The 58,040-nt window shown below is 47.1% G+C and overlaps 1 protein-coding gene across 5 annotated transcripts; it reads left to right on the plus strand.

Annotated features, from left to right (window-relative positions):
• Positions 1 to 30,390: 30,390 nt before the first annotated feature.
• On the plus strand, positions 30,391 to 57,799 carry cdk9 (cyclin-dependent kinase 9 (CDC2-related kinase)). Of its 5 annotated transcripts, none has more exons than XM_041193705.1 (8): positions 30,397 to 30,541; positions 34,740 to 34,854; positions 43,128 to 43,209; positions 47,642 to 47,732; positions 48,510 to 48,676; positions 51,503 to 51,674; positions 53,381 to 53,529; positions 55,678 to 57,799. In XM_041193705.1, exons 1-8 carry the CDS (start codon positions 30,463 to 30,465, stop codon positions 56,041 to 56,043), a joined length of 1,221 nt encoding a protein of 406 aa, XP_041049639.1. In that variant the 5' UTR covers positions 30,397 to 30,462; the 3' UTR covers positions 56,044 to 57,799. The 5 variants fall into 5 exon arrangements, with proteins under 5 accessions (XP_041049641.1, XP_041049639.1, XP_041049643.1 ...); XM_041193708.1 differs by having other exon boundaries at positions 30,417 to 30,541; positions 34,763 to 34,854; XM_041193706.1 differs by having other exon boundaries at positions 30,424 to 30,494; positions 34,760 to 34,854.
• The last annotated feature ends 241 nt before the right edge of the window (positions 57,800 to 58,040 follow it).

Raw genomic sequence — 58,040 nt, forward strand, 5'->3', positions numbered from 1 at the left:
AACCCTCTGGCTCGCTCAGCCTGGCTGGCCTCGTCCATTCGGAAATGAATAAAGGTCATTACCCGCCTGAACAGAGCTTCCGTCACCAGCTTGACACAACTGTGGACAGCTGATTGGGAGACTCCACAAAGATCCCCCACTGACCTCTGCAAAGAGCCGGAGGCATAGAAATTGGGGGCCACTGTGGCCTTCTGAGCCACTGACATGGGGTGTCCACCCACACAGTTGGAGGTGACCTCAGGCCCAATCATCTGCTAAATGGAGGTCAGAGTCTCCCTAGAGAAGCGTAGCCTCCTTAGGCATTGTACCTCAGACATGCTGAGGTAGCTGCATCGCTGCCTGTAAATCCTGGCAGCAGGATAGTGGCGTCTCCTGCAGCCCCTTCCGCCTTGGACTACCTGCTGGTCCTGCACCCCTTGTGTTTGCGCCTCTCCTCCCACAGGTTGCTCCCCGGGAAGCTGCATAGGGACACCCGGCCTCCTCTCCCTTCTGCCCCTCTCTTGCTCCTCAGAGGATATGCCACCAGCGAAGACCACAATCCCCATTACCAGGGTTACAGAGGGCTGGCTTATGCCTGGAAGGGTTCACACGGTCAAAATCCTCCAGGGGCCTTAGAGACACCATTGAGTCCTGAAATGAAGCCTGGAAATGCTGAAGCTCAGAACAGAGATGAACCTGTCAAGTTCAAATAAGCCACCAGCAGCAAACTATCTCCCAAACTCCTCACTACTCACAATGGCAATGCTGCTGACCCATTTTATCCCACCCTTAGATGAGGTTTTGCAAAATGTGGGTTGCCTGCCTGCCAGTTTTGCCTGTGCGACGAGTGCAAAATTGCATGGGCAACGTAAAACACACGTACACACACAATTGGGTTGTAAGAAGCCTTTTAATTGATGCTGGGCACGGCTCTGACACTTGCACGCGCCCGCTGACATGAAGATTGCACGTGTCATCGATGTCATCTCGTGCAATTTTACACTCAATCGGTGCGTCCACTCGCAAGGTGTAGAATTCTGCCTTTTGTGTGTCTGCGTGTGTGTGTGTGTGTGTGTGTGTAGACGTGTGTGTGCGTGTACATGTGTGTGTACGTGTGTGTGTACATGTGTGTGTGTACGTGTGTGTGTGTGTGTACATGTGTGTGTGTATGTGTGTGTGTGTGTGTGTACGTGTGTGTGTGTATGTGTACATGTGTGTGTGTGTACGTGTGTTTGTGTACATGTGTGTGTAAGTGTGTGTGTGTACATTTGTGTGTGTACGTGTGTGTGTGTGTGTACATGTGTGTATGTACGTGTGTGTGTGTGTACATGTGTGTGTGCACGTGCATTTTTGTGTGTGTATATGTGTGTATGTGTATGTGTGTGTGTACTTGTGTGTGTGTGTGTGTACATGTGTGTGTGTACGTGTTTGTGTGTGTGTGTGTATGTGTGTGTGTATATGTTTGTGTGTGTGTGTATATGTTTGTGTGTACGTGTTTGTGTGTGTGTGTACGTGTGTGTGTGTACGTGTTAGTGTGTGTATATGTTTGTGTGTACGTGTTTGTGTGTGTGTGTGTATATGTTTGTGTGTACGTGTTTGTGTGTGTGTGTGTACGTGTTTGTGTGTGTGTGTGTGTGTGTGTGTGTGTGTGTGTGTGTGTGTGTACGTGTTTGTGTCTGTGTGTGTGTGTGTGTGTGTGTCTGTCCTGCATTGTGTAGAATGCTATATCTTTTGCATTCTAAGCCTCTGGGCACCTTCTATCTCAGACCACTATCCTGCATTGTGTTATCCACTGGCAGCCTCCATGAGTGGCCATTCTCTTATGTGAACCTGAACGGTGGGCTGTCTGACTATGGAGGAATCACCAAAGCCTGAGCCTCACCCAGTGTCTCTACGAGAGCCAGCAGGTCCTGATCAGGTCAGTTAACTCAGCACAGATCAGAAATTGGACCTGCCTAACTACTTGGTGCTGCAGCAAATATTCACCAAGCCGTACGACAGATTCTTCAAATGTGATTTTGCCTTCTCCAGTCCTGAAAGGGACGATATTTATTTCTTTCCCCTACAGATTCCAGTCTTTTCAAACGCTTCTTATCGCTTGACCTGTTTTAGCCGGTGTTACCTGATAAACAGACATGTGTCCCGTGTATGGTTGACATCCCAATTAGAGAATTAGAGGCTATTGAAACCACTCGAACAGCACAAATTAGACAACCTGTCAATGTGATCTTAAAAAAAGCTTTTTCTGTAGCCAGGATCAGGAAGCGAATGAGCAGCAAGAGTTGCCACTTGTTGTCTCCATCCAGCAAGCTCTCCCAGGTGCCAGCTGAGCACAGGACAGGATTCAGCTAAATGTGGCTCCCACATGGTTTTCCAATAGTCATTTCCTAGGGCTAAGTTTACACTGGTAGAGCGGACACTGAGGCGAGGTTTTACTGGCTGCTCACTGACTCACTCAAAGCCGCCAGAATTAACCTGGAGGCTGGTGTCCAGGAATGGAAATCACTGTTCACTGTTTGGGACCCAGGGACATGGACTCTGGCAAGGTCAATGAGGAAGATCGGGCAGAGGGAGAGAATCCAGGACAATTGCAGCCAGGGGTGCCCGGTGCAGAGGAGTTGGGAACCAGACTCAAGGTTTGGGAGATGGAGTGTAACTTAGAACCATTAGAACCATAGAACACCACAGCACAGAAAACAGGCCATTCGGCCCTTCTAGTCTGTGCCAAAATATTATTCCGCTAGTCCCATTGACCTGCACCTAGTCCATAACCCTCCAGACCTCTCCCATCCATGTATCTATGCAATTTATTCTTAAAAATTGTTGGGGAGGGGGCTCTTTAACAGATCAGCTTTGTCAGAAATTGGGGTTGTGTGGGCCTGGATAGAGGAGAAGGAGTTGGAAGTTGGAGAGCAAACTAGTGAAGGAATTGGGGCTGTTTTCCCCGAGGCAGGGAGTATGGACAGCAGGACAATGATTATCTGGTACACATCTGTAACTGTCAGGTGCAGATCACCAACAAAACAATTCAGACTTATTCTGTTTAATTTAATCCTGGTAGGTTCTGCTGGGTTTGTAGTTTGTTACCAGGGAATCTTTGGGAGATAGCAGCGCTTAAGACTGGCTGAATCCTATTCCTGATCCTATACCTGATTCCATACCTGAGCCACTGTGCTGCTTCTGTGGGTTCTGCTGGCTATTGATTCTCACATTAGCAAAGATATAAATCTCACTTTCAAAATTGGTATGGCTACCTGCATGACCACATGCCTACACATGTACACACACCTACACATGTACACACACCTACACATGTACACACACCTACACATGACCAGATGCCTACACATGTACACACACCTACACATGACCACATGCCTACACATGTACACACACCTACACATGTACACACACCTACACATGTACACACACCTACACATGACCAGATGCCTACACATGTACACACACCTACACATGTACACACACCTACACATGTACACACACCTACACATGACCACATGCCTACACATGTACACACACCTACACATGTACACACACCTACACATGACCAGATGCCTACACATGTACACACACCTACACATGTACACACACCTACACATGACCACATGCCTACACATGTACACACATCTACACATGTACACACACCTACACATGTACACACACCTACACATGACCACATGCCTACACATGTACACACACCTACACATGTACACACAACTACACATGTACACACACCTACACATGACCAGATGCCTACACATGTACACACACCTACACATGTACACACACCTACACATGACCACATGCCTACACATGTACACACATCTACACATGTACACACACCTACACATGTACACACACCTACACATGACCACATGCCTACACATGTACACACACCTACACATGTACACACACCAACACATGTACACACACCTACACATGACCACATGCCTACACATGTACACACATCTACACATGTACACACACCTACACATGTACACACACCTACATATGTACACACACCTACACATGTACACACATCTACACATGTACACACACCTACACATGTACACACACCTACACATGACCACATGCCTACACATGTACACACACCTACACATGTACACACACCTACAAATGACCACATGCCTACACATGTACACACACCTACACATGTACACACACCTACACATGTACACACACCTACACATGACCACATGCCTACACATGTACACACACCTACACATGTACACACACCTACACATGACCACATGCCTACACATGTACACACATCTACACATGTACACACACCTACACATGTACACACACCTACATATGTACACACACCTACACATGTACACACATCTACACATGTACACACACCTACACATGTACACACACCTACACATGTACACACATCTACACATGTACACACACCTACACATGTACACACACCTACACATGACCACATGCCTACACATGTACACACACCTACACATGACCACATGCCTACACATGTACACACATCTACACATGTACACACACCTACACATGTACACACACCTACACATGTACACACATCTACACATGTACACACACCTACACATGTACACACACCTACATATGTACACACACCTACACATGTACACACACCTACACATGACCACACGCCTACACATGTATACACACCTACACATGACCACATGCCTACACATGTACACACACCTACACATGTACACACACCTACACATGACCACACACCTACACATGACCACACACCTACACATGTACACACACCTACACATGACCACATGCCTACACATGTACACACATCTACACATGTACACACACCTACACATGACCACATGCCTACACATGTACACACACCTACACATGTACACACACCTACACATGTACACACACCTACACATGTACACACATCTACACATGACCACATATGTAATCACACCTACACATGTACACACACCTACACATGACCACATGCCTACACATGTACACACACCTACACATTTACACACATCTACACATGTACACACACCTACACATGTAATCACACCTACACATATAATCACACCTACACATGTACATACACCTACATATGACCACACACCTACACATTTACACACACCTACATATGTACACACACCTACATATGTACACACACATACACATGACCACATACCTACACATGTACACACACCTACACATGTACACAGACCTACATATGACCACACACCTACACATGTACACACACCTACACACGCCCACACACCTACGCATGCCCTCACACAAACACAAAAATGCACAGTCATCGAGATGCGCATATACACATGTGCACATGAATGCATGCACACATGTACGTTTACATTTACACATGTTTGTGTGTGTGTGTCTGTCCTGCATTGCATAGAATGCTGCATTCTATCCCTCTGGGCTCCTTCCATCTCGGATCACTATCTTGTGTTATCCTCTGGCAGCTTCCATGTGTCAACCAGAACAGTGGGTGTTGAGTGGCCTGCCTGACAATGGAAGAAATGTCAAAAGCCTCAACCTCATCCAGTGTCCCTACGGGAGCCACATCCAGGCATGTGTACACACAGATGCACACGCTCAAGCGCACAAATACAATCTTCTGGAATTAGTGTGGAAGCTCCTGTGAGAGGTTGACAGAATATCTGGGGAAACAACATAAATAGCTCAGGATTCCTGGCAACCTCCCACCAAAGTTACAGTGGAAAATCAGGAGAAGCTGTTGGGAGTTCTCCCTCTGTGTCCTGTTAATTTGTGACATTATGTGAGAAGAGAGTATTCAGTATTCTTGAACATTAATGGGAGAAGGTTGTGAACACAATTCTGCCTACCACAGAATAGCAGCTGGTGAAATATGCCTGGGTCTCATCTGCAAGTTCAGATGATGCCTCTACGGGACTGGAACCTGGACAAGTCCAGTGATAACAGGTCTTGTTAAGACTAACCTTTCACCCGAAACCTTTGGCTGCAAATCTTAGGCCTTCTCACTACGCAGCTTCAATCTGTTATCAGCTCCTTCTGTCTGTGTGTGTGTGTGTTTTAAGAAACTATTTGTTTCTCTCCTCTCTGTGATGTTGACCACACATTGCCTGCAACCTCTAGGGTAGGGAACCTGTTCCTGTCCAAAGACGGGAAGACTGGATTAGAGCAGATATACCTTTTCTTCAGTTCTTCCTTCCCCCCTCTCATGAATATATATTCTCCAACAGGTAAGAGTGGAGGAGGGCAATAAAATACATTACTGGATGAGGGATTTGTAGCACAGTGGTATGGTCCTAGTCACATAACACAGAGGCCATGGGTTCAAATCCCACATGGGAAGTTGAGAGATTCACTTGGATGAATCTGTTCAGCTGGCATCACAAAGATGATGGATTGTCACAAGAACAAAATTAGATCATAACTGTCCCTCATTAAAGGGAGCCTGCAACCCCTACCCACTCTGGCCTGCATGTGACTTCAGTGCCATGCTGCATAGTTGATTCTTAATGCCAGCTGTAACCACCTGACTGGCCACTCAATATTAAATACAAATCACTACTACAGGAAGGCCCTTGACAGCTATGGATGGACAATAAAGGTGACCTTCTCAATATTGCAATTTGTCGTAAAGGTGTTTGGAATTGTTTTCACCCTCCGTACAATCGTGGAGCGTTAGGAGGATTTACCTGAGGAAAGCGAGACATGGTGTCACTAAAGATAATTAAGCAACAGCTGGCGGTGAACTTCATGAGTTCACCTTGGACTCGATGGGCCAAATAGCCTCCTTCTGTGCCCTTATGAGTCTATGACTCAAGCCGTGGTCTGCTCAAATCTGCGGCACACAGAGTACAAGGGAGGGGAGTGGTGTGGTGGGAGAGACAGGGAATGAGGGGCAGAGCAAAGAAGCGATTGGGCAGATCAGAAGCAGCCGTACAGACGTGCTGGGTGGAGGGGGGAAGGACAGGAGTTTGGGAGAGTTTCGGAGAGCGGGATGGGGGGATCGGTTACCTCGAAGCGCTGGAGGTAGGGATGGGACAGGGGCTCAACGTGGGAGTTGAGAGAGCTGAGGAAATGATCAGAGATGGACTTATCAAACATAGGCACCTTGGAGGTGGCAAGGTCACCTGGTAGGACGAGGGTGAAGGGGGAGGCTCCGGGTGGGGAAGGTGATGTTGTGACTGACATTGAGCAAAGAGTGAGAGGCGAAGAAAAAGTTGGTGGAGGTTGAACCCACCAAGGACATTGGAAGGGTGAGAACAAATAGGCCAGAATCAATCAAAATAACTTCTTGGGTTTTTTAAAACTTTGCATGTTAATAATTATTACAATTTTTTTTTGTTTGGTCTCAGGGTGTGGGTGAAACAGGCAAGGCTGCATTCATTATCCATCCCTGGTTGACCTGAGGAAGAGAGGGTTGGCCATTTCCCTGATCCACTGCGTACTGATGATACTCTCACTGGGATAGTGGATGGGAGAATCCCAAGGTTTTCACCTGACGATGATGAAGGAACAGCAATACCGGACCAAGTCAGGGTGGCAAGTGTCTTTGGAGATGATGTCGTTCCCATGACGTTACTGCTCTTGCTGACCCACCCGGGAGTTGCTGTCAAATTCAGCTTGGTGAGTTGCTGCAGTGCATCCTGTAGATAGCACGTACAGTGCGGTCACCACCGTACGCTGTTGGTGAAGGGGGTGGGTTGTCACAGGAATGATAAAAACAAAGGGGATAATTTGTAACCTAAGCAGTCAGGCTGGAAACTGACAGGATTGAGTCAGTCACAAGTTTTATAACTGACGCTCGTGGAGAATCAAAGTGAGCAGATTAAAACAGCCAGTTTCCTATCAGTTTCCTATCAGGCTGGTTACGTTAATATTACACCCCAAGTGTGTCAGCAATAGAATGACTGTACACTATTACAGTATATTTCCATAACATTTATAATATGATGAATGTTGCAGTACTTCCATAATGGTGTTGTAGAAATTTTGTAGTACATATATAAGTGCAGCACAATATGTTACAGTGGTAGATATACTTTGTAGAACAGTTAACAGTACTACTGGCTTCTTAACACACAGTGAGTGCCAATCCCCTATCACCCCTGTGATCACTGACCTACATATGCTCACAGTCAAGCAACGTCTTGATTTAAAAATTCTCTAATTTGTTTTCAAATCCTTCCATGGCCTCGCCCCTCCCTATCTCTGTAATCTCCAGCAGCCCCACAACCCTCCGAGATACTGGCACTCCTCTAATTCTGGCCTCTTGTGTAATCCCAACCTTTAGGCCCAAGCTCTAGATTTGCTCTCTGCCTTGCTATCTCGCTTTCCTCCTTGAAGTCACGTCTTAAAACTCACTGCTAACTCTTTATGCGACTCGTTGTCCTGCTTTGAAATGCTCTTGGGAAGCACCTTGGGGCATTTCAATACCTTAAAGGTGATATATAAATGTAAGTTGTTGTCGTTGTTGTTTCGTGTGATGGGAAAGCTTATAACAGGATATCTAGTTTGTCTATCCAGTCAGTGTCGTCCTGAGAGGCCAAGTGGAGAATTGTGTTGCCTCTGCAGCAGATCTTAGTGGGCAGGTCAATGTGATGTGTTCTCCACGGCTGGACCACGATCGCAGCCTCCTCGTCTTCCACACGTGAAGCGGGTGAAGCATCGTTCATGCCCTCCGTGGACTCAGTTATGCCGCTTTCCCCCTGTCTTTGAGGGAGCTCAAAGTCTCAGCTGTCGGGGTCAGTGATGAGGTGTTGACCCTTTCTGCTGCACCCATCCCATGATTCCATCCTGGTGGGGCTGGATTTTATGGCACCCCCACCAGGTGTGTTGTTGGTGGAGGGGTTGGTCGGTGGGGGGGGGGGTGGGGGGGCTGTAAAATATTGGGGAGACAGTGGCAAAGTGGTAGTGCTGCTGGACTAGTGATCCAGGGGCCCAGGCTTCTACTCTGGGGACATGGGGGTTGAATCCCACCCCGGCAGCTGGTAGAATTTGAATTCAGTTAATAAACAGGGAATATAAAGCTAGCCCCAGCGACGGTGACCATGAAACTATCATCGATTGTCGCAAAAACTCATCTAGTTCACTAATGTCCTTTTGGGGAGGAAACTGGCCATCCTCTGTGTGACTCTAGGCCCATAGCAATGTGGCTGGCTCATAGCTGCCCTCTGAAACGACCTAGCAAGGCCAGTTCAAGGGCAATTAGGGATGGGCAACAAAATGCCGGCCTCGCCAGCGATGCCCACATGAAAGAATGAAAAAGAATGTTGAGCGGCTAGTCCTGCCCACCCCCAACCCGGTCCCTACAATATGGGGGATGGGGTAAAGCACCCACTTAGACCTATTGAGGCAGGCCCTGAGTGGCCAACTATTGGGTGAGAGTGGGAAGGGCGTTTTTCAGACAACCTTGTTGAAAAGGCAGGAAGGAAAGTGGCAAACGTCACTGGGGTGGGGTGACCCCTGTGTGTGTGTGTGTGTGTGTGTGTGTGTGTGTGTGTGTCTGTGTGTGTGTGTGTGTGTGCGTGTGTGTGTGTGCGTGTGTGTGTGTCTGTGTGTGTCTGTGTGTGTGTGTGTGTCTCTGTGTGTGCGTGTGTGTGTGTGTGTCTGTGTGTCTGTGTGTGTGTGTGTGTCTCTGTGTGTGCGTGTGTGTGTGTGTGTCTGTGTGTCTGTGTGTGTGTGTGTGCGTGTGTGTGTGTGCGTGTGTGTGTGTCTGTGTGTGTCTGTGTGCGTGTGTGTGTCTCTGTGTGCGTGTGTGCGTGTGTGTGTGTGTGTGTGTCTGTGTGTGTGTGTGTGTGTGTGTGTCTGTGTGTGTGTCTCTGTGTGCGTGTGTGCGTGTGTGTGTGTGTGTGTGTCTGTGTGTGTGTGTGTGTGTGTCTGTGTGTGTGTCTCTGTGTGCGTGTGTGTCTGTGTGTGTGTGTGTGTCTCTGTGTGTGTGTGTGCGTGTGTGTGTGTGTGTGCGTGTGAGTGTGCGTGTGAGTGTGTGTGTGTGCGTGTGAGTGTGTGTGTGTGTGCGTGTGAGTGTGTGTGAGTGTGTGTGTGTGTGCGTGTGAGTGTGTGTGAGTGTGTGTGTGTGTGTGCGTGTGTGTGTGTGTGTGTGTCAGGAGCGCCATCTCTTTGTACCTCCCAGCCCGGCATCCAAAACCTGCTCCCACCGTCCCCCTCGTCCCCTCCCGAGAGTGCCCACTCCCTCTCCCACCGTCCCCCTCGTCCCCTCCCGAGAGTGCCCACTCCCTCTCCCACCGTCCCCCTCGTCCCCTCCCGAGAGTGCCCACTCCCTCTCCCACCGTCCCCCTCGTCCCCTCCCGAGAGTGCCCACTCCCTCTCCCACCGTCCCCCTCGTCCCCTCCCGAGAGTGCCCACTCCCTCTCCCACCGTCCCCCTCGTCCCCTCCCGAGAGTGCCCACTCCCTCTCCCACCGTCCCCCTCGTCCCCTCCCGAGAGTGCCCACTCCCTCTCCCCACCGTCCCCCTCGTCCCCTCCCGAGAGTGCCCACTCCCTCTCCCACCGTCCCCCTCGTCCCCTCCCGAGAGTGCCCACTCCCTCTCCCCACCGTCCCCCTCGTCCCCTCCCGAGAGTGCCCACTCCCTCTCCCACCGTCCCCCTCGTCCCCTCCCGAGAGTGCCCACTCCCTCTCCCACCGTCCCCCTCGTCCCCTCCCGAGAGTGCCCACTCCCTCTCCCACCGTCCCCCTCGTCCCCTCCACCTCACCAGCCCCTCACACCCACCACGCTCCCACCCACTCCCTCCTCCCCACCACCCCATACACCCCACACCCTCCACACCCTCCCTCCCCCCCACAACCCCCCACCCCGCCACACCCTCCCCCCCAAACCCCCCCCACCCTCCCCCAACCCCCACACCCCACCCCCCACACCCCCCCACACCCGCCAACCCCCACACCCTCCCTCCCACCCACAACCCCCCCACCCCCCCACACCCTCCCCCCCACATCCCCCCACACCCTCCCTCCCCCCCAAACCCCCCCCACCCTCCCCCAACCCCCACACCCCACCCCCCACACCCCCCCCCACACCCGCCAACCCCCACACCCTCCCTCCCACCCACAACCCCCCCACCCCCCCACACCCTCCCCCCCACATCCCCCCACACCCTCCCTCCCCCCCCAAACCCCCCCCACCCTCCCCCAACCCCCACACCCCACCCCCCCCACCCCCCCACACCCGCCAACCCCCACACCCTCCCTCCCCCCCACACCCGCCAACCCCCACACCCTCCCTCCCCCCCACACCCGCCAACCCCCACACCCTCCCCCCCACCCACAACCCCTCCTCCCCCACACCCTCCACAACCCCCACATCCCCCCACCACCCCACACACCCCCACCCCCCACACCCCACACCCCCCCGCCCCTCACCGCCCTCCCTCCCCCCACACCCCCACACCCCCCCACACCTCCCCCCACACCCCCCATGCCCCTCACCCCCACAACACCCCCAGGCCCTCCAGCGCCCCAGCACCTCCAGCCCACCCCCCTACACACCTACACCGCCCACACCCCCCACCCCCTCCCTCCCCCCCACACACCCCCACACCCCCCACACCACACACTCCCACACCCCCCCACCACACCCCCCAGCACCCCCCCCACCACCCCCCTCACACCCCTCACTACAACTGGGAGAAGAGGCCTTTATCCCGCCCCCCCTCGCCATTGCAAGGTGTTGTCATTGCAGGAAGGTGATGGATATGGTACCTGCCGCCTTCCCTAGCCAAATTGCCAGCATTCCCACCTCCAAGCCCTTCCCCAAAGGCTGGTAACCTCCAGTTCGAGGTTAACGTTGCCCCTCCCATCAGGACTCAATTTTGTGTCTAGAATGAAAAACCTGAGACCCTGTCCTACCTGAATAAACTACCAAGCCAATAAATCGGGGTACAGAGCAGCATAGATACTTTATAATCACAGCAGTTTCTGCAGATTGGTTAGAAAACTCTTGCCCTTTGATTTTAATGTTTACACTGGTTTCCAGGGTGTACGTTTTACATTTACACCATTTGCAGAGGATGCAGCGAACCACTGGGACTTATAGCTCAATGATGACTTGTGTGCTGCACATCCCTCAACGTGAACCCAAAATGTTGCTTCATTTTAAAATGAGGCGGGCAACCCGCTTCTGTTTACAGTCATAGGCCACCGCCTTGTGGTCATTCTGAAGTACTGCAGAGATTACAAGGTGGGCATTATTCTGTACTGGGTTGTGACTATGGAGGGTGATGGGGTGGGGTACAGCCTTCTTCCCCTGTCCTGTGTGGGAATGTGGTGGGGGTGGGGCTGCAGTTGGGGTGGAACTACTTCCCACTATTTGTGCGGCCACGTATTGCCAGTCTGCAGCTCTGCTCCGGTGAGGTATGCGTTGTCCAATCTCTAGATCAAAGATTTTGGGCGATTTTTTTTGAATTTGCCAGGATGAGGGGTGCCCTGATGTCTTTCCCTCGAAGGAGTTCAATGAAGGCTCATTAGACTGGTTCCTGGGATGAGGGGATTGTCCCGTGAGGAGAGACGGAGTTGACTAAGCCTGTATCCCCTGGACTTTAGAACGGGAGATGATCCAATTGAAACATGTAGGGCAGATATTTAACCTCCTGCCGGCGGGTGTGTGCCCAGTCTGGCCGGCCTTAAAATCGTGCAAGATGATATCGGGTGAGAATCCCGACGTCGCCACGCGCTCGAGCGATATTTCGGTCGGTGGGCATGTGCAGCTGTCAGAGTCACGCCCGCCATTAATTAAGGCCTTTACAAAGCCAAGTGACAGCGATTTTTCGTTGCCCGTGTGATTTTGCGCTTGTCACACAGGCAAAACGGGCAGGCGGCCAGCCCACCATTTCAAAACCCTCGCCCGCGGGCGAGATAAAAAGGGTCAGCAGCATTGCCAGTGTGAGTCGTGAGGAGTTTGGTACACAGTTTGCTGCTGGTGGTTTATTGGTACTTGGCAGCTTCATCTCTGTTCGGGGCTTCCTTGTTAGCATTTCCAAGCTTCATTTCAGGGCTCCTTGGTGTCTCCAGGGACCCGGAGAGTTCAGACCATGTGGATCCTTCCAGGCATCAGACAGCCTTCTGCTTCCTCTGGTAATGGGGATTGTGGTCTCCGCTGGAGGCACATCCTCCTCTGAGGAAGGAGAGAGGGGCAGAAGGGAGAAGAGGCCAGGCGTCCCTATGCTGCTTCCAGGGAATGACCTTTGGGAGGAGAGGCGCAGGCACAAGGGGCGCAGGGCCAGCAAGAAGTCCAAGGTGTTAGGGGCCGCAGAAGACGCCACTGTCCTGCTGCCAGGGTTTACAGACGTCGATGCAGCTACCTCAATATGTCTGAGGTGCAATGCCAAAGGAGGCTCCATCTCTCAAGGGAGATCATGACCTCCATTTGTCAGCTCTGACTGTTTGGGTGGACACCCCATGCCAGTGGCTCTGAAAGTCACAGCAGCCCTCAACTTCTGTGCCTCCGGCTCTTTCTCGTGGTCAGTGGGGGATCTTTGTGGAGTCTCCCAATCAGCTGTCCACAGTTGTGTCAAACTGGTGATAGAAGCTCTGTTCAGGCGGGTATTGACTTTCATTCATTTCAGTGTGGATGAGGCCAGCCAGGCTGAACAAGCCAGAGGCCTTGCAGCGATTGCTGGGTTCCCTGGCATCCAGGGTGCCATCGACTGCACACATGTGGCCAGTAAAGCGCCAGTGGGTCAGGCGGGTGCCTTCATCAACAGGAAGGGATTCTACTCCATGAAGGTCCAGATAGTTTGTGATCACAGGATGCTGATTCTGCAAGTCTGTGCAAGTTTCCCTGACAGTTCCCATGTAGTTTATATCATTAGACACTCCCAGGTGCCGAGGCTCTTCAGTGCTCCAGATGGGTGGCTGCTGGGTGACAAGGGCTATCCATTGAAAAGTTGGCTTTTAACACCTCTCTGCCACCCAAGAACAGAGGCAGAGCAGCGTTATAATAGGAGTCATGCCTCCACAAGGTCTTCTGAAGATGCGCTTCCGATGCCTGGACGGTTCAGGGGGTGCACTACAACACCCCTCAGAGTGGGTGTCACTGATTGTGGTTACATGCTGCGCTCTCCACAATCTGACACTGGCAAGGGGGGACCCACTGGAGGAAGAGGATTGTGACACAGCTGCACAGGCCAAAGAGGATGAATCCAGTAGTGAGTCAGAAGAGGAGCACAGTGAGGAAAACCCTGAGGGCATGGAGGCAGACCCTCTGTAACCTCCAGGGAGGCAGGGACACCAGGGACGTCTTGATCCAACGCTCCTTCAGCTGGGCTACCAAAGATCAGCTTCCACCACATGCCAGGGCTGCTGCCTCCATCCTGAATGTCTGAAGTGACCCTTTCATTTGAACCTAAAGTCCACCCAGTGCCTGTGCAGTAAAGTTTAGAGCCACTCAGGCCCATTATTAGATCCTGGTGTACCCAGCACCAAAAGAAAAGGGTGAAGCTTACTCAGGCGATTATGGCAGAGGACAATTTATCTCATGTTGACAGTCAAAACAAATTAACAGAACCTTCTCTGGTCTTCAAGCCCAGACCAGTTAAAATAAAGAAAACATAGCACAACAGAAGATCACCTGTGACCAGTCCCTCTTGTGCTCATGGTTCCTCAAACTTACATTTGCGGATGCTACGTCTAGGTGCTCCCCCCTCGCTGTTACCACCATTGGAGACAGGCTGCTGACTCCGCTGTCCTGTTGGCCTTAATGACCTTGGTGGGCGTTCTCTGGCCAGTGGATCCTGTTCTGGCTTCGCCTGGGAGGCTGGGAGGGAGAGGCCAGTGGCATGGCTGGCATCTCCTCAGTCGCTGAAGCCTCATCAGATGCCATGATCACTGGCAGAGGGGCAAAGGAGCTACTGCCATCATCCAGAGTGCCCTGAGAGGAGCCCACAGAGACAACAAGCAGCTCGTGCACCAACGTGAGGTCACTCTGGACCTCCCTGCTCGCCATTGATGGGCAGGCATCTAGCTGGGGTACTAGGCTCATCCATCTCCCGCACTGGCACGGACCTCAGGTACTCAGTGCCTGGGTGAAGGCTTGCTGGTCCAAGCACAACCCCAGGAACCCCTGATTCTGTCCCTGGAGCTGCCTCTCCATGAGAATCACCTCTCTCTCAATGGAGGAGGCAATGCGCTTGGCTATGAGGGTCATGGACTCTTCCATGACAGAGACCCTGGCACACATACCCTCATGGGTCTCCGCCAGATCCTCCTGCACATCTCGCTGGACCCTAATGGACGACTCCAGAAGCTCATCATCTGCCTTCGACTCAGCATCGTCCTGGTCTCCAGCAGCCCTCTGACTGCCGGTGCCCTGGGCACTCTCTGCCTCAGCCTGCACCTTGAGTAAGTGTAAAGTTCACTCACCACTGTGCACCAACATTCAAGTCAAAGATCTAAAGCCCATCAAGGTGCTGGTATCTGTGCTGGTGCCTGGTGCAGAGAGCGGGTGTGATGCAGGTGCAAGTGGAGCCTGGTGGTCCTCTGGCATCAAGGGTGAGTTTTTGGGGTCCTGTGATTAAGTGCATGGTGGCAAACCTAAGGAGAGAACAAGGGCATGTCATCAGTTTAAGTCATCACACTGTCACTGTGCATGCCAGGCACCCTGGTGAGACCACGGAGAACTGCATCATAGTGCCATCGTCTTTCAATGATCCATGGGAAATCCAGTTTTAAGGCTCCTGTCAATGATGAGACTACACAAGAATGTTTGCACCATCTGAAACTCTCACCTCTGTGCACTGCATTCTTACCTTCATCTGACACCCCAGCCTCTCAGTGACTGGTTGACCGAGGTGTGCGGCATCTCTCCAGCTCCAAGGCCTCCTGCTCGTATCTGGTTAGGATTAGGAGGTTGGCGAGGCCTCTGCCGGTCGGCGACCTTTCACTATTGTTATGAAGCATCTTCTCCTGAAAGGATAGAGGAGAATTGATGAGTCCATTCACTACCTGCAGCACCATTGCAAGGGCACTCAGTCCAAGCAGCCAGGGCTCAACCCCCTTGGCCAGCTCCGGTGTCATTGACAATTGGCACTCAGACTCTAACACCCCTGAGCTCCACATGGTGAGGTGGGGTGTGGGGTGTGGGGGGGGGGTGTGGTGGGGGCGACCTCATCATTTCAACACACTGATCCATGCCAACATGGTACTCACCCTTCCTGAGCGCAGCAGCACTGGACCCATGTACAGGGATGCCAACCAGCGCTGCCACCTCCACCCAAGCTCTTTTCGTTACGTGCGGTGGACCTCTCCCTCCATCCCAGGGGACAAGGCTGGCCCTCCTGGCAGCCACCTCCTCCAGGGGGGCCGCGAGGCACTCATCAGAAAACCAGGGGGCCGAGTGCCCACCTGACCTGCCTCCCCGCCCCCCCCGCCTGGCATCTGCAGCCGCACTGGAAGCCGTAATTTTTACTCGCCTGCTGACGACACCAAAGATGTCCCCCTCGCCATCCACCTTCCAGGGCCTGAGTGGGTCAGTTTTAAACTGGCCTCCGGGTCGCCATTGGACCCTGGCAGCTGACAGGCCCCCAACAGCCCCTTCCCGACCATTGGGGAATGGCCTTTCACGCTCAGGGTGGGTCTTAATTGGCCCCCGGTGGAGGCGGGGGGGGAGTGGATCGCGGGCAGTGGGCTGTTTCCTGCCCATCAAACTCAAACCCCATCAACCGCGCCCGCCATCAAACTCAAAGTCCTGGTCATAAAATATTGAAGGGGCTGAACCTGGGTAGATGCTGAGAAAATGTTTCTATTGGCTGGAGAATCTCGAACGTGGAATCACAGCCTCAGGCTAATGATTGGCCATTTAGGACTGAGATGAGCAGAAATTTCTTCATTGAAAGGGCTGAGAATCTTTGGAATTCTCTACCCCATGAAATGCTTAGTCATCAAGTACATTCAAGACAAAGGTCGATAGATTTTTGGATACGGAGGGAATTAAGGGTTGGGGGATAGTGCAGGAAGGTGAAGTTGAGGTAGAAGATTAACCATGTTCTTGTTGAATGACAGAGTAGGCTCAAAGGGCCAGATAACTCCTGTTCCTTTTACTTACATTCTTGTTCTTGGAAGAGGATCCTCATGTACGTAGGATTGAAGATCATGGAACTCCTGTATTAATAGAAATCATCGAAAATTTACTACACTGAGGGAGGCCATTTGGTCCATTGTGCCTGTGTTGGTTAGTCAAAGACTAACTGTAAAAGCTGACACCCTTTCTGCTCACGATTCCTCCGCCTCATTTAAAATCTAATGACGTGCAGACATTTTTTCTTTTCAAATCGCTCTTAGCTTAGTCTTCTGACCTATAAGATCAGCCTCGCTGCACATCTCTGCACTGCCTCTCAAGCCCAAATGCCTCCCTCAGTCACCAGAACTAGTGGGGATACTCAAGATGCTTTTCCATTCGGCGTGCGGGGGTTGGGCCCGACACTCCGACAGGTAAAGTGACGCGCGATGATGTCAGGCGTGTGTCCCGACAGCATCGCGCTGCCTCACGATGTTTCATACAGCGGGTCTGCGCCGGCGTCGGCTGGGTGCCTGCCGATAACTGATAGGCCTATTAAGGCCATTAACGAATTAATTAACGTCATTGTTAACTCTACCTGTCCAACCTAACGGTCGGCGGGCATGCAAAAAGGCCAAGCGGCATTTACGGTTTTAGGAAACCTCATCCACGAGCAGGTTGGGGTTTCCTAAAGCTTTTATTAATTAAATTTTTTAAATTTTCCAAAATACAAAAACATGTCCCATCTCATGTGACTGTGTCACATGACGGGACATGTTTACTTAAACGTTTAATCCATTTATTTAATCATTTCAACAGCGCTTCAATCTCCCTGAGGCAGCTCCGTGCAATATAAAATGAATTTACATTTATATAGTGCCTTTCACATCCTCAGCATGTCCCAAAGCACTTTGCAGCCCATTATTAGCACTACTGAAGTGTAGTCACCGCTCTGTTCCTCAGGGAGATTAAAGCGCTCTCTTGCGCGCGTACACAGGTAGCGCTACCACTCGCGTCTTACACTGGGTGGGCCTTAATTGGCCCATGTAAAATGGCGGTGCGGAGCCGATCGCGGGTGGTGGTCTGCACCATGACCGCTCCCGCAGAGCCCGCCCGCCGACTGAAAAATTCAGGCCTATCCGTGTATCGCACCGTATAGCTCCAGCTATATATATATATACAATACTATCTATATTTATATATATATATATATACAAGTCATACTTGTAAAGAAGCGACTACACTTCAATAGTGCCAATAATGGGCTGCAAAATGCTTTGGGACATGTTGAGGATGTGAAAGGCACTATATAAATGTAAATTCACTTTATATTGTACTCCCCAGATCGTGCTATGTAAATATAGATGGTTTTGGTTTTGTTGTTAGCTGCTCCTTAATGACTGGGACCTTTTAAGAGCCAAATCTAATAAATGCCACTGGATATGTTTCAATTCAACTCTTATCTCAGGACCTGCCCTCATACTTGCAATTCCTGACACAAGTGGTTCCTGGTTTTAGTTCATTCCATTACTGGTGTCTTCCGGAAAGCATGTGTGGGAGTGTGGGATACGAGCAGAACTGAGTCAACTGTGATGCCCAGTTGAATAATGGTTGAGTTTTGACACTCAAACATTAAGAGCGGCCACTTGGGTGAGGTACCAGTAGACATGGCGGCTCCCTGCTTTATAAACTGACAAGCAGGAGTTGACAGCGCACACCGCCGCCAATTAAAGGGACTTTACTAAGGCCATTAAAGTTTCAATGAGTGGTGATTTTTCGCTGCCCGTTCAATGTTATCGGCCAGGCTGCCTTCAGTTTTTTTGAGGAAACCTCATCCAAGGGGCGGGGTGAGGTTTCTGATATCAATTTTTTTTTAAATTAAAATGTTGGGACAGAATTTTTATTATCTCTATGTTCAGGCGAGTGAGTCCGGTCTGTGGGGCATTTTTGTTCTGCGTTTTTACATCCTTGTTTCTTGGTTTTAGATTCTTCAGCTCCCTGAGCAGCTCTCAGCTTCCATTTCACGCTCCGGCCCGAGCCCTGGGCTGATGTCAGCGCCGGCCCTCCTCCTGCCCCCCTCCCACCCCTGCACCCTGGCACCGCTGGGCCTTTAACCGCAGCTTTCGCGCAGGTTGGCTGGGGGCCATTTCCCAGCTGCTCCCTGACCTGCCCACTGCCCCCAACCAACTACCCAAAAAATCCTGCCTTTGGTCTCCAATGAGTTGCGGGACTCTTTCAAATTTACCACTTGACCTTAAAGCATTTAAAACCGCTAAATGCCAGCATTTACCAGGGCAGCACTCTTGCCTCTGAATCACTCGTTTCTGGTTCAAGTCCCAACTCAAGGGCTTGGGTGCAAAAATCAAAGCCAACACTCCAGTGCGGTACTGAGAGGGTGCTGCGCTGTCAGATGTGCTCCCTCTGGGGTAACAAAACACAGGAATTAGGAGCAGGAGTAGGCCATTCAGCCCCGCAAATGACAGTCAGCCAAGAGGGCTCCGAAACGCTTCGTTTAAGGGAGGATCTTCAGAATGATCTACTGAATACGCCCCCACATTCTGGACCAGCATCATTTTGCTATGGACACCTGTGATATGCATTTCGCTGCAGAAAGTTCTTGCCTGAACTTGGACCTCCCAGACACCAATTTGGACAATATGGATTGGCTGAATCTGACGATGCCGGTTTCAAATACGTGACTCACTCCCATTAAAAGCGCTGCTCCTAGTGTGTTTTCCACTGATTCCTGGATGGTCATGATCTTCAGCTACATTGGGAATAATGCAACCAGGCTTTTACTGGCACCCGAATAAAATCAATATGCTTTCTTGGTGTTGTGTGTTAAGCCCCTCGAGCCTGCTCTGCCATTCATTAAGACTAAGGCTGATCTGATTGTGGCCTCAATTTCACTTTCCTGTCCATGCCCCATAACCCTTGACTCCCCTGCCAATCAAAAATCTATCTCAACTTCGAATGTATTCAATAATCCGGCCTCCACTGCTCTCTGGGGAACAGAATTCCACAGACTAACAACCTTCTGAGAGAAAAAAATCTTCTCATCTCAGTCTTAAATGGGTGACCCCTAATTTTTAAACTGTGTCCCCTATTTCTAGACTCCCCCATAAGAGGAAACATCCCCTCATGATCCACCCTATCAAGTTCCCTCAAGATCTTACACCTTTCAATAAGATCACCTCTCATTCTTCTAAACTCCAATGGATATCAGTTCACCTGCTCTATTTTTCCTCATAAAATAGCTCCAGAAATCAATCTAGTGAACCTTCTCTGAACCGCTTCTAATGCAATTATATACTTTCTTATGTAAGGAGACCAAAACTGTACACAGTACTCCAGATGTGGTCTCACCAAGGCCCTATACAGCTGCAGCAGCACTTCCCTACTTTTATACTCAACTTCCCTTTAATATAGCGCCAACATTCCATTTGCCTTCCTAATCCCTTGCTGTACCCGCACACCAACTTTTTGTGATTCATGGACCAGGACAACCATATCCCTCTGTACTGTAGAGTTCCACAGTCTCTCTCCATTTAGACAATGTGCTGCTTTTCTATTCTTCCTGCCAAAGTTCACATTTTCCCACATTATACTCTATCAGCCAAATTTTTGCCCACTCACGTAACCTATCGATATCCTTTTGTAGGCACTTTATGTCCTCTTGACAACTTACTTTCCTGCCTATCTTTGCATCATCAGAAAATTTAGCTACTGTACATTCAGTCCCTTCATCCAGCTCATTGTTATAAATGATAAATGGACTGGATGAAATGTTAAACTGAGGCCCCAAGCGCCTGCTCTGGTGGATGTAAAAGGTCCCCGTGGCATTATCTCAAAAAAGAGCAGTGGATTTATCCCCATTATCCTGGCCAATATTTATCCTTGAATTAACATTGCAAAAAACAGATTATCCGGTCATTAGCGCATTGTTGTGTGTGGGATCTTGCTGTGCGCAAATTAGCTGTGGTGTTTCCTACATTACAACAGTGACTACACATCAAAAGTGTTTCATTGGATGTAAAGCACCTTGAGATGCTCGGTGGTTGTGAAAAGCACTCTACAAGTGCAAGTCTTTCTTTCTTTCTGTTCCTCTAAGGAATTTTCTGAGGTGTGGTTGGCTGTTGCCTGATGCCAGGAGACTTAGGGCAGGATTTTTCACCTGGTGGGTGGGCTTGCTGGGAGTGGGCGGGGCGGGCGCGGAGCCGATCGCCTCCTGTGATTGGCTCCGCGCTGCCATTTTACACAGGTGGGCCAATTAAGGCCCTCCGAACGTAATACGCAGCCGGTAGTGCTCAGCGCTACCTGTGCAGGTTGGGGGGGGAGGAGGGAGAGTCAGGGCCTGCGCTCTTTCGCGCGCACGCTTCAATCTCCCTGAGGCACGGAGAGAGATTGAATTAATGTTCAAAAAAATTAAATAAAAGGTTTATAAATTGATGTAAACATGTCCCCTCATGCGACTGTGTCACATGAGTTGGAACACGTCTTTGTATTAATGGAAATTTTCAAATTTATCTAATAAAAGCTTTAGGAAACCTCATCCCGCTCGTGGATGAGGTTTCCTAAAAAAACTCAAAGGCCGCTTGGCCTTTTCGCCTGCCCGGCCACCGTTAGGCTGGACGGGCAGAGTTTATAATGACTTTAATTAAACCCTTAATGGCCGTGAGAGGTCATTTACATACCGGCCACCGACTGAAATGTCCGGACGCACGCCCGACATCATCGTGCGTCGTTGTACACTTCGGTGTGTCAGACCCTCCCTCGATGGAAAAATCTTGTCCTTAGTCACAGCCACTTTTATTGAGCTGGAGTGAAAGTTCCCCGGCATGGACTTTGTTTAACTTGAGCGTTCCCCCCACGGCATTCGCAGAATTGCCACCGTTTAGAAACAAGATAGAAAAGTATGGTTTGGAGGCCGCGGAGAACAAGTAGAGAGAAACTGTTCTTCTGGGAAGTGGGTCAGTGCCACAGGTCATGGGTTATAAATGGTTGGCGAAAGAGCTAGGGAGGAATTGTGGAAAACAGGAACTTTGAAAAGGCAATTGGATGTGCATTTGAAGAGAACTAAATTTGCGGTCGTGGGGAGAAAGCCGGGGTGCGGGACCACACTGGAGAGCTCCTTCAAAGAGATACCACAGGGCCGGTGGGCTGATCTGTGCTGAAAGAGTTGAGGGCCAGACTGATGATGAGTTGTGGTCAGACTAAGGGGTCGGTGGCGTAGTAGTGATGGTGTTGCTGGACACATGTGGAATTCGGTTAGCTCAGTTGGCTGGATGGCTAATATGTGGTGTGGAATGATGCCAACGGTTGGGTTCGGTCCCCTTACCGGCTTGTGGTGCAGTCCTCATGGAGGGCTGCCTCCTCACCTGCCCCTGTGCCTGGTGCAGAGCGGCGATGCCTTAGTTTATATCACGGGTGGAATTTTCCGGCCCTGTCGTGGCGGGGGAGGGGCTGGAAAGTGCGGCGAAGAAACTCAAAAGTTTGGCGGGGGGGGTGGAAAATCCTGTCGGTGGGAGGGGCTGTAAAATTCCACCTAACCTCTTGTCTCTCTCTCTCTCTCTTTCTAACAAAGAGATATGCCTAGTGGACTATGGCTAATTACCTTAATGGACTAATGTTCCTGAGACAGGAGTTCGAACCCCACCACAGCAGCTGGGGGAACTTAAATTCAATTAATACATCTGGAATAAAATGCTAACCTCATTAATAACGATCATGAAACTACTGGATCGTTCTAAAAACCCACCTGGTTCACTCATGTCCTCCAGGGGAGGAAATCTGCTGTCCTTACCTGGTCTGGCCCGCACTCCAGACCCACAGTAATGTGGTAACTACCCTCTGAAATGGCATCTCAAGCCACTCAGTTGCTTCAAACTGCGCCTGAAGAAAGCACTGTGGGTGTACCTACGCCACGCGGACTGCCGTGGTTCAAGAACGTGTCTCACCAACAACTTCTCAAGGGTAAATAAGGATGGGCAATAAATGCTGGCCTTAAACTGACCCAAGAATTAATCCAAAAAAAAAACTTGGCCAGTTTTAGTGTGTGGCGCAGAGCCTGATTGTGGTCAGTAACTTTTAAATGTTGTTTTCAATTTGTTTGACACGCATTGTAGGGTCCTTTTGTTATTCTGCAGAAGCTGGGAAAGAGTCTTCCCCCATCTGTGTGGGAGCATGGGAAAATGTGAAAGATCACCATCAATGGAGTTCAAACTCTGCACGGGAGCCCCACAGTCAGGCTAACCCGATAGTACAAAATGTAACTCGTCGTGTCTGCTTCCCGCTTCTTGTGCATATCCGTCTTTTGTCAATGATTGTAGCATGCGATGCTTTTTTACTTCCAGTGCATGAAAATAAACCCTGAGAAGTTGCAAAGAATGTCAGAGAGATTACTGTTGGTGGCAAAAGTGCACGTTCGGTATATTTCCTCAATATCTCCCTGATCTTAACAGCAGGACTTAACCCACTTATTTTAACTTTGCTCTGTAGAGCTGTATTGGAGGCTGTGAAACGATCTTTACTTTCAGATGTAAAAATATCTGTGTTCTTCTGGGGGAATCTTATTTTTGGCTTGAAGGAGAGAATTACAGTAGGGGGCAGCATTTTCCTGCTGTCAGTGGGTGGTGGGGGGGTGGTGGGTTGGTGGAGGGGGTGGGTGCGGCGGGGTTTATGCGGCAGTAGATTCCCGATCGGCGCCCCCAGTTGGGGGGGGGGCACACTGCCATTTTACGCTGTCCGCTCCCTGTGCAGGCGGAAGGGGTATTCCCTGGGCAGAGAGTGACTCCCTGAGCCAGGAATGATTCCCTGAGCTGGGAGTGACTCCCTGAGCCGGGAGTGATTCCCTGAGCCGGGAATGATTCCCTGAGCCGGGAGTGACTCCCTGAGCCGGGAGTGATTCCCTGAGCCGGGAGTGATTCCCTGGGCAGAGAGTGATTCCCTGAGCCGGGAGTGATTCCCTGAGCCGGGAGTGATTCCCTGAATCAGGAGTGACTCCCTGAGCCGGGAGTGATTCCCTGAGCCGGGAATGATTCCCTGAGCCGGGAGTGACTCACTGAGCCGGGAGTGACTCACTGAGCCGGGAATGATTCTCTGAGCCGGGAATGATTCCCTGAGTCGGGAGTGACTCCCTGAGCCGGGAATGACTCACTGAGCCGGGAGTGACTCACTGAGCCGGGAGTGATTCCCTGAGCCGGGAGTGACTCACTGAGCCGGGAGTGATTCCCTGAGCCGGGAATGACTCCCTGAGCCGGGAGTGATTCCTTGAGGGGAGTGATTCCCTGAGCCGGGAGTGACTCACTGAGCCGGGAATGATTCCCTGAGCCGGGAATGACTCACTGAGCCGGGAGTGATTCCCTGAGCCGGGAATGATTCCCTGAGTCGGGAGTGACTCCCTGAGCCGGGAATGATTCCCTGAGCCGGGAGTGACTCACTGAGCCGGGAGTGATTCCCTGAGCCGGGAGTGACTCCCTGAGCCGGGAGTGATTCCCTGAGCTGGGAATGACTCACTGAGCCGGGAGTGATTCCCTGAGCCGGGAGTGATTCCCTGAGCCGGGAGTGACTCCCTGAGCCGGGAGTGATTCCCTGAGCCGGGAATGACTCCCTGAGCCGGGAGTGATTCCCTGAGCCGGGAGCGATTCCCTGAGCCGGGAGTGATTCCCTGAGCCGGGAGTGACTCACTGAGCCGGGAGTGATTCCCTGAGCTGGGAGTGATTCCCTGAGCCGGGAGTGCCCTCTTTCGTGCGCACTCGGCTCAAGCTGAAAACTTTATTAAAGGGAGAAAAAAATATTCCTGACGTGTCCCCTCGTTGACACTGTCACATGAGCAGGGACACGTCAATTACTCCTATTTAAAAATTTTATACACATTTTAAATCCCTCAAGAATCCTCATCCCGCCCATGGATGAGGTGTCATGTTTTTTCTGAAGGCTGCCTAGGCTCTTTGCCTGCCCGGCCAACCTGGTCCATTAATTGGGTTAATTACCTATTTAAAGGCCTTAAGCGGCTGTTGACAGATCGGCAGGCGCACAGCCGACTCCCGCCGAACTAGAGGTCGGAATGACACGCGGTGATGACAGGACACACGCCCGACGTCACCCCGCATCATTTTACACCCCCACTCGCCAACCGGAAAATGCAGCCCTAGGTCCCAAAAAACCGTCAAGTTTACCTAATAAAGGGATAGAGGTTTCTTTGAGGCATTAGTGCACAGCAGACCTTACAGTAATGTCCGCCTGGTATAGCCAACGGAACCGAATACCGGGCTGGTTTATAAAGAGCGGCCCATACGATTCCGCCCATTTTGCTCTACCAGCCAGGAGGAAATTCAACCCTTAGGTGTCCAAAAATCAGAACTTTCATCAGGAGGCGTGAGCCTGGACGTTGACGTTCTTTCTTCAGCGCTTACATTCCCCATCAATAGTTTCTAAACTCACCACTTCTCCTCGTGCAGCTTTATGAGCTCCATGTTCTTGGCATTTCTGCCCTTTCTGCCAATCTTCTACTGAGGTTACGGTGGAAGATGAGAAGAAACCTCTGCGCAAATTATCTGTCTTCCTATTTGGCAGAACGTTTGTGGGATAAGGTGCGTACCAAATAAAAATCATCTCATTGTACAGCGCTAACCTCAATATCCTCCTGTTTGATATAAATCAACTTTGATGCTCAAGATGGATCAAATTCAATTTGAATTGCGTTGGTTTTCATTGTTATGCCTGGATTATTGCTGTGCGCACATTCAAGATCAAAATTTGGGCATTTTGGATTATTTGCTACTCTTCAGTTGCCCAACAGAGAAAGGAATGAATTCCTCCCATTCTGACAGATAATAAAGTTTGCACTGTGCAATTGTTTAAATTGCCTTGAACAGACAGTGATCATAACTCGTTACACTGAGAGTGAATATATAGACTGATTTAATTAAATAACAAATGGGATTGATTTTAAACCAGCAATTTATTTGCAGGATCAATATGAGTTATGTGTGGAATGACAATTAATGACAATAATCTAATCAAGGGGCTCAAAGAGCATTACAAACCAAAGAGACTGAAACTTGAGTGGTTTAAGTTTGCTAACATACCATTCAGAAGATCTCATTTCTTAATATAAATATCTAAAGCTTGAAAATGCAATACTTGATCCATGCTTGAGGAAGGCAAGAGAAAAGAAAACTTAAAATTGTTTGATAAGTAAAAAGACTATTTGTAAAATAAGTGCAAGTTTCGCTTATTCAAAAATTCATTTCCCAATAATTGATTTCACAGCTTGTAGCTGATGATAACTGGAACAGTGATATTCTTTACAGAGGAGACGGGCATAAGGGGTAAGAAGATAGGCAGATTTACATTCAGTGCATGAGTTTTGTCTATTGAACAACTCAGGCTGCTCCCAATGTTTTCTGTCTATTGGTTTACTTTCAATACCAGAATTCTCTTCTTGAGACACCATTTTATGATACTTTATTCATATGATCCTTAAGGCATATATCAACACCATATCACCTTAGCTGCTTCCATTCAGACACTTCATATATAATCTGACAGCAAAGCAATATTCTCTTCACAAAGCTGTCTGAAGGTTTCCTTATCATTTTAAGTTTGAAGAAAATTGCAGTGCCAGTCACTGGAGCTCTGCTGAAGCAAACGGCTGTTGAATTATTGAGGGTATAGAATGTTTATCACTGCTTCTGAGTTAGAGCCATAGATAAAAGCTAAAGGCTGCTGAGCTGTTGAATTTGCTGCGTCTTTGATAAGGGATTATTTGCTGTCAACATACAGTAACTTTAAATTATCCAGTAAGTATTTAATTGAGATTGTGGACAGTGTCTTAACTCTCAGTAATAATTTTCATGTCACTAATTTACCAGTCAAGTAGAATAAGGTACATCAAAGGGCAGGGCAAAACCATTGGCATATCTTTTGAAGCCAGAATGCTATTAGAATGAGTCACCATTTGGTTGAATAATTGACTGCAATTGATTGTACAATACTTTGCTTATTCTGGGAGTGTCCTCAAAGCTAGATCCACACTTTCTAATGAGGATATTCATGGAAATAAAAGCCACACACACTGTTACATTGCTTATCAGCAAGCCCTTTACAAATCATGATGGACAGGAATATGGAATAGAGTCTTGCATCTTAACAAAACTTTGCCAACATTAATGATGCTTGAAAGAGGGGTTGCCTGTTAAATATCAACCTTGTTTCCAATTATATTTCATGTCGGTATCACTGGAAAGGCCATCATTTATGGCCTATCTGAGTTGCCCTGAGTCTGGTGCAGCTGAATGGCTTGCAAGGCTGTTTCAGAGGGCTGGTTGAGTTTAAGCCATTTGGTGGGCGACTGGAGTCACATATGGGCTATGCTGGATAAGGATGGCATGTTTCCTTCCTTAAAGTGACCTGGTGACCAGGCCTCTGGATCGTGTTCCCAGTGCTACTGTGTCCATCTGAAGGTGGCGGGATAAAGCCCCACTCTGGAATTTGAGCGCATAATCTAAGATGACACGTCTTTGTTTTTCTTTTCATAATGCACGGCGAAATGTGCCTGGATAGAAAGTGGTACATACAATGTTTCAGTATCTGTCTCCCTCATAAGTGATTGACCTGCACGAGCAACAATGACCATCAAGTTATGGATGGAACCTTAGTGTTAATGTAACTTTATCTTGGTAAAATATCAGCAGCAGCAGTAGGTCTTGGTCTCCATTGCTTTTAGTCCTTGATTTGTGGATTGTATCCAAATCTATATGCCTGTAGGTGACAGCTCCAAAGTAAGAAATGCTCCTTCTGCTCCGTGGAATTCCCTGTATGCTGTCCTTTTGCACTCTGCCCACTTTCTTGCTCACATCTTCTATGGTGACTGAACATCTTGCCAACCAACAGAGGCATGTGGAGCTAGTGGAAAGCCTGATGACCCTCCCTAGCACCTAGACCCTGGGGTAGGTTGTGCTGCCTGGCACAATGGCCTCAAGTATTTTCTTTAGCCCCGTCACCGACACCCAAGGCCACGTGGCACATTTCAGGGTCTGGACTGGTTTTCAAATCTGCATACAGTGCCAGAGCTTGGTCAGCTCCTCAATTTCTGGTTGCACTTCACAGCCACACTCCTTTTGTGGGCTGTTGGAAAAGCAGATCGGAGGGCCTACTGATGGATCTGTTGCTGGGTTGGTGATCTACAGGTCCAGGACGCATTGAATTGATGGGGGGGTTGCTCCGACTGCTTGCTGCTGTTCTTAGACCCAATACATACTCAGGTGAGCATGGAGTTAGATCATGTATATGTCCATTAATTTGCCTGATGCCTTCTGTGACCAATGGGCACTGAATGACATTATTGACCTCATTGGTAACAGAGTATGTATCATTAACAAATACACATTGCAGCTTGTTTACTTGATTGGGCCACTTGTTAAGCATTAGTGGAGCCCTTCTCTTGAGGGGCACTTAGGGCTTGGCCTGAATAGCCAAGTGGTTATGGTACCCAGTTTGTAACCCCAAGATCAAGAGTTCAAATCTCACAATGGCAAACTATGAAACAATGTAACTTCATCTGAAACAGATGGAAACAGGTTTGTACTCAAAAGAGTTTGAGGGGCACTTAGAAATCATAGCAATTACACATATTTCTATCATAGCAATCATAGAATAGTTACAATACAGAAGGAGGACACTCAGCCCTTCATGCTTGTGCCAGCTTTCTGCCTGAGAAGCTCAACTAGTCCCACTCACCCACCCTTCCCTATGGCCCTGCATTTTTTTTTCCTTTTCAGATGCTTATTCAATTTTCTTTTGAAAGCCTCAGTTGAATCTGCCTCCCCACATTCTCAAACAGCGTTCCAGATCCTAACCACTCATTACATAAGAAAATTTTTCCTTACATCACCAATGCTTATTTTGTCAATTGCCTTAAATCAGTGTCTTCTGGTTCTGGATCCTTCTGCCATTGGGAACAGTTTTGCACTATCTACTCTGTCCAGACCCCTCATGATTTTGAACACTTCCATCAAATCTCCTCTCAACATTCTCTTCTCTAAGGAGAACAACTCCAGCTTCTCCAATCTATCCACATCTCTGAATTCCCTCTTCCTTGGAACTATTCTCGTAAATCTTTTCTGTATTCTCTCCCTCACATCCTTTTTAAAGTGTTGGGCCTAGAGCTGGACACAATACATCAATTGAGGCCAAACCAGTGTTTTATAAGGGTCCATCATATCTTCCTTGCTTTTTTGCTCTATGCTTCTATCCATTTATTCAAGGTCCTCTATTTCTTTTTAACCACTTTCTCAACCTGCCTTAACACTTCAACTAGTGCACATGTACCCGCAGGTCCTATGCCCAGTCCAGAATAGTATTCCTTATTTTGTAATGCCTTTCTTCATTCTTCCTACCAAAAGTATCACTTCACACTTCTCTGCATCAAGGTTAACCTACAATATGTCCGCCCGTCCCGCCAACCTGTCTACATCCTCTAGAAGTTGAACACTATCCCCCTCAGAGTTCACAATATTTCCAAGTTTTGGGTCATCCTCAAATTTTGAAATTGTGCCCTATACATCAAAGTCTAGGTCTTAAATGTATATCAGGAAGAGCAGTGGTGTCTGATCACTAAATGGGAATTTCAAAATTGAGGTTTTGAAGATATTTCCTTATCATAAAGTTACTGTATAAATACAAACTGCTGTTGGTGTTGGTGTATGTCAGTGTCACACTGTTGGTTCAGATCCAAAATAATCCAAAGTAGGAATCCCATAGGGAAATCTCATAGATCCCATAGAGATCCATTATTTAACTGTAAAGCATTTATCTCTGTCCCATGTCCATCTTTGTGCTTTCATTAGCTCCGTTGCCTGTCCAATATGACAAACTGTAAGCTTATTATCATAGAATGATACAGCACAGAAGGAGGCCATTAGTTGCAGCCAGCAGCCCCCCCCCCCCCCTTTCTCCTTCCCCTGTAAATTTTTGCCCTTCAAAGGCTTAAGGCATATTGTATTCAATTCAAGATTAACACGATGAATTTGTTTTCTTCTTGCTATAATAAATAATATGAAGCTTTAAAAATATGAAGAAAAGTAAGTGTGAAAAATGACAAATAGTGGTATTTGTGGATTTCAAAATAGTGGAGAAGACACAAAAAGCACAAGTGGAAAATCTGAGTTTTGCAGGAGTTTGGGATGAATCCCTCTCCCCATTGTATCCCAGTGTGTCCATCAGCTGTTCATGGGAGTGCTGACGCTGCAGTACCGCTCCTAGCCACCAGGGGCCGCGATCGGCAGCGGATGTGTGGCCACTTCCCGGCATGCAGCAGCCGGCCTCCCTCCCCCCCCCCCCCCCCCCCCCCGGAAGTAGATGATGGCGAGGTGCCCGGATGGCGGAATGAGTGTCAGGCTCAGCGCCGACATGATCAAACATTATGAAGCGCTGGATTTCCAGTTCTGCGACGAGGTTGGGAAGTACGAGAAGCTGGCGAAGATCGGGCAGGGCACCTTCGGGTGAGGCCGGTTTGGGGCCTGGTGGGTGGAGAGGGGGGAGACTGGAGACCCGGGGGTTCGGGGAGGGCGGATTGGGGACAGGAGGCAATTAGGGACTGGGGTGGTGGATTGGGGACAGGGGGTAATTAGGGACTGGGGTGGTGGATTGGGGACAGGGGGGTAATTAGGGACTGGGGTGGTGGATTGGGGACAGGGGGTAATTAGGGACTGGGGTGGTGGATTGGGGACAGGAGGCAATTAGGGACTGGGGTGGTGGATTGGGGACAGGGGGGTAATTAGGGACTGGGGTGGTGGATTGGGGACAGGGGGTAATTAGGGACTGGGGTGGTGGATTGGGGACAGGGGGTAATTAGGGACTGGGGTGGTGGATTGGGGACAGGGGGTAATTAGGGACTGGGGTGGTGGATTGGGGACAGGGGGTAATTAGGGACTGGGGTGGTGGATTGGGGACAGGGGGCAATTAGGGACTGGGGTGGTGGATTGGGGACAGGGGGTAATTAGGGACTGGGGTGGTGGATTGGGGACAGGGGGTAATTAGGGACTGGGGTGGTGGATTGGGGACAGGGGGGTAATTAGGGACTGGGGTGGTGGATTGGGGACAGGGGGTAATTAGGGACTGGGGTGGTGGATTGGGGACAGGGGGCAATTAGGGACTGGGGTGGTGGATTGGGGACAGGGGGTAATTAGGGACTGGGGTGGTGGATTGGGGACAGGGGGTAATTAGGGACTGGGGTGGTGGATTGGGGACAGGGGGGTAATTAGGGACTGGGGTGGTGGATTGGGGACAGGGGGTAATTAGGGACTGGGGTGGTGGATTGGGGACAGGGGGCAATTAGGGACTGGGGTGGTGGATTGGGGACAGGGGGCAATTAGGGACTAGGGATGGTGGATTGGGGATAGGGGTAATTAAGGACTGAGGGTGGTGGATTCGGAATGGGGGTAATTAGGGACTGGGGTGGTGGATTGGGGACAGGGGGTAATTAGGGACTGGGGTGGTGGATTGGGGACGGGGGGTAATTAGGGACTGGGGTGGTGGATTGGGGATGGGGCAATTAGGGACTGGGGTGGTGGATTGGGGACAGGGGGCAATTAGGGACTGGGGTGGTGGATTGGGGACAGGGGGTAATTAGGGACTAGGGATGGTGGATTGGGGATAGGGGTAATTAAGGACTGAGGGTGGTGGATTCGGAATGGGGGTAATTAGGGACTGGGGTGGTGGATTGGGGACAGGGGGTAATTAGGGACTGGGGTGGTGGATTGGGGACGGGGGGGTAATTAGGGACTGGGGTGGTGGATTGGGGATGGGGCAATTAGGGACTGGGGTGGTGGATTGGGGACAGGGGGCAATTAGGGACTGGGGTGGTGGATTGGGGACAGGGGGTAATTAGGGACTGGGGTGGTGAATTGGGGACAGAGGGGTAATTAGGGACTGGGGTGGTGAATTGAGGACAGAGGGGTAATTAGGGACTGGGGTGGTGGATTGGGGTTGGGGCAATTAGGGACTGGGAGGCGGTGGATTGAGGACAGAGGGGCAATTAGGGACTGAGGTAGTGGATTGGGGGCGGTGCAATTAGGGACTGGGGTGGTGGATTGGGGATGGGGTAATTAGGGACTGGGGCGGTGCAATTAGGGATTGAGGCAGTAGATTGGGGACAGGGGGCGATTGGGGGCAGGGGCAATTAGGGACTGGGTCAGTGGATTGGGGACAGGGGGCAATTGGGGATGGGGGGCAATTAGGGACTGGAGCGGTGGATTGGGGACTGGGTCAGTGGATTGGGGACAGGGGGCAATTAGGGATTGAGGCAGTGGATTAGGGACAGGGGGCGATTGGGGGCGGGGGCAATTAGGGACTGGGTCAGTGGATTGGGGCGGGGTTATTAGGGACTGGGGCAGTGGATTGGGGGCAGGGTAATTAGGGACTGGGGCAGTGGATTGGGGGCAGGGTAATTAGGGACTGGGGCGGTGGATTGGGGACAGGGGGCAATTGGGGATGGGGGGCAATTAGGGACTGGAGCGGTGGATTGGGGACTGGGTCAGTGGATTGGGGACAGGGGGCAATTAGGGATTGAGGCAGTGGATTAGGGACAGGGGGCGATTGGGGGCGGGGGCAATTAGGGACTGGGTCAGTGGATTGGGGCGGGGTTATTAGGGACTGGGGCAGTGGATTGGGGGCAGGGTAATTAGGGACTGGGGCGGTGGATTGGGGACAGGGGGCAATTGGGGACGGGGGGCAATTAGGGACTGGAGCGGTGGATTGGGGACTGGGTCAGTGGATTGGGGACAGGGGGCAATTAGGGACTGGGGCAGTGGATTGGGGACAGGGGGCAATTGGGGACGGGGCAATTAGGGACTGGAGCGGTGGATTGGGGACTGGGTCAGTGGATTGGGAACAGGGGGCAATTAGGGACTGGGGGCGGTGGATTGGGGATGGGATAATTAGGGACTGGGGTGGTGGATTGGGGACAGGGGGTAATTAGGGACTGGGGGTGGTGGATTGGGGACAGGGGATAATTAGGGACTGGGGTGGTGGATTGGGGACAGAGGGTAGTTAGGGACTGGGGTGGTGAATTGGGGACAGGGGCAATTAGGGACTGGGGTGGTGGATTGGGGATGGGGCAATTAGGGACTGGGAAGCGGTGGATTGGGGACAGAGGGGCAATTAGGGACTGGGGTGGTGGATTGGGGGTGGTGCAATTAGGGACTGGGGTGGTGGATTGGGGACGGGGTAATTAGGGACTGGGGCGGTGCAATTAGGGATTGAGGCAGTGGATTGGGGACAGGGGGCGATTGGGGGCGGGGGCAATTACTGGGTCAGTGGATTGGGGGCGGGGCTATTTGGGACTGGGGCAGTGGATTGGGGGTGAAGTTATTAGGGACTGGGGCAGTGGATTGGGGGCAGGGTAATTAGGGACTGGGGCGGTGGATTGGGGACGGGGCAATTAGGGACTGGAGCGGTGGATTGGGGACTGGGTCAGTGGATTGGGGACAGGGGGCAATTAGGGACTGGGGCAGTGGATTGGGGACAGGGGGCAATTGGGGATGGGGGCAATTAGGGACTGGAGCGGTGGATTGGGGACTGGGTCAGTGGATTGGGGACAGGGGGCAATTAGGGACTGGGACGGTGGATTGGGGACAGGGGCAATTAGGGAGTGGGGGTGGTGGATTGGGGACGGGGGGCAATTAGGGAGTGGGGGTGGTGGATTGGGGACAGGAGCAATTAGGGATTGGGGGCAGTGCAATTAGGGACTGGGGTGGTGGATTGGGGACAGGGGTAATTAGGGAGTGAGGGTGGTGGATTGGGGGCAGGGGCAATTAGGGATTGGGGACAGGGGGCAATTAGGGACTGGGGTGGTGGATTGGGGACGGGGGGTAATTAGGCACTGGGGGCGGTGGATTGGGATCAGGGGGCAATTAGGAGCTGTGATGGTGGATTGGGGACAGGGTAATTAGGGACTGGGGTGGTGGATTGGGGACGATTAGGGACTGGGGGTGGTGGATTGTGGGAAGGGATCTGGGCCCCATCTGGGATGTTACTGGGACCTGGCGGGTGTGGGGAACGGCCTAGGAGAGTTTGGGGAACCTGGAGCAGGGGACCTGGTGTGGATGGGGGCTGGGACAGCTCACACCTCAGCTGAACTGAGCCTCCTGCATCTTCGAAACATCTTATATGGCATCAGGACATCTCAAAGTGCTTTACAGCTAATGAATTGCTCCCAGTGGCTTCTGTTGCTCCCCCTGTATCTGTTGGTACAGATCTTGTACTAAGTCAATTTGATCCACCCCAATCCCCTTATCTCCTTCTTAAAACCTGCATCTTTTACAAATTATTAACCCTAAAAGCCCCTTAATGTGGCTCTATCAACTTTTGTTTGAAATTGCTCCTCTGAATTGCCTTGGGACAATTTGCCACATTAAAGGTGCTACATAAATGCAAGTTGTCTTTGACGGATGGAGTATAATGTCGGAAAATGTGAGGTTGTTTACATGAGTGGGAAGATTAGAAATGCGGAATATTATTTAACTTGAGAGAGACCTCAGCATTCTGCAGTACAGAGGGATCTGGGTGGCCTTTTACATGAATCACAAAAAAGTTGACGTACAGGTACAGCAGGTAATTAGGAAGGCAAATGGAATTTGGCCTTTATTTCAAGGGGTTGGAGTATATAAGTAGCGAACTTTTATTACAAAACAAAAACAGAATTACCTGGAAAAACTCAGCAGGTCTGGCAGCATCGGCGGAGAAGAAAAGAGTTGACGTTTCGAGTCCTCATGACCCTTCGACAGAACTTTTATTACAGCTGTGCAGAGCATTGGTGAGCTGGCACCTGCAATACTGTATAGAGTTTTGGTCTCCTTATTTATGGAGGTTTATACTTGCACCGGAGACAGTTCGGACAACGTTCATTAGGTTGTTTTATGATGAAAGGTTAGAGCAGGTTGGACCTATACTCGTTGGAGTTTAGAAGAAAAGGTGATATTAAAACTTAAGATTCTGAGGAGGCTTCTCAGGGTAGGTTCAAGGGAATTTTTCCTCTTAGGGAACCTAGAACTAGGACCTTTTCAGAATGCAGAATTCCATTTAAGAGGGAGATGAGGGGGAATTTCTTGTCTCAGAGGGTTGTCGGCCTTTGGAATTCTCTACCCCAGAGAGCAGTGGAGGCTGGGTCATTGAATATATTCAAGGCTGAGTTAGATAGACGAGGGAGTCAAAGGTTATGAGGGTCAGGCAGGAAAGTGGAGTTGAGACTACAGTCAGACCAGCCACAATTTTTTAAAAAATTCATTCACAGGATGTGGGCTTCGCTGGTTGGGCCAGCATTTATTGCCCACCCCTGGTTGCCCTTGAGAAGATGGTGGTGAGCTGCCGCCTTGAACTGCTGCATTTATTGAATGGCAGAGCCGGCTCAAGAGGCTGAATAGCCCGCTCCCTGTTTATTATTATGGGTCACTTAGATATTTCCATCCAGCAGAATAAACAACAACCATATTGTCTTGTTGTTTGGGAGGGGTTTGGTGGGAGCCTAAACCAGCCCCTGAATCTCTCCCAAAGTATGACTGTACCCTGAGCCTTTGGTTGAGTCTTCGTGCCTTTCCCAGGGGAGAGTTGTGGTGAATGGTTGTTTTTCAGACTGAGGAGAAGTTTTTGCATCAGTGTTCCCCATGGGCTGGTATTAGGACCACTGCTCTTTTCGATGTGAGCTGAACTTGGGTATACAGGGCACAACTGCAAAGTTGGTAAATTACATGAAATTTGGGAATGCAGTAAACAATGAGGAGGACAGTGACAGAGCCTGAGGGAGACAGAGACTGGTGAAGTGAGCAGACACGTGGCCGGTGAAATTTAATGCAGAAAGTGTGAGGTTACGTTTTGGTAAGCAGAAACCACCTCCAGTGCCAGAAGGGAAACTAACCAGAGGGGACATTACCTTTTGTCAAGGTAATTGACAAAAGAAGCAGGATGACACAAAGGGAAAATTCAGTGATCTGAAATGTATTGCCTGAAATGGTGGTGGAAGCAGATTCAATGGTTAGCTTAAAAAGGGAATTGGATAAATACTTGACGGAGAAGATTTGTAGAGTTAGAGGGAAGGAGAAAGGTTGTGAGACTAATTGGATTGCTCTTAGAAGAGCATGCAGAGGCATGCAACTTCCTATGGTAAATGAAAGCCTGGGGTTGGCGGAGTGGGGGGAGGCAATCCTAAAGTGGAATATAAAATGCTGGATATGAACAAGAGGAAATACAATTTTTTGGGTTTTGTCTCTTTATTGAACCTCTCATTGTTAGACCCCACATGCTAACTGGGATTTTTTTCTCTGTTGCTGATGGACTTGTCTATATTTTCAATATGTTCAGGTTTAATTTTAGGGATTGCGGCACATGTAAATCAATGGCAGGGAATGGAGGTTAATTGGATTACTGGGGCTAACGGCTATGGATTAATATATTTATGAGTGGATATATTTGGAAACAAATTGCTCTGATTGACTGGCTCGGGTATGTCTGACACTGTTTTTAAAATGTTTGTTTGCTAAATCCTATCTGATTATTAAAGGTGGTGTAAAACATCCATAAAAGGGGGGTGAGGAGAGTTTGGTTGAAGGGAGATTTAGAAATCTGTAGAGAAAATTGAAGGCGATAGAGCAGTATTGTGATTTAAGTAAAGGCACCCAGAGTTGGACAGGAAGGGCCAGGGAGTTCAAAGGTAATAGTGTATCAGCAAATAAGTTCCATGCAAAGTATAGTAGTGAAAACCTAAAATTAAAGGCTCTTTATCTTAATGCACAAAGCATTTGGGACAAGGTAGATGAATTAACGGCACAAATAAAGAAAGATGGGTTTGGTATAATGGCCATTACGGAGACTTGGTTGCAAGGTGACCAAGGTTGAGAAATAAATATTTTAGAGTATGCAGTGTTTTGATACGACAGAATGGCAAAGAAGGACTGGTCCTGATAAAGGATGACATCAGGACAGAGAGAATCTTGGCTTAGAAGACCAGGATGTACAATCAGCATGGGTAGCAATTAGGAGTGACAAGGGTCAGCAAACACATTGGAGGGGAGTAGTTTACAGGTTCCTTAACAGTAGCTACACCGTTGGACAGAACTAGAAATAATTGGAGCTTGTAACAGAGGCCATGTTAGTATCGTGGGGGTACTTTAATCTTCATATAAAGTGGACAAATCAAATTGACAAAGATGAGTTTGTTGAATACTCTCTCAATAGCTTCCTAGAACAATATGTTGTGGAACCAACTAGAGACAAAGCTATTTTTAGATCTTGTATTGTGTAAGGAGGAAGGGTTAGTAATCTCGTAGTAAAAGATTCTCTCGTGATCATTATACAATTGACTCCATATTAAGTTTTAGAGCAACATTCCTGAATTCAAAGCAAGGATCTTAAACTTAAACAAAACTTGGAAGGAGTGGAGTACTGGTTAAGGTTGATTGGGTAAATAGACTAAGAGGCATGGCAATAAATAACCAGTGGGAAACATTTAAAGACTTACTTAGACTTAGTTCCTCTGGTTCCGTGTGGGACTATGGACAACAAATCTCTGCTGCTGACCTCGGTCCATTGCAATCCTTACGCTCCAGCCCAGGTGGTGTTCCACTCTTGAAGGCCCTCCTCAAATGTACTTCACCAGATCGTCTTTGGCTGGCCCTGTTGTCGTCTTCTGGTGGTGTCCATTCTACTGCCACTCTACATACATCCGAGAGGCAAAATACTGTCCTTCCACTCGCAGTCATGATATCCTACAGGTGTATCTGACCAGTTCTCTATAGCACCTCTTTGCTGGTTATGTTGTCTCTTCATCTCGCGTAGGCAGTGCTGGTGAAAAGTGTCCCAACTTATGTGGCACCTTTGCTATTCTCTTCCATGTCTTGCTGGCATAGATTGCAGTTGGCACCACTATAGACACGTAGAATCACAGATTCATGGCCATGTTGATGGTGTTGGACGCCCACACCGTGTGGAGCCACTGGTAGACCGATGCTATTTTGCTGATTCATGTGTGGATGTTGATCTCTATTTTGCCCTCCCTGGCAATGTTGCTCCCTAAATAAGGGAAGTGGTCGACATCCTCGATGTTCTGTTCTCCGATGGCGATGGAAGGACCTTGGCACTGCTCGTCTCAAGACTGTTAGTCATGTCTTGGAGCATGTGATTTTTTAACCAGCAAGGCAGTGTCGCCTGCGACATCCAGGTCTGTCAGCTGGTGGTGTTGCCATGAGACGCCAAAGTCTGCATCCACCATCACCTTCCTCATGATGAAATTAATAATCAAAAGGAATGGGGAGAGTATGCAACCCTGCCATACTCCCAATATAAGGCTTTTAAGATGTTAACATATTGCTCTGGGATGCCATACTCTCTTGCGATGTGCCAGAGTGACTGCCAATAGATGTTATCCAAGTCTTCTTGAAATCAATGAAGTTGATAACAAGCTCCTTCTGATACTTGAGGCTCTGCTCTATGATGTTCCTGAGCGAAAGATCTGTTCGCAATATGACCTGCAACCCCAGAAACCTGCCTATTCTTAATGAGGGGTACCGTCTATTTCTGCTTTCAAACTGTTGAGGAACATCGTACTGAAGACCTTGCCAGGTACTGACAGCAGGGTTATTCCCATCCAGTTGCAGTCATTGAGGTTCCTTTTCTTTGGTAGCTTGACAATTACTCCTCGGCTCCAGTCCTCTGCAGTCCAGATCTTGTTAAACAGGCCCTTGAGCTCTGTTGTGCCGGTGTTCATGCCGTGTTTCAATAGCTGTGCTGGCATCTCGCCTATCCCAGGTGTCTTGCTGTTCTTCAGGCTCTTGATGGCTTTTTGGATCTCTGATCTAACAATTTCTCCCAGATTGATGCGCAGCTGTTGAGATGCAGTGTTGGCATCGAACTCAGACTTGGGGCTGAGCCCATTGAGGATCTCCCAGAAGTGTTCCACCCACCTTGCCTCATTTGTCAATAGCATCCTGCCATCCTTCCTTTGATTGGTAGAGTGCTGTTGCTTCTTGGACCAGTCAGTTCCTGTGCAGCGTCATGGATTGGCTCTGATTTGCTGCTGCTTGTGCCTCTTTGCTGTTTAACTCTATCCATTCTCGGTCTTCTCTCCTGCAGTTCTTTTTCACAGCTTTAGCCAGTTTTCTTTACTTCTCATCTTCTTGTCTTTGTTCAGTGTTCTTTTCCTGGTCCCTCTTGTACTTCGCCAGCTTTCTTTCCTCAATCAACTTCCACATTGGGCCAATGATCCATTTTCTTTGTTGGTTCCTCTCCTTCGTCCAATGGTGACTTCTGTACTCTTTAATCCCTCTTTTGACGATTTCCCACTGTTCCTCGATATTGCCTGACTTCGTAAGTATTTTGAATCTGTTGGAGAGGGCCAGCCGGAAACTGATTGACGTTTCCTTGTCCTTCAGTTTCTCCATTGCAGGTGGCCTTTGTGACTTCGTGGCCTTCAGCTTCAGGTGAATCTTGCCTAACACAAGGTGGTGGTCCAATCGTACATACGTACCTGGGTAGATGTGGACATCTTGTGGGGACGTCCTCCATCTGCTGCTGATGAATATATAGTCAGTCTCATTCAGGAGACCTCCATGCCTTTTTGCCGCTGAAGCCAGTCCCAAGTCTGGTTGGTAAAGGAGGAGGGTTGGGCATGGGGCTAGCACCCTCTGGAGAAAACCATCACTGCTACAGAAGCAGCCATTCCGGCAAACCCCGGCAAGAAAAGGACAACATTGAGAATGTACGTATGATGGGATCGGATGAAAGCCAAAAAGAAGTCTGATCCTTGACAAGTCCAATGTTCAACACAAAAACCATCACCAGGATTGGCACCGAGAATGTCTGAACACACTGCCAGTGTTAGAAGATGTCCGAGGTGTTGCGAGAAATGAGAACCTATTGACTAGACATCTTCGTTACCAGCGAAACAGTAGACAGGCCAAGGATAAATCAGCAGTGAGGGCGTGACAATCCCGTACTCTGGGCAAGAAGAACACCACACCCATGGAGTTGGCCTCAAACTCAACAGACGTTTAGCACTAGTGTTAGTGGGGTGGAAGCCAGTAGCCATCGCATCATCATCACCACCAGATTCCACACGAAAGTCACTGTTGTGCAAGTTTGTGCACCAATAGAGACAGGCACAGAGGAAGAGAAAGATAAATTTTACCACCAATTGCAGGACACATTGGACGAGGTACACAGCTGTGATATCAAGCGCCTTGATCAGTAACCTCAATGCTAAGCTTGATGGCAACCGGCAAGGACTGAACAATACAATTGGGCCTCATGGGTCAGCCAGCATGCTTAGTGGAAATGATGAGTGCCTGCTGGCCTTCTGCAACAGCAAACATTTTAAAAAAAAAATTCAGAATGTTCAACAGAAATACGCTCCATTAAAAACCAAAAACCTGGTGAGAAAGATCCAGCTGCGGCTTACTGGGGAATTTAAGGATAGTACACGATTAAAGGCAGCTTATATCTGTTGCAAAGGATTAGGGGCATTTTAGAAACGAGCAAAAGGCAACGAAAATGTTGATAACTGAAAAAGTAGAATGAAAGTAAATAAGCCAAGAGCATTGGAACTGATTGTCAGAGCTTTTACAAGTATATAAAAAGGTGGAGGTTAGCTAAAGCAGATGTTGGTCCCTCAGAGGTAGAAACAGGAGAAATTATGGGGAATGAGGAAAGGGCATTGAACAAATATTTTGTGTCTGTCTTCACAGTAGAAGACACGCTGCATACCAGGAATAGAGGAAAACCAAGGAGTTACTATGAGTGAAGAAGTTAAAGTAATTATTATCAACAGGGAAAATGTATTAGAGAAATTTAGGGAACTAAAAGTTGGCAAAGGCCCAGGACCTGATAGCCTACATCATGGGTCTAAAAGAGGGAGCTGCAGAGACAGTGGATGCACTGGTTGCGGTTTTCCAAAATTCCCCAGATTCTAGAGTGGTCCCAGCAGGTTGGAAGTTTGAAAATGTAGCACCATGATTCAGGAAAGGGGGGGGGGCGAGAAAACAGAACTACAGGCCAGTTAGCCTGACAATCACTGGGATCTATTATTAATGAAATCTTAATGCACTTAGAAAATCATAGTATGATCAGACAGAGTCAGGGAGGGTTTGCGAAAGAGAAATTGTGTTTGACAAATTTATTAGTTTTTTGGGGATGCAACTAGTACGGTAGATAAAGTTGGGGGGTGCCTTAGAAGTAATATACTTGGATTTCCAAAAGGCATTCAGTAAGATGCCAATTGATACACAAGGTAAGGGCTCATGGAGTTGGGAGTAAGATATTAGCACGATTGGAGAATTGGTTAAAGGACAGGAAGCAAAGAATAGGGATAAATGGGGCATTTTTAAGCTGGCAGGCTGTAACTGATGGAGTGCTGCAGGGATCAGTGCTGGGACCTCAGCTATTTACGATCTATGTTAGTGACTTGGATGAAGAGACTGAGAGTAAACTATCCAAATTTACTGAGGATACAAAGCAAGTTGGGAATGGAAGCTGTGAGGAGGACACAAGAGGCTGCAAAGAGATATGGACAAGTTAAGTGAGAGAGTGTGGCGTATAACGTGAGGAAGTGTGAGATTATTTTCTTTAACAATAAGAATAGAAAAGCAGAATATTTTTAAAAGGTGTGAAAATGTTAAATGTTGTTCAGAGAGACTTAGGTGTGCTCAAACAAGGAACACAATGTTACCATGGAGGGGCAGCAAACAATTAGGAAGGCATTTATTGCAAGGGGATTAGTGTACAAGAACAAGGAATTCTTCCTACAGTTATATAGAGCTTTGGTGAGACCCCACCTGGAGTACTGTGCATAGTTATGGTCTCTGCACCTAAGGAAGGATATACTTGAAGGCAGTCTGGCAGAGGTTCACTAGATTGGTTCCTATGAGAGGCTGAGTAAATTGGATCTATTCCAAGTTTAGAAGAATGAAAAGCGATCTCATTGAAACATACAAGATTCTGTCGAGGCGTGACAGTGCAGGCACAGAGATTGTTTCCCCGGCTGGGGGATCTGGAACACAGGGACACAGCGTCAGGATAAGTAGATGATAAAAACAAAAAAACTGCGGATGCTGGAAATCCAAAACAAAAACAGAATTACCTGGAAAAACTCAGCAGGTCTGGCAGCATTGGCGGAGAAGAAAAGAGTTGACGTTTCGAGTCCTCGTGACCCTTCAACAAACCCTTCTGTTGAAGGGTCACGAGGACTCGAAACGTCAACTCTTTTCTTCTCCGCCGACGCTGCCAGACCTGCTGAGTTTTTCCAGGTAATTCTGTAAGTAGATGATCATTTAAGATTGAGATAAGAAAATGTTTCTTCATACAGAGGGTTGTTAATCTTTGGAATGCTCTAACCCAGAACACTGAGGATGCTCCATTGTTTGGCATATTCAAGGCTGGAACAGATGGGTTTTTGAGATATCAGGGAATCAAGGAATATGGGGAGCGGGTTGGGAACTGCAATTGAGGTAAAAGATCAGGCATGATTGTACCTGTTTCTTGTGTTCTTATGTACGGTTGCTGACCTTGCCCAGCAAACCTCCCTGAAACAACATTAAGAATATTTACCTGACTCATCTCGTTTAATCGTTGCAATGCACAGAATTGGCAGTAGTTGCCTGATAAACCAGTGATTGCACTTCAAAGTATTTTATCGTGAAATCTTTGGGATGTCCTAAGGAAGCACAAAGCCTTGATGTGAAAGTTTTGTTAATCAGCTAGCTCATATTCCATGTCTCCATTGCAGATAGACACTTACATAACTATGGTGAACTTTCAAGAAATATTTCTGTGGGCATTAAATGACTGCATGAAGAAGAGTAGAAAAGGGAAGACAACATTTTATTTTCTGTGATGCTTATAGCATTTAGCAGTTCTACATTGCAGTTCTGCTTAATTGATTTCAGGACCTATAAGTATACAAAAATGTTGACTATTGGAATTGCTTTACAAAATTGTGACTGCTCTGACCCATTTACATTACTATGGGATCGGATTATATTGTTCTGGGCTTATCTGTTGGCTGCTGGAACTTTTGGACTGAAGATGCTGTGATTGTTTTTACAGGGAGGTTTTTAAAGCACGGCATCGACAGACAGGCAAAAAAGTGGCTTTGAAGAAAGTCCTGATGGAAAATGAAAAGGAAGGGGTATGTAGGGTTAAGTCAGCCTGGATATTAAAGTTAATTTTGTCTCCTCTGAAGGCTCAATGGTAGGTTGAGTAACAGGAGTGTGACGTCTGCATATACAAAATCTACTGGTTTAAAGAGTAATAGGCTGTTCCTCAGGATTGAAGAATTTTTTTACAGAAAGCTATCCTTTCCCTGCAGGCTGTGGCTCATGTTGGCACACAACCATGTGCACTGACCTCCCTTGCTACTTCACCTAGGTCAGAGTCTGGGTTTTCTGTGGTGAGTCACTCACCTCCTGCTTCCCTGTAGTCTTTCCACCACCTTGAAGGCACGTCAAGAATGTGATGGAATACTCCCCACCTGCCTGCATAAGTGCAGCTCCAACACTCAAGAAACCTGACACTATCTAGGATACACAGTCCAAATGACCGGCACTCCAGGCACCACCTTAAACAATTGCTCCTGCCATTACCAGTGCAGTGCACTCCATCTACAAGGTACAATACTGCAAGGTGCCATGGCTTCTTCAATCATGGATCCCAAACCTGTGATCCCTATCAGCTAGAAGGGCAAGGATTGCAGATGCATGGGAATAACACTATCTGCACATTTCCTTCCAAGTTGCATATGGTCTAATTTGGAATAATATTGCAAATCTTTCATTGTTGCTGGATCAAAATCCAGGAACAAAAATTAAAATTGCTGGAAAAACTCAGCAGGTCTGACAGCATCTGTGGAAAGACAGAGTTAACGTTTCGAGTCCGTATGACTCTTCTTCAGAACCGTTCTGGCCTTACCAGAGACGCCCACATCCCATTAACAAATATTAAAAACAGAGAGCTGTTCGTGTGATATTGTCTGGCCAGTAGTCTTTTGCCAAGAGTAAAAATTCCAAGCCTTGACCTGAATGAATTGCATGCAAATCCTGCAGTCATCTCCACCTTCACCCTATCTAATTGACTAGGGGCTAGGCATTGGGCTCTGTGAGGCCCAGTACAGCACCCGGCAGTCTTTTATCAATTGATCTCTGCATCCTGCTGCAGGGATTTTTGAGTATTGCTGAAAGAGACATGTCTAACCTTTTTGCCATGCACTTATCGGGACACTCGCAAGAATACCAATATAAGGGGAAAACTACAATTTATACTGTATGTGAAGAGAGTGCTGATTGGTTGGCAAGTGGCATTGCCGTGGAGGATGCACCGCTGATGGTGACTGACAGTTAACTGCCAAGCAATGTTAGAAATTTAAACCAGGCAGCTTGACCCTAATTAGTCAAGGCATTGTCCTGAGGAATGAGTCAGCCAATGGCTGTCACTTATTTTGTTTAGCTGAAACAGGTGCAACATAGGTACATGACTTTCTGTCTGCAAAGAACGGGGCCCTGTGTATTAATATATGTAACTTCCAGTACACGCAAATGCACCACATTGCAAACCCGACTTAAGTTGGTTGTCAGCGTAATTTTTAGCACATTGAGGATTATTTAGCAAATGTTGTCCAATCACAATCACATCTGATGTTGGACACTGTGTTTTGAGTTTTGCAAGCACGGGCCGGTTGGGTGTACCCATAGTAGCACAAAACAGCTAGCTTCACCTTTCGCAGTAGCAACACAAGTGGTATTTGCCACTAACAGGATGCTGCCGTCAAATGGCTTGGACTCTATTTACAAGGTTGCCAATAAGACCAATCTTATAGCGTGTGGGAATGTAAAAATCCCAACGTGTAAATTGACCAACGAAGGTAGTCTTGTGGTATACTGTGGTAGAGAACCCTCTGGCAGATTTCCAACATGTGGATGATATGTTTGTTGCATCTAAATCCGCAGCGGCATGTAACAATTTCCTTACATGGCTTAATGGGCTCCATCCTGTGCTCAAATTCATCTATGAAATGGATCAGTCAAATTAACTCCCCTTCCTTGACTTACTAATTGAGAAATCTGCCAGGGACTTCTCTATCATGGTCTAGTCAAGCCTACCTTAACTGGTCAGTATACACCTTGGGATTCTTACAGCTCCACACGCTATAAGATTGGTCATATCAGCAATCTTGTAAACAGGGCTCAAGCCATTTGTTCGCCATGCAAGCTTGATGCTGAAAGGCAAAGGCACTGTCTGGAAGATATAATAATTTTCCTAACGTTATTGGAATTTATTGTAGAGTAATAGTGGGATTTATATCAATGGGAGCATCTGTGTGTGTGAGATTTAATTGAATTAAAGGCACAAGGCCTGATGGCTTTGATGTATCAAAAGATAAGCCAGGTTTGAAAATGTTAAGTAGATAGACATAGGTGTAATGGGAGCATTTGCATTTTTAAATAAACCAGACTAGCTTGAATTCAAAAGAGAGTGTGAAATGTTTCACTTAGCCAGGAGAAGTTAACAAACAATATGTATATTTTTCCCAAAGATTACTGGAAAAATTAGTACTATGAGAGATTTTTAATATTAGAGAGGCGAGGTCCAAAGTCATAGTGAAACACTGGGAATTTGCATTCAAAGGGGAAAATATGTATAAAGGAGCGAAGGCTGTGTTTAAGGGTAGGCATTGTAAGATCTAAAACGTGTGAAAAGCCTCCAGCATCTAAGCCCCAAGTTGCTGTTCTCAAAGAACTGAAGTTAAGAAAACTGACTTTGAATTGGATTGTTAGGGTAATGTGTTTCTTTGTCTGGGTCTTTTAAAATCTATGTCTTGCTGTTGCCTTAACAAAAGTGTAACTGGGAGTTGCATTAAGTAGGAATTTAGAAGTTATCGTAGTAATTTGTGGATCTATGTACGTACTTAAAATCATTTATTTTATTAATAAAGGTTTAATTTAGTTTTGTAAAAAACCTGTAAGACTCAGTGATCTTATTAATACTGAATTCAAGGGACGCATCTCGAAATTTATACAAATTGCAAAACAGTTGTGGCCGTTGTTTCAAGTTTCCCTTTTGGGATTTGAGCAGCTCAGCATTTACTATTGGCTGTGCTGTAACAGGCATCCTGCAGGATAATAGCTAACCTGATCAGTTCATTTTGTGCTGTATATCACGCAAACTCACGAACGAGCCTAAGGCTTCAGCCCTGACCCTCAGATTACCCTGGAAGGGTAAGGTATCTCAAAATTTTGAGCAACAGGTGAAGCTAGCTGTTTCATTCTGCTACTATGCAGTAGCAATACAAATGGTGTTCGCCACTAACTACCGCCAAGCCAAAAAGACATTCTGCCTATCTCACAAATGAGTAATGTGGTATATGAATTTCAGTGCCAGTGTGATGCTAGGTATGTAGGCCGTACATCCCAAAGTCTGGCAGATTGTATCAAACAGCATGTCCCTTCCGCTGTTTGCAACAGGCAGGGTACAGACCGTACCCAACCAGCCCATTCTTGCAAAACACAAAACACAGTGTCCAATTTTAGATGTGACTCCACAGTTGGACAACATTTGTTAAATAATCCTCAGTGTGCTAAGAATTACGCTGACAACCAATTTAAGATTGTCAGCCGGACTTGCAACGAGGTCCATTTGCGTGTACTGGAAGTCAGATATATTAATACACAGGGGCCTTGTTCTTTGCAGATTTAAAGAACATTTACATACATTGCGCCTGTTTCAGCCAAAAAAGAAATAAGTGACAGCCATTGTAATAAAGGTAAAATACTGCGGATGCTGGAAACCTGAAACAAAAACAAAAAGTGCTAGAAAAACTCAGCAGGTCTGACGGCATCTGTGGAGAGAAAGATAAAGTTAACATTTTGAGTCTTCTTCAGAACTGTCACATGGACTCAAAATGCTAACTCTGTCTTTCTCTCCACAGATGCTGTCAGACCTGCGAAGTGACAGCCATTCGCTGACTCATTCCTCAGGGCAACGCCTTGACCAATTAGGGTCAAACTGCCTGATTTAAATTTCAAACAATGCTTGGCAGTTAAATGTCAGTCACGATCAGTGGCTCGTTCTCCATGGTAATGCCACTTGCTAACCAATCACTGCTCTCTTCACTTACAGTGTAAATTGTAGTTTTCCCTCCCTCATATTTGTAGTTTTCCCCCTTCTTTGGTATTCTTGCGAGTGCCTGATGAGCGCAAGATGAAAAGTTTAGACATGTCTCTTTTCTTCAGCAATACCCAAGTTGTGTACTACCAAACAACTATTTGCAGAGATTTTTATTTATTTTAATTAGACGTCCCTCTGTTAATTTGTGATACATGAACTATTTTCCTGTGATTTGCTTTTTCTTACTGTAGTGTATTGGCATCGGACCCCTCCCAAGTGCTGCCTTTGATCAGTAAGATGAGGTGGAAACATTTTCCTCATCCATAAATCTGCTTTCTTCTGTTCCTGGTTATAAGTTAACATTTTGCGGTATAACAATTTGTGTGCTCTGTTAGGATATAGAAGTGTTTACACACAAGATTGTGATGCAAATAATTTTTTTAATCAAATGTTTCTGGTAGTTTCCCATCACGGCCCTGAGAGAGATAAAAATCCTACAACTGCTGAAGCATGAAAACGTGGTGAATCTGATTGAGATCTGTCGCACTAAAGGTGAGTTCACATCTCAAACTGCAAATCAATCAGGAATATATTTACGTCATACGAACATACCTGTAGTTATAAGTCCAGACACATCCTGTCCATACAGCTTAAAGACACATGTAATAGGTTGGCCTGGTGGGACCATGCATTGGTGAGGGAAGTATCATTACATTTCTCCATCAGGTTTGCTTTAACAAAAGAACAACTCCTTTCCCAACTCTACTGGCCATTCTTCAGTTACAAAGCTAGACAGGCTCATCAAAAATGGATGGCATCATAGCCAAAGAAATCTGGTCTTCCCCTGAAATCCACAGTGCCGCATTTTCCCAGTGAGCAGCAAGCACGGATGTTGTCTCTTTCTTTCATCATTATATATGTAATATATATATCTATAAGTAACTAATTGGGCTGAACACCTTACCGGCTTGGGAACAGTGTTTCATATTCCAGCTTGTGACCTGAACTAATGGCAGTTGAGGAAGACTCCACAGAAGTTTTGGTTTTCTCCCAAATTGGAATTTGAATATTGATTAGTAAAGAGAGGTACTGTCTAAACTTTTTGCCTTGTTCTCATCAGGGCAGATCGCAAGATTACCAACAGTAAAGAGAACAACAATTTATGCTGCATTAAAAGAGAGTGTTGATTAGTTGGCAAGTGGACTCTGGTTGAGGCTTGGCTTATGGTCTTTTTTGTTTCGGGCCTAACAAACGAAAGTGGGTGCTAGCACCCGGGATAGTGATAGTTAAAGGTGACAGTGATGTATATTTCTGTTTTAATTTCTGCAGCCACGCAGTATAACCGCTACAAGGGCAGCATCTACCTGGTATTTGACTTCTGTGAGCATGACCTTGCTGGACTGCTCAGCAATGCCAACGTGAAGTTCACATTGGCAGAAATCAAGAAGGTGATGCAGATGTTACTGAATGGGCTCTACTACATTCACCGGAATAAGGTGAGAAGCAGTGAAATGGGATGACCTCGGTTGGTTTGATTTGCGTTTTGCTGGATTGGTGGGTTTTGGTTATAGTTGAGCCCACAATCTTGGTCACAGCTACATGGTTATCTGAGCAGTGTAAAGATAAATACATTATGGTGGTTCCTTGTACTTAAAAGGAATTGGAGCTCTGGTAAATGGGGATTATTTCAATCCTTTAGGGCGCTGCTTCTAATACTGACAATTAATCTAAGACTGATTAAATGGTCTGTACCTCGTTGGCTGTTAGGTGCTTTGAGATGTCCTGAGGCAGTGGAAGGTGTTGTACAGGTGTCAGTTCTATCTGCCCAGTAGCTGTGTGTGGCGCCTTGAGTGCAAGGTTGCTACCACATTATTTTGTGACATTGCACTTCAGCCTAATCAGGAGATGAAAGGGAGGGAGGACCTTAAAACAATTACAATCGGCAGGGAAAAGATACTAAGAAAACTGTTAGAACTGAAAGCTGACAAGTCCCCAGGTCCAATTTGACTTTGTCCTTGAGTTTTTTTTTATTCATTCATTTATTCATTCCCTAATTGCCCTTAAAAAGGTGGTGGTGAGCTGCCTTCTTGAACCGCTGCAGTCCTTGTGGTGTAGGTACATCCACAGTGCTGTTAGAGAGGGGGTTCCAGGATTTTAACCCAGCGACAGTGAAAGAACAGCAATATATTTCCAAGTCAGGATGGTGAATGACTTGGACGGGAACTTCCAGGTGGTGGTGTTCCCATGTGTCTGCTGCCTTTGTCCTTCTAGGTGATAGGGTTTGGAAGGTGCTGTCCAAGCAGCCTTGGTGGGTTGCTTTTTTTTTATTCATTTATGGGATGTGGGCTTCGTTGGCGGGGCCAGCATTTATTACATCTTATAAATGGTGTACACCGCTGCCACTGTGTGTTGGTGATGGAGGGACTGAATGTTTGTGGATTTGGTGCCCTGGATGGTGTCAAGCTTCTCGAGTGTTGTTGGAGCTGCATTCATCCAGACAAGTGGAGATTATTCCATCACACTCCTGACTTGTGCCCTGTAAATGGTGGACAGACTTCGGGGAGTGAGGAGGTGAGTTACTTGCCACAGGACTCCCAGCCTCTGACCTGCTGTCTAGCCACAGTATTTATATGGTGAGTCCAGTCCTGGTCAATGGTAACCCCCCCAGGATGTTGACAGTGGAGGATTCAGCAATGGTACTGCCATTGAATGTTAAGGGGTGATGGTTAGATTCTCTCTTGTGGAGATGGTCATTGCCTGGCACTTGTGTGGGCCGAATGTTATTTGCCACTTGGCAGCCCAAGCCTGGATATTGTCTAGGCCCTGCTGCATTTGGAGATGTAATCTTAAAAAAAGTGGCTACTGAGATAGTAGATGCATTGGTTTTAGTTTTCCAAAATTCCCTTGATTCTGGAAAGGTCCCGTCAGATTGGAAAATAGTGAATGTAACTCATATATTAAAGAAAGGAGGGAGACGAAAAGCAGGAAACTACAGGCCAGTTAGCTTAAAATCTGTCATAGGGACATTGCTGGAATCTATTATTAAGAATGTTATAATGGGTCACATTGAAAATCAGTGGTTATATATTAGCATGGATAGAGGATTAATTAGCTAAGAGGAAACAGGATAGACATAAATGGGGCATGGAGTGGGATCAGTGCTGGGGCCTCAACTATTTACAATTTATATCAATGACTTGGATGAAGGTTGCTAAATTTGCTGATGACACAAAGATTAGTAGGAAAGTAAGTTATGAAGAGGACATGAGTCTGCAAGTAGGCATAGATAGGTTAAGTGAGTGGGCAAAGATTTGGCAGATGGAGTATAATGTGGGAAAATGTGAACTTGTCCACTTTGGTAGGAAGAATAGAAAAGCAGCATATTATTTAATTGGAGAGCATTTGATGAACTCCAAGATACAGAGGGATCTGGATATCCTGGTACATGAATCACAAAACATTAATATGCAGGTGATTAGGAAGGCAAATGGAATGTTGTTGTTTATTGCAAGGGGAATGGAATATGAAAAGAGGGATGTATAGGGCATTGGTGAGACCACATCTAGTGTACTGTATACAGTTTTGGTCTTATTTAAGAAAGGATATAAATGTGTTAGAAGCAGTACAGAGAAGGTCCACTTGACTGATACCTGGGACAGGGAGGTTATCTTATGAGGAAAGGCTGGACCTGTATCCATTGGAGTTTGGAAGATTGAGAGGAGATCTTATCGAAGCATAAAAGATCCTGTAGGGTCTTAGGGTAGATGCTGAAAGGATGCTTCCCTTTGTGGGAGAGACTAGAACTAGGGGACACAGTTTAAAAAGAAGGGTTCTCCCGTTTAAGATGGAGATGAGAAGAATTTTTTTCTCTCGAGGGTTGTGAATCTTTGGAACTTTCTTTCCAGGGGAATGGTGAAGGCAGAGTCATTGAATATTTTTAACACAGAGGTAGATAGATTCTTGACTAACAGGAGAGTTAAAGATTATTGGGAAGAATGTGGAGCTGAGGCCACAATCAGATCAGCCATAATCTTATTGAATGGCAGAGCAGGCTCGAGGGGCCAAATGGCTTACTCCTCCTAATTCATATGTTCATATGTAACACATCTTAAAGGTGTTAGGTAAATGCAAGTCTTTATGTCTTCAGGCAAATTGTATAACACACTACGCAACATTATTGAGTTGCAAAGGGCTCAGTGTTTTAAATGTGAGCCGCAGGACGAACTGCAAAGGAATTTCTGCTTGGGATCCTGTCTTTGGAGAAATAAATAGTAGTGTAAACTACTCTGATACCATTTGCTTTATGCTGATTTTTTTTCCAGATCTTGCATCGAGATATGAAAGCAGCTAACGTCCTTATCACTCGGGATGGTGTGCTGAAATTGGCTGACTTTGGTCTAGCTCGAGCATTTAGCCTGGCCAAGAATAGCCAGCCGAACCGCTATACCAACAGGGTGGTGACACTGTGGTACCGACCACCGGAGCTGCTGCTAGGTAGGTTATCTCAAACTCTACTGTACATGACCAGCTTGGCAGAATTTACCAATTATGATAGTGAACCCCACCTGCCCTTAGGGTTTACAGGTGAATATTTGAGGGTTTGGGGTGGAATATTGCTGTGGAACCTCATACGTCCCAGGTTCTCTTCCTCCCACAACCAATAGGTTTTAAAAGCTGAACTTTAGTGTCACCTAGTCATAATAACTGACTTTAACTTGTCATCAACTCATTTCAGTCTTAGTGGACATTAGTTCCCCCCCCCCCCTCCCCTCCCCCAAACCAGTTATGAATAAATAAACTAATTTGTCTCTTCCCATCTCAAATGACTGTGTTAAAGGACTATCACCATCATGACAAAAGTTTAATAAACCTTTGTTTAAGAGTAAATACATTAACAAGAATTGTGTTGAAAATGTCAGTGTGTCACTTGTGTAATGTGGGCATCATGTGTGGCTCGTCTCCCAGTTCCAGCACATGGCTGAGGACTGTTCCATGACAGGCTGTTCAGAATCAGAGCCAGACACGTACATATTTTAAAGGACATAAATGTTTGGCAGTACGCTGAATATTTAGGGCTTATGTAGTTTCCATGAAAGGTGCAAATACTGATCGAGAAGCAGAATTTTAAAGTGCCAGCATCTTGTGGCTAGGAGAGATCGCTATCAAGTGGGAATGTTTCATCTTTTCTCTCTAGTTTTCCTGTTCTTGGAGGAGTTGATTCTGCTGGGACACAGTGCTGGAGGATGGTTTCTCACTGCTTGAGAAAGGGTGATAGAGTCAGAAACCTTCATTGCATTTAAAAAGGGCTTAGGTGTATGAAGTGCTGTAACTTACAAGACTGTGGACCAAGAGCTGGAAAGTGGGAATGGGTTGGATAACACTTTTTTTAGGCTGGAGTATAGTTGATGGGTTCTAAGGTTCTATGATTCTGGTTGCTTTCTGCTGCCAGGCCCAAATGGCATTATGCAAACAAGTCAAGAATAAAGAAAGAATGGTAAACCACTATGGATTTTAGGTTAGCTATCCTGTAATTACCCGTTTGAATTACATCCTCTTTTTGTGAATATTTGAAGTAGGATTATAATTCTCGAGCTAGGTGCCACAGTATTTATGGAGGCCTGGAATGTATCTTCTATTGTTTTGCTGGTTTTGCCTTGTCCCTGGACATTCCAGGGTGTACTCCCACCTGATCCATGAACTAGGAGGACATATAATGCTTACAGCTTCAGTATAACATATTCCTGGCAAACTTTGTGTTATCGATTTGCTTAGCTGCCTTTGCAGTGATGGGATACCATGTAATATAGTATTAAGTCTCATCCCTCCCACCCTAACCTGTACTCTGAACCAGTCTAACTAGGGGAGTAGTGGTGGAAGCATATATTTGGCTTCAGTGCCCCCTGTCAAAGGAAGAGATAACTGAGTCAGGGTGGTAGTTATTTAATGATTCCAATGAGAGGTGTACATGTTTGTCTGTTGGATGAGGATAGAATTGGGCTGAGCTGTGATATCCGATTGGTCTGATGGCGTTCATTGTGTGGGTTTGCATGTGAGGACAATCGCCCGGGTGAGGTAAGAGGCTAGGGATCTTACCTCAGTACCTTCGAGTGGATAGTAGAAGACAAGGGAGTATAACAGTCCTGCAAGTTGTGCCCTGTTTCATCATTAGTAATATTATTTGTTTACCTTTGTCCCCACAGGTGAGCGAGATTATGGACCACCCATAGATCTGTGGGGTGCTGGGTGCATCATGGCTGAGATGTGGACTCGGAGTCCTATAATGCAGGGTAACACAGAACAACATCAGTTAACCCTGATCAGTCAGCTCTGTGGCTCCATCACAGCGGAGGTAAGGCCAGCTGGTTCTATGTTGACAGGTGAGGCTTAACCTCACCTATTGCGAACAGCAGAATGGGCATGTTGTTTGATACAATCTGCCAGTCTTTGGGACATGCAGCCTACATACTTAGCATCACTAAACAGCATTACTCATATGTGTGATAGGCAGAACGTCTTTTTGGCTTGATGGCAGCATCCTGTTTTTGGCAAATACCATTGGGTTGCTACTGCAAGAGGTGAAGCTAGCTGTTTCACACTGCTACTATGACCATGCCTAACCAGCCCCTGCTTACAAAACTCAAAACACAATGTCCAACATCAGGTGTGATTCTGCGATTGGACAACATTTGCTAAATAATCCTCAGTGTGCTAAAAATTACGCTGACTACCAATTTAAGATTGTCAGTTGGGCTCGCAGTGTGGCACATTTACGTATATTGGCAATGACATATACTAATACGCAGGGCCCGGTTTTTTGTAGATAATTTCAAACAATGTTTGGCAGTAAACTGTTAGTCACCATCAACTGGTGCATTCCCCATGGCAGTACCTCTACCAATCAGAGTCCACTTGCCAACCAATCAGCACTCTCTTCTCACAGTATAAATCTGTTGTCTCCCTCGGATTTGTATTCTTGCCCAGTGTCCTGATGAGCGTAATACAAAAACCTTCGCTAAAAATATCTCTCTTTTTTCAGCAATATATAACTCTATGATTTGAGAGGAAAGAATTTAGAGATTGGGTAATAGTTTGCAAAGACAGAGGTTTTATGGGGATTTTTTTGCTTTTGAGTGTTGATGATGGTAAATTTGAAGGGGGGGTCCATAAACTAACATGACCAGGAAAGGCAGTTGGGTGGTCTGCCTTTGATGAAAATCGATTTGAGACCAGGGGATGGATCTAATGGAGAAGATGAGCTCTGAAGGCATGAGAAGAGAGACTAGTGAAAGAGGTGAATTCAGGGCTACAGGTTGGGGAGATTTGACTTGGGCATTGGGAAGTGAAGGATATGGCAGAGGCAGCAGAATGTGTGTAGTCTCAATCACAATGCATGAAAATCTGAGATCCTTGCACTTGTTTGAGATGAGGGTGAGGGGAGAGAGGCAAAGGGACACTACATAGAAGAAAAAAAGATGCTGGGAGTAATCTTCGCATTCCAGATGATCCTAGAGCAGTAAGAAATTTTGAGGTATAGTAGCTTAATGGTTATGTTATTGGACCGGTAATCTGGAATCCTGGACACGAGTTGAAATCCCACCATGGCAATTGAGGAATCTAAATTCAGTTAATTAAAGAAATCTGGAATAAAAAGCTACTATCGGTAATGGTGACCATGAAACTATGAGATTGTTCTTTTAAAAAAAACAATTTGGTTCACTAATGTTATTTAGGCAGAGGTCTTTGGGCCAGAAGCTCCGAGTTCCACTTCAGGACTTAATGGCCAAGGAAGGTGCATCCATAACATGGCCAAACATGTTTTTTTTATCAGTCTGCAAACCCTTCCAATACACCTGATGGCAGGTGGTAAGAGTGAGAGTGACCTGGTCAGCCATACCGCAGAAGGCAACGGCAAACCACTGCACCCTCTTAGGGCATAGTAACTGAAGGAGGAGGAGGAATGTCCTTTAGGAAAGGAAACCTGCTGTGGTTGACTTTTAACTATCCTCTGAAATGGCCTAGCAAGCTACGTAGTTGTATTCAAGGTGGTCACTTCTTGAAGGCAATAAATGCTGGCCTTACCAATGTCATCCACCTCCCATGAATGAAGTAAAAAATTGGCAGAGGAGGAAATAATATTTTTGGACAGTGAGTAATTTGAGATATGCCATGTGGTAAGTGCATTGAAAATGTGATGATGAATCACAGGGAAAATAACTTGTCTTGTATATTAAATTGAGCAATTTCAACATTTCCTGTTTTAATCTCAGATTTCCAACATTTTCTAGTTTAGTGTGTTCCACATCTTACAAAATTGTGTTCTAGGAGTTTTACTGGTCACTTGGGGATCACTTTCCATGATTTGGCCCATTTCTTTACAAAAATAACAAACCAATGGCTGTAACTCTATTTCTGCACAGTCTCTCATTAGATATTAATAAGATATTGAAAAAAGCAAATCCTGCCTTTTTAATGAAAATGAAACTTTGCTTGGTTTCAGGTTTGGCCTAATGTTGAAAAGTATGAACTCTACCAAAAACTGGAACTGCCCAAAGGTCAGAAGCGAAAGGTCAAAGACCGGCTGAAGGCTTATGTGAAAGACCCTTACGCACTGGACCTCATTGACAAGCTGCTTGTCCTTGACCCTGCCCAGAGGATTGACAGTGATGATGCACTGAACCATGATTTCTTCTGGACTGACCCCATGCCTTCTGACCTCAAAAATATGCTCTCGACGCACAACCAGTCAATGTTTGAATACTTGGCTCCTCCCAGGAGGCGAGCTAGTCACATGCCTCAGCAATCAACCACTCAGAACAAGAATCCTGCTGCTGCCAACCAGACAGAGTTTGATCGAGTGTTCTGAATGTGTTTAAGGAGGTAATGGATCAAAGAGACGGGTTATTTTATTTATATGATGGTGCCATATTTGAGGTCGTATGATTGAAAAATATTGAACAGTCCAGACATTAATTGTGCCTAGTATCGATCGGATATTGATTCCTTGACAGAGGTGATACTTCAGAAACCAAGAGCTGAACTGAGGGTCCAGAAGTGAAATCCTGAGGTTCTATTGGGTTAACCTTAGGTTAATTTTCGTTTTTCCCCAGGGATCTTGAACATCAGTTTAGAATGTTGTAGAGCTCTTTGTTCATAGCCTGCAGTCGTTTCATCATTGTCTGATTGCTGAATTATCTTCATGTTAGTAGCTTGGGCAGTATGGGTGGCTCAGTGTATGGGCCAGCAGTGGAGTGCGTAGGTTTGTTCCTTGATCTGCACGGAGTGAGTTGCCTGCCTGTTGAGACCTGATAGTGCTCCACAGGAAAGGAGGGAAGCAGTAGACTGTGACTAGCTTGCCCCTTCTACCAGTCATGAGATACTGGGACCTTGGGGAAGGTTATGATTTATATTCATTTAATTTTACTGAGGATCGGGCAGTCAGATCTTTGAATGCTAAGACAATTGCTTTTAAAAGAATGTGTATCTTTATAATAAATCGTTTGAAAACTTTATTCATAAATACTTTCATGTTGAAGTACCACAGCATCATTTATCAGTGAGAGCATCTTGATGGGGATATGGTTGTGTTTCCCTAAAACCAAAAAAGCCAGAAATTTGCTACTCTTTAAGGGATTGATACTGTCAGCAGGGTTGTGCTATACATTTGTTGAAGGTTTTTAAAAAAAATTATATTTTTAATTATAGTAAAATGTGTTTCTCACAGGGCAGCTGATATTTCAGACAGGTTTGCAGTTACTGCCATTTTGTGATGCATTTCATTTGTCGTGAAGGATTTCTGATTTCCTGTTCTATTGTTGCCTTGTTTCTGATAGTCTGTCCACCAGTCTGCCTGTAGCTGCATTAAGGTGAACTGAGTAGATTGAGTTTGTTCTTTCAAGTTGCATCTTTAATTTCAACCTCAATGTTTTGAAAAACGCAGTCCCTTCTCCTTCCATCCCAACCTTCCCCCAAGCGCTCTCTCTGTCTCTCTTCCCTCACAATCCCCCCCTCCACCCCACCTCCTCCCTGGATGATCCAGCGGTGCTTACCTTGCTGGGTCATGTGATCAAAAGGATCTTTTATTTCCCCCCCCCAACACCACACCACCCGCTTATGTAAGTGCACCAGTTGGCAGATTGTTCTTCTATTGCACACTGTAGACTGCAATGGGGAGACCTCATTTACGTGCTTTTGAATTGGTGCATTTGGAGACCAGTGTTGTTGGCCAACCTGTTTTTATAAAACAGAAAGCTTGCTTAAGTAATCCCTTTATTGCAATTTCATTAATCATCCAGACTTCTGTTAATGTCAGGAGATCAAATTGCCCACTGGCAATATAAAATATTACTTTGTTATCATTGGTACTGCAAGTATTTTGCCTCTGGATACATTTTACACTGCAGTGCTGGAATATCAATTAAGATTCAGCTCTGAGGGGGTTTAGGAAACACAGTTAAGGTGCAATTCTTCAATATAAGCAATTTCAGTGAAAAGATTCTGTTACATTGTGCAGTGCAAGATTAGTGCATATGCAAAACGTTTAACATTTTGTGATAAAGTACATCAGTGTTGATTATGAATTCTACCTTGTTGCAGATTTTTAAATAAACTGTTGTAAAATAGCCCTGCTTTTCCACTCTTCTATTTGTATTGTATGGGGTCCATAGCTGTCTTATTGAGTGGCCTTTGTTTTTATTCAATGTCACACTATTTTGCTTATTTTATATCTATTTATTTTGGTAATTTTTTTTAAAATCTTATTTTCCTGTTCAGAATTGATCCATCCTGACACATTCCCTAGCAAGTACCCATCGCTTCAGCCAATTTCTTATCCATTTTGCAAGATTTACCCCTGAATTATCC

The sequence above is a fragment of the Carcharodon carcharias genome, chromosome 8, assembly GCF_017639515.1.
Source record: "Carcharodon carcharias isolate sCarCar2 chromosome 8, sCarCar2.pri, whole genome shotgun sequence".
Classification (NCBI taxonomy): domain Eukaryota; kingdom Metazoa; phylum Chordata; class Chondrichthyes; order Lamniformes; family Lamnidae; genus Carcharodon; species Carcharodon carcharias.

Coding starts and splice junctions, on each gene's coding strand:
- cdk9 (XM_041193705.1), top strand. CDS start 30,463: ATGAAGCGCTGGATTTCCAGTTCTGCGACGAGGTTGGGAAGTACGAGA. Junction 30,542..34,739: donor ATCGGGCAGGGCACCTTCGG/GTGAGGCCGGTT, acceptor AAACAAAAACAG/AATTACCTGGAAAAACTCAG. Junction 53,530..55,677: donor GTGGCTCCATCACAGCGGAG/GTAAGGCCAGCT, acceptor GCTTGGTTTCAG/GTTTGGCCTAATGTTGAAAA.